Source organism: Suricata suricatta, chromosome 12 (genome assembly GCF_006229205.1).
Source record: "Suricata suricatta isolate VVHF042 chromosome 12, meerkat_22Aug2017_6uvM2_HiC, whole genome shotgun sequence".
NCBI lineage: Eukaryota > Metazoa > Chordata > Mammalia > Carnivora > Herpestidae > Suricata > Suricata suricatta.
In genome coordinates, this window is record NC_043711.1 from 43571029 (window position 1) to 43643117 (window position 72089).

The window sequence follows — 72089 nt, forward strand, 5'->3', positions numbered from 1 at the left end:
ATAGTCAGATGTGGTGACACCCACCCTGTTTGTGAGAGATTCTCCATAGATGCCCAGCCCTTCTGTCTCTTGTTTCACTTACTCTTTGGGAAACTCCTGCAGAGCATTTCAGAATGGCGCATCCAGAGTGACCCTTTATCACCTTTTCCCTGTTAACTGCCCTTCGGTTGTTAGCCCACAGACGCAATTTTACCAACACCTGTAAACATGTATCCAACCCTTTCCTGGCTCTTTCTTCTCTTTCTCACCTAAAAAGACACAAAAATCCAAGACTTGGTCCTCATTTATCCTCTCTGTCTATACTTCCTCTTTAAGTGAATTACCGAGGTAGGCTTTAAAGTTAATATACAACAATTCTAAAATTTACATTTCAGGGCTTAACTTCAACCTGGAACTCCAGATTTAAGTATCTGAATGCTGTTTTCCATAATTCCAGCTGGATGTTCAATGGACATCTCCAAATTAGTTTCCAAACCAAACCCATCAGTTTTTCTCTATTGCAAATAATATCAATGCTAATTATTTAGACATCCAAACCTAAAACTAGGCATTATCTTAATATCATTGTTTTACTCCATACTCCACATACAATTAATCAGCAATGTGTGGCAAGCTTTACCTTACGATAGGTTGAGAATCAATCCTACCACTTCCATCACGGCCATCCTGGTCTAGCAATAATCACCTTTCCCCAAAACTACTACATAGCCTCCTTCTTCCTTGCTTCTACCCCAGCCTGTCACTGTATTCATGATTCACACAGTAGTGGGAGTGCTTTTCACAAACAAACAGAGGACACTGAAATTCTCTAAGGGTTTCCAATTATGGCCAGCAGAGAATCAAGATTCTTCCATTGACCCTTTATTGTTATTTCCTATCATACAACCCAAACTCCCACCCCCAACCTGGCTGCCCCTTACCAGAGAAGTTAGTTTCATTTTTATTCAATTAACCAAACACGTTCCTGTTGCATGAAACATTTTTCTCCAGATTTTAATGGAGCCCATTTCTTTTCATCCTGCAGGTCTCTGTTAAAGTGTTGTTTCCCCGGAGAGGTCTTCCCTGACAAACCTACTGAAATATGAATCTTTGTGGCTATTTACCATTACTTATTTTTTATTGCACTTTTCACTGTATAAAGTTGCATTATGTATTTGTTACTTTCTTTATTCTCCTCTAGAATTCAGTTTTCCTGAGGGCAGTTACACTGAAGAAATGTCATAAGTATTCTTTGAGTGTTGATTGTATTGTTCCTCTCTGAACTTCTCTACACATTCTCTGGCTGTATCAGAGAAATAATACCTAAATGTTTGAGTAGTTGAAGCATATAATCTATAAAATATTCCAGATTTGGGGTGTCTGGGTGGCTCAGTCGATTAAGCATCTGACTTTGGCACAGGTCATGATCTCACAGTTCATGGGTTTGGATCCCACTCTGGGCTCTGTAATGACAGCCTGCAGCCTGCTTTGGATTCTCTGTCTCTCTGACTCTCCCTCACTCACAATCTGTCTCTCTCTCTCTCTCTCTCAAAAAAAAAAAAAAGGAACATTAAAAAAGTATTGCAGAATTATACTTGAATTTTCACCAGAGGGTTTAAAAGTAAATTTATTCTCATGTATATTCATTTATGACTTCTCTGTCCTTTTAATTTCCCGCCACATACATTTGCCATATGTAATTCTTGAACAGATAGAATAAAAAAGAAGAATCCAGAATATTATCCCCAAATATTGGGGTCCATTAATTTTAGATTAGGCCAACTAGATACATTTAACGTTTTAATATGCATTGATTTCTTTGACAAACTAAATCTCAGATTACAGATAAGTGATGTTTTTGTTTGTATTCCTTTGTATGCAAAGGACATCACACCTTTAAATTTGACAGGACATTTGTCTTGATTAATGCTAATCTCCTTGAAAAGAGATCTTGGGTCAATAGTCATTAACATTTGGTTTATGCTTAACTGAAAATATTTACTTGCTTCAAAGTTTAAGAAACTAGAAATTCAGATTTTTCAAATTCCAATCTTACTCTTTGGGGTGCCTGAGGTTAAGCCTCCAACTTCAGCTCAGGTCATGATCTCATGGTTTGTGAGTTTGAGCTCTGCGTTTGGCTTTGTGCTGACAGCTCAGAGCCTGGAGCCTGCTTCCGATTCTGTCTTCCTCTCTCTCTGCCCCTCCCCTATTCATACTGTCTGTCTCTCAAAAATAAATGAAAAATGGTAAACATTTTTTTAAAGTAAGTCTCTTTAACACTATATGTTCATATCCACTATATCTAATTCCCAAAGCACTGAGAAACTACAAGGTATTTTGAATGTTCTGAAATGGCCTAAGATTTAATGAGATAGTTGTAGCATCTAAGCACGTATTCTATATTTTAGGTCAATATTGTTGATTTTTTCCACCTAGCAAATGACAGTTCTACTCTGGGTAAAAATACCAATGAAAATAATATATGTTATGAATACTTAATAAAAAATAATGAAAGAAGTCAAGATGGTATAGATTCACCTTCCCCTGTTCCTCTCCTGAACCTACAGCTGAATACCTTGGAAATCATTCAAAGGACAATGACAAAAGGACTCTGGAAGCTAGTAACTAGAAGTCAGACTGGTTAGGCAGCTCAGAGAACTTGAGGAAAACAGTGTGATGAGTTTTCTGACTTTCCTTTTATCTCTCTTATTTCCCAGAGTTCTACAACCAGAGTTGCTAACATACAGACAAGAAAACAAAGAATGCCCATTTTTAAAAATCTTTATTTATTTTTAAGAGAGAATGCATGCACGAGTGGAGGAGAGGCATAAAGAGAGGGAGACAGAGAATCCAAAGCAGGATCCTTGTGGTCAGGGCAGAGCCTGATGTGGGACTCTATCCCATGATGTGAGATCATGACCTGAACTGAAATCAAGAACTAGAAATTCAATCTATTTGAGCCACCTGGCTGCTTCAAAGAATGCCTACCTTTTTGTTTATTTATTAATTTTTGAAAGAGAGCACACACAAGTGAGGGAGGGGCAGAGAGAGAGGAAGACAGAATCCCAAAGGAGGCTCTGCCTGACACAGGGCTTGAACTCCTGAACCACGAGATAATGACCTAAATCAAAATGAAGAGCTGGACGCCTTACTGGCTAAGCTACCCAGGTACCCCACCAAAAAAAAAAAAAAAGCCTATTTTTGTGGCCCAAAGACAAGAACAGGAAAAGTCCGGCAGAGACCTAGTGGGAAGCCCTAAGCCCCATTCCACAACCAGAGCAGTAGCAGGCAGGCTGATCTGTCTGCAGTCACATCTTCAAAGCCCAGGTGAGCTGGCTCAATGCCCACCCCAACCTGCGGTGCTCCAGGCAGTGAGATCTGCTCTCCCCAGCCGCAGCCATAACGCTCTGGCCAGACAATCTGCACACCAGAGTCCATCTCTCTGTTCTCAACCCACTGGCACAAGGCGATCCTGATGCACTGCCTACTGCCTGCTTCCCACTATAAAGGTAGCACAGAAACGCAGGGGGGCCACGGAATCCACTAACACTCATGTAGCGCCACTACAGACCAGAGAACCCAGAAATAGACCAGCAGACCATATTTATGCCAAATTGGTGTTTTACAAAGGAGCCAAAGCAACTCCAAGGAGGAAGGAGAGCCTTTTCAACAAACAATGTGGAAGCTATGGAACATCCACAGACAAGCCCTGCCTGCACTGCCAAAAAAAGAAAAAAAAAGTAATAAAATAAAACCAAAAAACAAAACAAAAAACTTCAGTATAAATCTCATATCTTATACAAAAATTAACTTGATACGTAAAAGGGATCATGGAGTTAAGTGTAAATGTAAAACTATAAAATGTCTAGAGAATTTCACCGGGATCTAGAACTAGGAAAAGGCTTCTTAGCCTTGACACCCAAAGCATGATCCATAAAAGGAAAAATTGACAATTGTGACCTCATGAAAATGAAACAACAACAATCAACCTTTTTCTCCATGAAAGTCCCTGTTAAGAAGATGAAAAAATGAGCTTTGAAGTTCATTGTCTGAGTGAAGGGGACACAGGATCCTCCTTTGAAATTTCCTAAAAATTTATATTTGCTTTAAAATTAAAAGCTAAATAATTAAAGAAAAATAACAGAAAACACAGAAGCATTGGCATGGAGGAAGCTTTGTCATATAGAAAATGAGATCAGAGCTAAGAACTTCACATGTACTAAGTTTCATTAAGCTCCTGTGCTATATAAAATCTCACTGAACCTGAACCTGGCCCAGGGAGGCAGAACACTGCATCACTGCAGAAGCGCGTGCCCACCTTGTCTGATATAAACATAGTGAGCACAGGTGGGCACTCGACATTCAGGGACATGCTTTTACAGTTTCTTCATGGGGGAGGCCTAGAGTGAGTAAAAAAATGACAGCGACAGAAAGGAGATAAAAAGGAGAGTTTTCCATAAAGTTTCATTGTATCACTTTACAAATTCATTTTTAATTATAGAGAAAAATGGACCTTGCAATAAAAAGACCCAATGACCTCGACCTTCATCAAATTATCAAATTAGCAATATAAATAGAGATAATGGGGTATGATCTGTTCCCTGATAGGATGAAGTAATGCTTTATCATCTACATACTAGGCTAAAGTCTTGAGCTTAGCACAAACTATGAAAAACTGACTAGAAAATTCAGAATGGGAAACATTCCACAAAAAAAGAGACAACAACAATAACAATAAACAAGCAAATGAAAACAAGCTTGGGCCCTTAAAAATGTAGTGTCATGAAAACTAACAAAAACAGCAAGGGAACTATTCTAGCTAGATTAAGAGATTTAAAAATTTCATGCCTGACCCTGGACTGATTTTGAATAGAATATTAAAAAGAAATAGCTATAAACACCATTGGCAACAACCGGGAGAAATAGAAATAACCCTTTAAGTTAGATGGTGTTTATGTAGTTATTTAATGTTTTTCTACTTTGAGAGAGAGAGAGAGCGAGCGCGAGCGAGCACTAGCAGGCTAGCAGGGAGGGGCAAAGAAAAAGGGAGACACAGAATCCGAAGTAAGCTCCAAGCTCCAAGCTGTCAGCACAGAGGCCAATGTGGGGCCGGACATCATGACCTAAGCAGAAGGTGGACGTTTAACCAACTGAGCCACCGCCCCAAGGTGATATTTTTTATTAATGCTAATTTTCTTTTTTTCTTTTTCTTTCTTCCTTTCTTTCTAATAGGCTCTGCACCCAACGTAGGGCTTGAACTCAAGATCCTGAGATCCAGAGTCTTGTGCTTTACCAGCTGAGCCAGCCAGAATCCCCATTCATACTGGTCTTCTTAGGTGTGATAATGGTATGAAGGTCAGAGAGGAGAATACCTTTTCCTTAGGATATTTACACCAAAATACTTAGAGATAAGAGTCGTCATTTTTGCAAGCTGTTTTTTTTAGTTTAGCAGAAAGAAAAGAAAAGAAAAGAAAAGAAAAGAAAAAAAAGAAAAGAAAAGAAGGAAGGAAGGAAGAAAAAAAAGAAGAAAAAAAGGAAGAGTGGATATGTAAATAAACTTGCAGAAGGGCAGGTTAACAAATATAATTCTAGAATGTCTAGAAGTTTAGAATTTGTTACTTAGATCCTATATGTTTGTTTATGCTTAAAATAGTTCATTAAAATATGAACTATTTATAGTTGCTGACTTAAAATAGTAAGAATATACATATTAGGAAAATACTTGGGCAAGTGACTAATGCATATAACTCGAATCTTATTAGGGAAACAAAAACATATATACTTAAAATTTTTTTAATGTTTATTCATTTTTGAGAGAGAGAGAGAGACAGACACAGAGGGTGAGTGGACGAGGGGCAGACAGAGAGGGAGACACAGAAACCAAAGCGGATTCAAGGCTCTGAGCTATCAGCACAGAGCCTGATACAGGACTCGAACTCACGAACCATGAAATCATGACCTGAAAAGAAGTCGGACACTTGACTGAGCCACCGAGGCACCCCAAAAGGTCAATCTTAAGGAAAATAACTGTTGTCTAATTTCGTTTAATTTCCATCAGGGGCCTAATTGACTCCAGAAGGTCCATGACACTGAGTTAAACCACGCCTTTTGTGAACAACCCTTCTCTGAGACCAGGGCAAATACTGGTGGGTATAAAAGCCACAGGAACTGGGAAAATCATGTTCTACCACCCGAAGTCACACAGCTCAGTCTCCTGCCATGTCTACACCCAGGTGTGCACCAGAAATACCAGAAAAGCTCACTGAACAGACAGAATGTTGGGGCCTACCTCATACTTGTTATCTACAGAATGAGACAGAATGTCTCATCTTCAGTAATATTTACCATTAAAAAAACAATTCCTTTGGAAGACTCCAAAGCACAGCTAGGTATAGGAATCATTAAGCAATTTAACTATCACAAGTTTTCCTAGAAAGAGCTAATTTCTACATGCTTAAAACATTCCAGAAAAAATACAGATTATTCATGTTTTTCACTAATAACATAAGAATAAATCTAATGCATTAAAAATTGAAGAGCTATTTGTGAATTTTTTTACCACCTATAATCTTTGCAATGCTGGACAGATAATTTTACTTCTTAGGCCCCCTCTGTATAAAAGGGCAATAATGGCCACGTCTATGAGGCAGCGAGCCCGCAATGAGGTACGTAACTCTATGTTTGTGACATACAGTCACTTTATAGATTTTATATTTGGGGAACCTACATCAAAAAGTGTATGTTGATAAGCATAGGAGCATGCGGAATAAGCAAGCGTGATGCTGTGACAGAAAAAGGACTCAGAATTTAAATCTGCATGTAAAATCTGACAAAATAAACAGAAACTGTGTTTTCTTTGACCTCTTCTTTCTTACAGTTTTCACTTGAGGATAAAAAAAATATTGTGGACCCTCTGAGTATGAACCTCAGGTAAAATGACCTATAAAGTGATTATACTAAGTGACAATAATTAATTATATTATATTAACATATTAAGGTATGTTAATACTCATTTCTCAGTGATTGACTTACAGTTAGTCCTTAATGAATATCATCACAAAAAATGTCAAAGGTGCCTGTTCAAGATAACATCTATGCAAGCTTGCACTTAGCTCCACTCTATAAGGTTTGAAGTTTCATTTTTTAAAAAATTTTTTTAAAAATTTATTTTTGATACAGAGAGAGAGAGATGGAGCATGAGAGGGGAGGGCAGAGAGAGAAGGAGACATAGAACCGGAAGCAGGCTCCAGGCTTTGAGCTAGCTGTCAGCACAGAGCCCGACGCAGGGCTCGAACCCACAAATGTGAGATCTGCCCTGAGCTGAAGTTAGAGGCTTAACTGACTGAGCCACCCAGGCGCCCCTAAAGTTTCATTTTTAAAATGTGGAATAGTGACAGTTTTGTTACATTTAAAGAGATGTTAGCAGGGAATAAAGGAGTGTTTGCTTTATAATGGGATGTTGTTAATTGTATCCTAACTATCACTGGTTTAAATATTAGGGCTGTTTTTATTTTATTTTTTTTCTTATCAATTTTGCAGAATTCTATTTAACTACACCAAATACCTATAGGATTCTAAGGGAATTCCCATGCACTTCACTTCCAGGTGTGCACAAATATTGAATAAAACAAATCAAATTCCCTACATTCTCAATGCCTTTATTAAAGAATCATCAGAATCCCAAGAATGCAAAGCTCACTTTGAAGGAAAGCTGGGGGAATAATGAAGTTTATATGAATATAAAATTTGCTCTTTTTTGTAAATATGCAAACACACTTTGAACAATCCAGTCTACATGAGAAAGTCTTAACACATTCACTCATTAGAATAAATTGCTTATTAAATTAAAAAATTAAATACATGCTTAAAGACTAGGCAGTGGGGAAGGAGTTGTTTAATCTTTTAAACACTGTGTAAAGCCATCTTGATACAAGCCAATAATTCTCAGCACGATTAAATGTAGAAGATGTGAAATCTCTTGGTTTGTGGAATCTTTTCTTTATAGCCCTTTCCACGGCAATCTCTGGTTAAGGCATACACAGGTGCCCTGTGGTTTATGTACCTCATCTTAGCAGACGCTTCGCCAATCATAAATTAAAGGAAGACTTTATTGCCTCTCATTTCTCTGACATTATTAGGCTTGTCACAGCACTGGATGCAGCATTTTATGAGATCTACTAAATCCCTCTTGGTTTTGTTACACATAACTCTATTGCTTTGCCATCAATAACTTCCTAAAATACACATACACACGATCATGTGTGCACATGTGTGTGTGCATGCACATCATGATTAGAACAAAAATTCCAGGACCTATTATGAGGGAACTACTTTAGAGGACTACACTGAAGTCTGATAAAAAAAAAAATCAGAATATCTTTGATCCTGTGGAATTGCTACTTGAATGCCAACCGTCTCCATGAAAATGCATGGTTCTATTCTCTTCCCCTTAAAGTTTAACGGGAGTCAACATTTATAATTCTTGGAATGCTTTCACTTCCATTATTAGGTTTACTGGAGTCAGAAGAGAACAAACAGAATGGATTTACTTTTGAAAATGTTCGTGTTCAAAAAAAGTGGACGAGATTTTCTATTTTCAGTACTGAACGCAAATAATATGGCATGGAACAAGATTTGTGTCGACCTTTAACTTGCTGTCTGCATGTTTTAATTCCAGCATCAGAGTATTTTTGAGATGTTTGAGGTGAAATAATGTTATTGACCCAAAAGGGTCAAAAGATTTTAAAGGGAATCAATTAATGATTATCCTATTGTGGTTAAGCTAGTTGTTTTCTCAAAACTATATCTCAGCTTCTTCAAGTATTGAATATTATTCCTGTTCAATATATTAATATATATATATTAACTAGTTGATGAAAAGAGAAACCCAGCCAATCTTTATTTTGCTAGCACATTTACACCACGATCTATGATGGAAAACACACGGAGATGCCGCAGTGTCTTACAGTAGTTGTGGTTCACTCATGTATACACGGCTTTACCTGGCACATGCGCTTCATCTTTGGGTGGACACATGTTCTCCTTTCTCTAAGGTAAACAGCAGTGATTCGGTTGCCAGATTATAATGGTAAGTGTATAGCTTCAAGAAAGTACCAAGCTGTTTTCCAAAGTGTCTGGAAAGTTTTACATTCCCAGCAGTGATGTGTGAGGGCTCCACATTCATCACAACACTTGGTATGGTCAGTCTTTTGAATCTTAGTCATGAAAGTGAATGTGTTGTGGTTGTAATCTGCATATGTCAGAGACTAACAGCGTTGAGCCTTTTTTCTTGTGTCTGTTTGCTGTTCATATGTCATCTTTTATCTTTTGCTCAATATTGTGATCACCCTGCTTGTTTTCTTGGTACAAAGTTGTAAGAATTCTTTTTTATTAAATTTATTTTTGAGAAAGCGAGCCAGAACATGAGTGGGTGAGGGGGAAGGGCAGAGAGGGAGACATGGAATCCAAAGCAGGCTCCAGGCTCCGAGCTGTCAGCACAGAGCCCAACTTGGGGCTCCAACTCATGAATCATGAGATCATGACCTGAGCCGAAGTTGGATGCTTAGCCACTGACTCACCCAGGTGTCCTGTATGATTCTTGATATATCTTGGATACAAGTGTTTTATCAAAAATTAATTTATTTTGAGAGGGGGAGGGGCAGAGAGAGATCAGGAAGAGACGATCACAAGCAGGCTCCGTGTTGTCAGGTGTCAGCCCCGATCTAGGGCTTGATCACATGAGCTGTGAGATCATGACCTGGTCTGACATCACGAGTTGGACACTCAACCAACTGAGCCATCCAACAGGTTCATTCTTTTTATGCCATGCCTAAAAACCTGTGCCTAACTTACAGACATTTGGTAGTATGCTTTTATATTTAGGTTTCTTGTCCATTTCTTGTTCCATTTTAAAATATGTTGTGTGATAAGGGTCTTGTTTCATTTCCTTGTGTATATACATCCAACTGTCCCAGCGGTAGTTGTGGATAAATTACCATGTTCTTACTGAATTTCCTTTACAATATTGCTGAAAATCAATTGTCCATATATGCGTGGGTCTCTATTTTAGATTCTCTCTTCTGTTCCATTAATCTATTTGTACTAATACCATATTGCCCTGAGTAATGTAGACTTACTTTGCTTTTTCTAAAGTTTTACATAAATGGAAGTATATAACATGCATCATCCAATCTTTTTTCCCTGATTTCTCTTGACATTATGGTTTTGGTGGAAATGCACATAGTTGCATAGGTCAGTAGTTTGTTTCTTCACATTTCTGGATATACTACAGACTGTTATAACTACAGTTAGTAGTTGCAGAATTTTTAGTTCTCTCTCTTACCTTCAAACATCCCCATGGCAGTTGAAAGAATTAGAAGAAAATGGAAAACAGCCAAGTAGGTTTCACAATTCCTACAAATCATCTTATGAGAAATACACGCAGAAATCAAAGAATAACAACAATAAAACAAATCAAAGAACAATGTAAAAAAGTATTGTTCAACAGCTGTGAAAAATTGGTTGATATTAAATTGCATGAACCTCTTGTGAATCGTGTCTTCCAGACTCTGTGAGTCTTTTCACTGAAAGTCTGGTGAAAGAGTACGGAAAAATGATATAAGTTGTGAGGATGTCAATGCTTGCCTAACATTCTTGACATTCTTGTTTTGCTTTGTGTCAGTCAAACTTTCCACAGGGTATCATTTTCCTTCTCCCTAAAAAGAATTCCTTTAACATTTCTACTAGTGCAGATATCCTGGTCAGGGGATCTCTAAGCTTTTGTTTGAAAATGTCTTCATATCACTTTCAGTTTTGAAAGACATATTAGCCACAACATATATACAACTCTAGCTTGACAGTTTTTTTTTTTCAATTTTTCAAAAATGCTTGTACATTATTTCCTGGCTCGAATGGTTTCAGATGAGAAATCTTCTGTCATTCTGATCTTTGTCTTTGTAATGTGTCTTTTTCCTCTGGCTGGTTTTAAGTTGTTTTTTGTTTTTTGTTGTTTTTTTTTTAATCACTAGTTATCAGTGATTAGTTTGTTTTTTGCTATCATTGTGGTATTCTTTATATCTCTTCTTTCATCTGTTCCAATTTTTGGAGCTATGCTTTTAATTTTCATCAGATTTGAAAATATTCTTACCATTACTTTTCCTTTAATTTAATTTTATTTTAGGCCTACCTGCCTGAATCACGGTCTCTAATGACACACTTCGTAGCAGATTGACTTTACCCCGTGACTCACTGTTGTGAATGTTCCCAGCTCTGTGTGAGCTCTGTGAATTGTTCAGTCTAATGTTTTCTAGTAGTTTTTCCTTGGACTTGGAAAATTTCATCCCACTCCTCCGCTGATCAGTTCTCAGCTAAGGATTCAGAGACCCTATGTCCAAATCTCTAGAATTGGCCCCTCCTCTCGGATGCCTCTTACTGAAATTTAGCCTTTTATTTTCTCAATGCAACGATACGATACTTCTATTGCCTGTGGCTTCTCCCTTTTCCAAAGCAAAGGGTCACAAAGAACTTTTAATTGGATTTGCCCACATGGATGGATTGAATAGGGAAATGAGCTATTTACATTGCTGAAAAAATGAGGCCTTTCCCTAAGCTCTTGAAATCTATGGAAAAACATTAAAGCTACATCAAATACACATTTGGCCAAATACCAAAAAGCCAAAAGAATAAAATCAATATTAAACCAAGGCTAAGGTCTGAAACAAATATCACGTCATAAAATGAAGTTCTTGGATACACAATCTAATCTAAATATTATTTTAAAATGCTATTATTAAGAAAATTTATTAGTAAGTATTTTGGCAGTCAAATTTTAGTACTGCAACATTAGATGACAGAAATAAACATTCTTCAGCATTGATATCACAATACTACTCATTTATAATATTAAATAGTATGTCGTTTGGACCTGAAAATTGGTGGAGGCAAATATATATTTTGGCTAGGTCTGCTGGCATTAAATGCTGCTGATGTTGCTGTTTTCAGTTAATTATTCAATTTTTCTTCATTTAAATAAAATGGACTTAATATACTAAATTAAGGCCCATACTTTTCTCCCTTTCTCCTCTTCTATTCCTGCATTCAAAGATTTGATCAGCAATAAAATTGAAATCTCACTGAAGCAATCCCACACGGTATGTGAACTGCCTGAAGAAAATAATTTTAGCATATTTTCAGCAGTAGATTCAAGCTGTTTTCTTCACTTACTTTTTTATTTGTAATAATCTTACAAGTACTTGCAGGTTTTCACAATCTCTTGAGTTAAATTTGTCCTTATATTTTATTTTTTTTTATTTAAACCTATGTTAATTGACATATAGTGTAATAATGATTTCAGGACTAGAATTTAGTGATTCATCACTTACATATAACAACCAGTGCTCATTCCAACAAGTGACCTCCTTAATGCCCCTGTCCAAGTTAGCCCATCCCTCCACCCAACACCCCTCCAGCAACCCTCAGTTTGTTCTGTATTTATCTATATTTCTCTGTTTTTATATTATTTTTGCTTCTCTTCCCTTATGTTCACCTTAAACACCACATATGACTGAAGTCATTTGATATTTGTCTTTCTCTGACTTATTTCGCTTAGCATGATACACTCTAATTCCATCCACTTTGTTGCAAATGGCATGAATTCATTCTTTTTGATTGCTGAGTAATATTACAGTGTGTGTGTGTGTGTGTGTGTGTGTGTGTGTGTGTATCTAACAAAATTTCTTTATCCATTCATCAGTCGATGGGCAGGTGGGCTCTTTCCATAATTTGGCTATTGTCGATAGTGCTGCTATAAACATTGGGGTGCCATGTGCCCCTTCAAAACAGAACTCCTATATCCTTTGGATAAATGTCCAGTGATGCAATTGCTGGATTGGAGGGTAGTTCTATTTTTACATTTTTGAAAAGTTTACAAACTGTTTTCCAGAGTGAACACACCAGTTTGCATTCCCACCAGCAAGAGCAAAAGTGTTGCTCTTTCTCTGTATCCTCGAAACGTCTGTTGTTGCCTGAGTTCTTAACGTTAGCTATTCTCACAGGCGTGAGGTGGTATCCCATCGTGGTTTTGATTTGTATTTTGCTGATAATGAGTGATATTGAGCGTTTTTTTTTCATGGGTCTGTCACCCATGTGGATGGTTTCTTTGGAAAAGTGTCTTTTCATGTCTTTTGCCCAGTTCTTCACTGAGTTATCTGGTTTTTGGGTGTTGATTTTGATTAGTTCTTTATAGATTTTGGATACTAACTCTTTGTCTGATATGTCAGATGCAAACATCTCCTATTCTGCCAGTTGCTTTTAGTTTTGCTGATTGTTTCCTTCAATATGCAGAGCTTTTTATTTTGATGAGGTCCCAATAGTTCATGTTTGCTTTTGTTTCCCTTGCCTCTGAAGACATGTCAAGTAAGAAGTTGCTATGCCTTAGGTCAAAGAGGTTGTAGCCTGCTTTCTCCTCTAGGTTTTTGATGGCTTCCCATTTTACATTTAGGTCTTTCATCCATTTGGAGTTTCATTTTTGCATGATGTAAGAGTAGCCCAGTTTCAATCTTCTGCATATTGCTGTCCAGTTTTCCCCGCACCGTTTAGGAGACTGTCTTTGACCACTGGATATTCGTTCCTGCGTTGTCAAAGATTAGTGGGCTGTATGTTTGTGGGTCCTTTTCTAGGTTCTCTATTCTGTTCCATTGATGTATGTGTCTGTTTCTGTGCCAGTACCACACTGTCTTGATGATTACAGCTTTGTAATACAGCTTGAAGTCTGGCAATGTGATGCCTCCAGCTTTGGTTTTCTTTTTTGGGATTGCTTTGGCTATTTGGGGTCTTACCTGGCTGCATACAAAATTTAGGAATGTTGGTTCTAGGTCTGTGAAGAATACTGGTGTTAATTTGATAGTGATTGCATTGAATATGTAGATTGCTATGAGTAATATTGACATTTTAACAGTATTTGTTCTTCCAATCCATGAGCATGGAATATTTTCCATTGTTTTTGTGTCTTCAATTTCTTTCATAAGCTTTCTACAGTTATCAGTGGATAGATTTTTCCCTTTTTGGTTAGGTTTATCCCTATGTATTTTACGTTTTTTGGTGCAATCGTAAATGGGATTGATTCCTTGATATCTCTTTCTGCTGCTTCATTACTGGTGTATAAATGCAACCAATTTCTGTACACTGAATTATATTCTGAGACTGCTAAATTCATGTATCAGTTCTAGCAGCTTTTTGGTGGTCGTTTGGGTTCTCCACATAAATGATCTTGTCTGCAAAGACTGAAAGTTTGAATTCCTCCTTGCTGATTTGGTTTCTTTGTGTTGTCTGATTGCTGAGGCTAGGAATTCTAACACTGTGTTGAAAAACAGTGGTCAGAGTGGACATTCTTGTCATGTTCCTGACCTTAATGGGAAAGCGCTCAGTTTTTCCTTATTGACAATGTTATTAGCAGTGGGTCTTGCATATATGGCTTTTATGATCTTGAGGTATGATCCTTCTATCCCTACTTTATTCAGGATTTTTATGAAGAAAGGATGCTGTATTTTGTTTTCTCTTCATCTCTTAAGAGGGTCATGTGGTTCTTATCCTCTCTTGTATTAATGTCATGTATCTCATTGATTACTTTGTGGATATTGAACCAGCCCTGCGTCCCAGGAATAAATCCCACTTGATGATGGTGAATAATTCTTTTAATGTATTGTTGGATCCAGCTGGCTAGTATCTTTAGTGAAAATTTTTGTATCCATGTTCATCACAAAATTGATCTATAGTTCTCCTTTTTAGTGGGGTCTTTGGTTTTGGAATCAAGGTAATTTTGCCCTTGTAGAATGGGTTTGGAAGGTTTTTGTTTTTTTTTCCATTTCTGTTTTTTGGAACAGTTTTAAAATAACAGGCATTAGCTTTTCTTTAAATGTTTGGTAGAATACCCCTAGATAGCCATTGGCAAAGGACTCTTGTTTGTTGGGAGATTTTTGATTACTGAGTCAATTTATTTACTGGCTATGGGTCTGTTCCAATTTTCTATTTCTTCCTGTTTCAATTTTGGTAGTTTATAAGTTTCTAGGAATTTGTCCATTTCTCCCAGACTGCCCAATTTGTTAGCATATAATTGCTCCTAATATTCTCTTACTATGGTTTGTATTTCTTCAGTGTTGGTTGTGATCTCTCCTCTTTTCATTCATGATTTTATTTATTGGGTCTTTTCCTTTTTGCTCTTTGATCGAGTGGCTAGCGGTTTATCAATTTTGTTAATTCTTTCTTTTTTTTAATGTTTTAATGTTTTATTTATTTTTGATACAGAGAGAGACAGAGCATGAGAGGAGGAGGGGCAGAGAGAGAAGGAGACATAGAACCAGAAGCAGGCTCCAGGCTCTGAGCTAGCTGTCAGCCCAGAGCCTGATGCGGGGCTCAAACCCATGAATGTGAGATCTGACCTGAGCTGAAGTCGGAGGTTTAACTGACTGAGCCACCCAGGCGCCCCTGTTAATTCTTTCAAAGAGCCAGCACCTGGCTTCATAGATCTTTTCTCCTGGTTTTATTTGTTGTTGTTTTGTTTTGTTTTTATTTCAAGATCACTGTTTTGTGGTCTAATCTTTATTATTTCCCTTATTCTGCTGTTATGAGATTTATTGATTGTTCTTTTTCCAGCTCTTTTATTTGCTAAGTTAGGTTAGGTATTTGAGACCTTTCTTCCTCTTTAGGAAGGCCTGTATTGTGATATACTTCCCTCTTATAACTGCTTTTGCTGCATCCCAGAGCTTTTGGGCTGCCGTGTTTTCATTTTCGTTGGTTTCCATGTACTTTTTAATTTCCTCTTTAATTTATTGGTTAACCCATTCATTCATTTTTTTATTAAAATATTTAATGCTTGTTTCTTTCTGAAAGAGAGAGAGAGAGAGAGAGAGAGAGAGAGAGAGAGAGAGAGAGGCAGAGAGAGAGGCAGAGAGAGAGGCAGAGATAGAGAGAAAGCACACCCAAGTGGGGAAGAGGCAGAGAGAGTGGGAGACACAGAATCTGAATCAGGCTCCAGGCTGAAAGCTGTCAGCACAAGGCCTGACACAGGGCTCAAACTCATAAACCATGAGATCATAACCTGAGCTGAAGTCAGACGCTTAACCAACGGGGCCACCAGGTGCCCCTACTAACCCATTCATGCATTGGTATAATGTTCTTTAATCTCTAAGTATTCATGGTATTTGCTAATTTTTTTCTTGTGATTCATTTCTCGTTTCATAACATTGTGGTCTGAAAATATGCAAGGTATGATCTTGATCTTTTTGTACTTGTTGAAGGTTACTGTGTGTCCCTGTATGTGACCTATTCTAAAGAATGTTCCATGTGCACTCAAAAAGAATGTATGTGTTGTTGCTTTAGGATGAAATATTCTGATTATATCTGTTAAATCCATCTGGTCCAGTGTGTCATTAAAAGCCAGGGCTTCCTTGTTGATTTTCTGTTTAGATGACCTGTCCATTGCTATAAGTGGGGAATTGAAATCCCCTAGTATTATATCATTATCAATGAGTTTCTTTATGTTTGTGATAATCGATTTATATATTTGAGTGTTCCATGTTGGGGCTTAATATTTACTATTGTTAGATCTTGGTGGATAGACCCCTTAAATTTGATATAATGTCCTTCTTTATCTTTTATTACAGTCTTTATTTTAAAATCTAGTTTGTGTAATATATTATGGCTATTCCAGCTTCCTTCTGACATCCATTAGCATGATAGGTGGTCCTCAATTCCCTTACTTTCAATCTGCAGTTGCCTTTAGGTCTAAAATGTGATAGCACATAGATGGGCCCTGTTTTTTTTTTTTAATCCATTCTGATACCTTATGTCTTTTGATTGGAGAATTTAGTCCATTGACATTTAGAGTAAGTACTGAAAGATATGAAATTAGTGCCGTTGTGTTGCCTATAGTTTCTGGTGATGTTCTCTGATCCTTTTTACTTTTTAGTTTTTGTTGCTTTTGGTGTTTTTTGTTTTGTTTCATCTTTTCTCCACTCAAAGAGTCTCCCTTAAAATTTCTTGCAGGGCTGGTTTAGTGGTCATGAACTCTAGTTTTTGTTTGTCTGGGAAATTATCTCTCCTTCTATTTTGAATGACAGCTTTCCTTGATAAAGAATTCTGGGCTGCAAATGTTTCCAATTCATCATGTTGACCATATCTGGTCACTCCTTTCTCGCCTGCAAAGTTCCTTTCTCCTTTTTGTTTGTTTTTTTCTTTTAATGTTTCTTTATTTTTGAAGGACAGACATAGCATGAGCAAGGCAGGGACAGAGAGAGAAGGAGACACAGAATCCAAAGCAGGCTCCAGGTTCTGAGCTGTCAATACAGAGCCCAACACGGGGCTCGAACCCATGAACCGCAAGATCATTACCTGAGCTGAAGCTGGATGCTTAACCAACTGAGCCACCCAGGTGCCTCTGGCCTGCAAAGTTTCTGTAGATAGTTCTACAGTGAACCTGATCTGTCTTCTCTTATAGATTAAGGACCTTTTTACCCTTGTTGCTTTCATATTTTTTTCCTGTCTGTGTATTTTGTGAATTTGAGTATGATGTGTCTTGGTGATGGTTGATTTTTGTTGAATCTAATGGGAGTTCTTTGTACTTTTGGTTTTGATATCTCTGTCCTTCCCTGATTAAGAAAGTTTTCCACTATAATTTGCTCACATAAACTTTCTGCCTTTTTCCCTCTCTCTTCATCGTTTGGGACTCCTATGATTCACATGTTATTCCTTTTTAATAAGACACTGAGATCTCTAAGTCTTGTATTGTGCTCTTTTGCCTTTGTTTCCCTCTTTTTTTCTGCTTCATTATTCTTTATAATTTTATCTTCTGTATTGCTGACTTGCCAGTCTGATTCACCCATCCTTGCCTTCATGAGATCCAAGATTGTAACGTGGTTACGGCATTTTAAATTTCGTCCTAATTTTACCTCTTTTATCTCTGCAGAAAGGGATTTTATCCTTTTTTCAACCCCAGCTCTTATTCTTATTATTGTGGGTCTAAATTCTAGTTCAGATATTTTGTTTATACCTGTGTTGATTAAGCCCCTGGCTGTCATTTCTTCCTATTCTTTCTTTTGGGGTGAATTCCTTCATTTTGCATTTTGGAGAAAGAAAAATTAATAAAATAAAAATTAAAAATTGAAAAATAAAAAGAAAACAAAAATCAAAGAAAGGAAGGTAGATCCTAGGTATGTTTTGGTCTGCTTATTGAAAGAAGTTTGAAAGAACAGAGAAACAAAGGGGGGGGGGAAGAAAAAAAGGTAAGAAAAATTGAAAAATTAAAACAATTTATATAATAAAATAGACTAAGATGAAAGAGAATAAAAAATGTTAAAAATAAAATAGAGTAAAAATAATTTTAAAAATTTAAAAAAGAAAATAAAAAATTAAACTTTTCTCTTTCTATATCCAAGAAAAGTTAAAAAAAGGAAAAAATCAATTTAAATAAGGATAGAAGCAAAAAAAAAAACCCCAAAGAACTCAAAAAATAAAAACAAAAAGCAAACAAATAAATGAACTAGGAAACAGAATGATACTGGAATGAAGTTACTCCAGTTTCCCCTAGAACTCAAACTATGCACTCTATACTCCGTACACTGAGCAGGTGGAGAGACTTGTGCTTGTCTCCTAGAGGATGTGCTTGGAGGGCACAGGTGGGCGGGGCTTGGTGCAAAGGCTCTGTTCTCCACTAGGTAGCGCTGCTTAGCTTACTGGGGAGGATCAGCGTGGCGCTCATTGCTGTTTGCGTGCATGTGCGCGAGCAGGAGAGGTGGAAGTGGCTTCACCCAGCTCTCTAGTCTGTGGCACAGGACTTTGTGCTCTCACCCACCTGCGATCAAGCACCCCTCCTCTATCTCAGGCCTCCATCTACTCCTCCTCTCTACCCTGTCAATGTCCAAGCTGTCTACCCGCCAGGCGGCGTCTCCCTCCAGAGTTTTATCTCAGATGGGGTTGCATTTCAAAATCCCTCACTTCAGAGACTGCAGCTTTGACCTGAGCTGACTCTCCGGGAGGGTCTCTGAGCAATGGCTGGGTACTGGCTTGCCCCCAAAAAACTTCCATGCAGTCGTGCAGTGGAAGACGTTCAGAGATTGTGGCAAAGAACAACACACAGCCGGTGTTAGGTTTCATCACACTCTTGCTTCTTTTTCCCAATACCAGCAAACAGCTGCTCTGCAGGATCCCCTGGGACCTCTGCGTGTGGGGAGGCTGTCTGGCCTCTAGCAAATGCACTCCCAGCAAGGGAAGTGCTTCTCTCCGTGTAGCACATGGACCCCCTCAGACCCCGCTGCCTGCTTCTGGGGATTCGGCCTGCTTCCTCACCAGAGCACTGCCAGTCACTGAGCACCCCAACTTCAGACCCTGCCCAACACTGTTTATAGAATCGTGGTGGTACTGAAACCCTCTCTTTCCCCGTCAGTTGTTTTGGGGAACAGATTTCTTGTTCAGTCCCCTGCAAGTGTTTTTACTTTCTCTCTCTCTCCAGCTACTTTAGGTGGAGTGGTTTTCTTACATGAACCTGATTCACTGCATTCTACCCCTTGTATTCTGTTCTCTCTTTGCAAAAACAGTTCCCTGCTCTCCATGGCTTTTCTCTCCCCCAGTTCGCCTCTCCACACAGTGTACCTGCCAAGTTCTGTGGCTCAAATTATGCAGATTGTTGTGTTAGTACCCAGATCAATTTCCTACGGGTGCAAAATGGTTTGGTGCTGATCTAGCTGCATTTCAGGGATGAAGAAAGCGGAGAATCTCCAGGCTGCTCTGCCATCTTCCCCCAAACCCTGTCCTTATACTTTTAATCTAGAAATTTGACAAAGCAGCACTGCAGGCTTTCCAAGTTTCTACATTGCTTACCAATCTCAGTGTCCTCCTAGGGGTACAAGATGAGTATCTTTATAGCACATACCATACCAAAGGACTAGCCATAGTATTTTTGTCTCTTCTCAGCAAGGCTCAGAAAACCATAGTTGATGCCCAAGTTCAGAGATGACAGAGTGGTGTTAAAGCAGGCAGGTAAGCTTCCAGAGGCTGGGGCAAATGTCCAAGATGAACAGTTGCATCGTGCTATTGATACAAGGCTAAGCTTGAATGCATCCTTAAATGCACAGAAAAGCTAAGATGCCTCAAAAACTACTGTTGAAACATCTGACTGTACCCAACTTCTATGATTGCTAGACCCACCCCCTCCGCCCGGCCAAATTAGCGCACTCTGTTGAACTCATCTTCAAGAGACAGAGCTCAGAATTCTCAAATGCGTTTATGTGCTTTGTCCAAAATCTCTAGGCAGGTAGCCTAGAAAGCTTTCCATTTATATCAGAATCTCCTCAAATTCTTTACAATGTTTTCTTCTTCTATTTACCTTTTCATATCTCAAAAATATGTTTTTTATTCCATACTACTTAATATTTTCCATTTCATTCTAATTTAGTTTTTATCCTTATCACTCTACTGAGAGCACCTCAACAATTATTCAATTCCTGAGTCAGTTTTCTTTAAGTCCTAGGGTTGGGGCAGAGAAGTAGTTAGTAAGTCATTACATGGTTTTTCCTTAAATGCATACTCATGACAGTCTTATGTGTGATATCATGGAGAGAGAATTAGTTTTTTAAAAATATGTTTGATTTATTTTGACTAATAGCTTGCCCTCAATTAGAACATAGTACATTCATGCAATTATAAAAGCTGCAAAGATTATCTAAACTGAAAACTTACACATTTTCTTATCTTCTGAAAATCTCAATGAAAAAATAGTATCAAATATTAAATCTTAATGGAGCTGGAAAACAAATTTCTTGAAATAATAGAAGCATAAAATATTCATTTAAATGTCAATTTTGACCCCTCTCTCTCTTCTGAGACACTGGAAAGGCAGTGTGACACATGCATGAAGTTGCTGTAAGGCACCAGTGCATCCTTACCAAAATCTGTTAAGGAAGATTACCCATCTCTGGTGTGCTCCCCAGAGAACTCGCTGCGGCAGCTGTTCAAAGCCTGTTCCCCCTCAATACAAAGCATGGAAATTATGCCGTGGAGGGAAGATGTTAACACATAGAATTAACATGTGTTCCACTGGGGTCGCTCCAGCTAGAACGGCACAGGCAGATGCCAGATAGAAAATAACAAAAAAAGAGGGAGAAGTCACAAATTCCTGGTAGTTTGGGAACATCAACTCGCTCCTCTCTGGGAGACTAGTACTCACGCGTGGTTTAATCAAGCCTATATAAAAGGGACATGTCCAACGTGGTACCTTACTGATTATTGGGGGTGTAGCCCACAGATATCTGGGCTCTTTTAACTGCTGAAAACCTGATACTGCACCAATGGCCAAAGCAAGTCACACGGCTGACCCAATCTCACTATGAGAAGGTGTATCCAAGGGCATGGATAAAGAAGAGAAGAATTTGTAGCCATTTTTACAATTGGCTTAGGTCCTGATTCTCCTACTATAGTCCTTATTGTCATAATACTCAGAGTGCCTATTTTCCTTCCTACACCCAGAATATTAAATAATTGAATCAAGGCAGATGAGCTCAAGAGGTGACACAAATCTTAATCATACTAGTGTACTGCTACCACAAAGATATGATATCAGAGAGTTTAACGTCTAGAAGCATACACATTCATAATCATTCTAAGAGACAGAATAAAATTAAGGATGATTAAATGTACTAATCCATACAGTGTAAACACAGAGAAAGCAAGAATCATTTTGAAGTAGAGGTGAATGGAAAGAAATAGTGAACTATTTCCTGGCCTTCAAACTTACCATGCTGTCAGAGTGCCTATTGGAAAGCTCCATGAGGATTTGTTCATAATATTTATACACAAGTTGAAATATATTATTTTTCTGTCACTCAAATCTTGTTCCCATGAATTCCTTATTTTGATTTACTTATTGATTCATATAACCAGTACTTATTGAGTGGCTATTATGTGCTAGTTACTTTTCTAAGTATAGTTATAGGATAACTAAAAAAAAAAAACAAAAAAGGGTTTGTGTGAATAGAAAATTTTAAAACATTTTTTAATGTTTATTTATTTTTGAGGGAGTGAGTGAGAGAGAGAGACAGAGACAGAGACAGAGACAGAGAGAGCACATGAACAGGGAAGAAGCAGGGAGAGAGGGAGACACAGAATCCAAAGCAGGCTCCAGGCTCTGACATGGGTCTCAAACTCATGAACTGCAAGATCATGACCTGAGCTGAAGTCAGATGCCCAATTGACTGAGCCACCCAGGCACCTCCATGAATAAAAAATTTTAAATGTAAGAAGGGATATAAAAGGATATTGAATTGAGATAACCAGAAGGGGAAAAATATAAGGAAACAGAATCTGCTGGTAGGGAGGGACAATTTAACCCCTTTGAAAACCAGTGTGGCACTACTTTTTAAATTTAAAACTTACATAACCTATGACTGAGAAATTCTCTTTTGAGATATACACACGGGAGAAATTCTTTCATAATTATCAAGAGATATACACAAAACTGTTAAAAGCATCAGTGTCCACAGTAGCAAAAATCTAGGAAAAATCCCTAAGTGTATGTTAATATATAATAGAATATGACTAGATAAATTCTAACAAGAAAAGCAAAACATTTTTCTGGTAAGAAGAATATATTTTAACAACCGCATTGGAAAACAGTTAGTGGAACTTATAACTCAATAATTCTCCTCCTAAACTTGTACCCTGGAGAGATGATTTCATATGTTTTATATGCATATACATACACTCATATTGTCTTTATTTAGGAAAAAGTTTCCAAATGTTTAAGAACATAAGAATGCATAAATCAAATATATCCACACAATGAAATATTATATGGTAATGAAAATGAATAGGTGTTAATAATTTTTAAAGAAATACACAAAAAAGTTATGTGACTTTTATATTAAGCTCTGGTAGGTTATCTTATAACAGCCTAGAAAAGCCAACTAAAATAAAGTAAAATAAAATATTTTTGAAGCATTGGTGAGCTACTGACATTGATGGGATTTGAGGGGCCGGCATCCGATAGAGCAGAAGTTGTCCAGGAGAGGGTAACATTCTCCATGGTGTCTTCCTCCATAGAATGCTCGCAGATTTTTGGAGGAAGGCATGAGTCTAAAATCCTTGGCAAATCAAAGCTGCTGTGAGTCAGGAAAGCAGGCAAGGCATTCAGTATTCTTAATATTATGGGAGGCACACACGGATGGGGGTTCTGGTGTGACAGGGCAGTCAGCATGAGGGGCTGGGATTCTAAAGGAAAACAAGGGGCAGAGAAGATCATAGTAGTGATCTCTTTACGCCATTTTTTTAACGTTAGCTAAAGAGTGTGAAATATTAAAAGCTACACAGGAATTATATGAAAAGCAAAATAGTTTTCAGAAGTTTCAGACTGCTAAGGAGACCAAAATTATAGCTCATGATATTCCTCCGGAAAGAGGAATCCTAGCAAACACAGAAAGCTCTCATGTGGAATTCTGAAGAGTTTTAGTCTAGAAGGAGAAGTATCTCAGTGGTATATTTCACTGAAACACTGTATTGCAGCCTAAGATAAGCTCAGTCCTTGATAAGAATAGAAAGGTCTGCCTGTATTCTTCCTGCATGTCAGAGGGGAGAGTAAATTCCTCTGTGGATAGAAATCTCATTATTCCAAGTCTCTACACTACTTGATATTCAATTTATGTCATTCAGTAAAAAATTTTCACTCATACCAACTATATCAGTCAACAATATCCACAATTATGCCACATAACAAGCAATCAAAACTCAACAGTATACAACAAGGAACATTTGTCTCTTTACTGCACAATCTACAAGTTGGCTAGGAATGGTTTTGCCTTAGGCTATAGGTCTGCAGGTGAGCTGAAGTAGTTCTGTTTTAGGTTGTGTGTATGTACGTGAGCAAGGGTAGCTCTATTTTGCCTGGTTCATTCTGTTGTCCAGCCTGGAGGGATGACAGTTACCCAGACTATCTTTTTCTTTAATAATGACAGAAGCATAAGTGAGAAAAATCAACCATGCAAGCACATTTCAAACTTTTTTCCATACAATTACACCAAAAAACCCATTTAGCAAAGCCACTAGGTAAAGTCCCAAATACAGGAGTTGGCAAGTATTGTGCACTGTTATAATGAGAGCAAGAACCATGCAGCCAATTAATACTACTATGGAGAAGGACGTAGAGAGAAGGGAGAAATAATACTAAATTTCATCTATAATTTACACAATTACTTGGTCACAATTACTTGGGTTACTCCTACACACAAAGTATTCCTATACCCATCTCAAGACTCAGAAAAATCTCATCCAATTATGTCATCAGGTACATCTAGATATGTTCATTCCAAGAATCCAAGATTTTACATAATTTAAAAAGATCAATAAATCTCACTTATCACATCAACAAGATAAAGGGAAAAAAGCCTATGATCTTCTCAAAGGATGTGATTAATCAGTTGATAAGATTTAATACCCATCTATGATAAAAAGTCTTAGTGAACTAGGAATAGAAGAAAACATCCTTAATCTGATAAAACATAGCTAAAAAACCCTGCAGTAAACATCACACTGAATTGTAAAAATGTTAAAGCTTCTCCCTGGAGATCATGACTAAAATAAAGATGTTCATTCTCACTACTTTTATTCATTATTGTCCTAATGCTCTAAGCCCAGTGGGATAAATCAAGGGGAAAGTTGTAAAAGGGTAGAAAAGAAAGACATAAATTGTCATTATTCACACATTCCACTATTGTACATATAAAAAACCCCAAAGAAGCTGCAACTAAACTATTAGATTTGATAAGTGAACTTAGTAATTTTGATGATATTTGATCATATTAAATAATTACAGTAATTATATGTCTACAGATGAGGTAGATAAAAATAATAAAATGAAAAGATACCTTGTAAATAATACAAAATACTTCAAATGTCCAGAAACAAGTAGAAAATTTATAGAACCTTTACACAGAAATTATTGAGAGAAATGGAAAACATAACTAAATGAAGATACTAAGTTTTTAGTTTGGATGGCTCAATATTTTTAAGATATCAATTCTTCTCAAGTCAATCCAAAAATTCATTACAATTGCATTTAGCTTATAAACATATCATCAATATAAAGAGATTCACTGACATAGCATCTCACATACCTTGTACTAGACCAAAGTCACCCACTTTACAGCAAAAGGAGGTGTGGCAGTGTATACCTGATCATTGTATCTCCTTGTTTTAATACATACTATTTTACTCAAAAGCCTGCCAGTGAGAATAAAAATCTGACCTCCATGATGAAGTAGACACCCAAAATCACCTAGAATGATACATTTCTCCGTCCCAAGTAGATAAACCATCTGGCTGCAAGTTCCAAAGATTCAGGTCACCCATAACCATTATTTCAAGTAGCCCCCTCCGGGAATTCGTGTTTCTCATTTCAGCAGCTCTAGGCTATGTGGTCTCAGGGGCACAATAAGTATCATTGAACTTATAGCCAAGGCTGTTGTTTGGTCACTTTGTGTCCCTCATGCCAAAAGATCCTGGGACCAGAAAGAATGGCAACCTATTAGCAGAGGTAATTGACCCTGATCATGAGAAGGAGACAGGGCTGCTGTTACATAAAAGGGCAGAGAAGGGTATATCTGGCTTTTGGTGACTGGAGAGGAGACTCTGGGTACTCCCCCCGATTGTGACTGGTAAATGCGCAGGTGCTGCTGCTACAGCCTGAAAAGGACACGGTGGCCAGCAGCTCAGCTACAAGCTTAACTGCAAGTATTCTGAGGAGAGCTGCAGTTCACTCTAGTACCTTCTCTCCTAAGTCCCACAGAGAAAGGAGTCCAACCACTACCCTAGGGAAGCTATTCACAATAGGAAAGACATATAAGAAGCAAGTGGATTTGGGGCGCCTGGGTAGCTCAGTCGGTTAAGCGTCTGACTTTGGCTCAGGTCATGATCTCACAGTCTGTGGGTTCAAGCCCCGCATCGAGCTCTGTGCTGACAGCTAACTCAGAGCCTGGAGCCTGCTTCAGATTCTGTGTCTCCCTCTCTCTCTGACCCTCCCCCACTCAGTCTCTCTCTTGCTCTCTCAAAATAAAATACATAAGAAAAAATTAAAAAAAAAAAACAAAGAAGCAAGTGGATTTAAGCCACACAGTGAACTATACTACATCTGACTGTCATCCAGCTCTGGCCTTCTGGACAAGCCACTCAGGCCAACAGCTACAGAGAACATTCACTGCTGATGCCCTCCACCTGCTTCCTTCTCAGGTCTTTGCCTCAACTACTGTTCAGACCCCTCCCCAGGGCATGGGGCTCTGCCTGAAAGTCAAAGGCCAACTCTGAAGGTCATTCTCATTCTAACTTATAAGATTGCCAGAAGCCTCCATTTTGTCTTATCCGATTCTGCTGTCATCATTTTCATAGAGGATTTGTTCCCAATCACAGTGTCCAATAAACCTTCTTCATATAAATTCTCATCTGGGTCTCATCCCAAGGAACCCGTCCCAAGATAGTTTTTCTATTTATTTTAAATATTTAGTTTTTTAAATATTTTTGTTGCTTTTGGCATCTTTTTTTATTAAGTTTATTTGTTTATTTTGAGAGAGAGAGGGAGAGAGAGCGAGAGAGAACAAGAGAGGCAGAGAGAAAGGGGAAGAGAGAATCCCAAGCAGGCTCTGAGTTGTCAGAACCAAGCCAGACATGGGGGGTTCGATCTCACCACCTGTGAGATCACTACCTGAGCTGAAATCAAGAGTCGGACACTTAACCTAGATGCCCCTCCTATTTAGTTTAAAGCATACACAGCAATAGCCAGACTGCCAGCACCGTGAAGGCGAGCAGTCTCATTTCTTCTTAGATGTCTGGCTGCTGGTACAGAGCTTGGCACACTGCTGAGCTCAGGGTATCACTGATGACTTAATAACTGCCCTAGGGACACCTGGGTGAGTGGCCAACTTCCCCACAGGTCATGATCTCATGGCTCACGGGTTCAAGCCCCACATTGGGCTCTGTGCTGACAGCTTGGAGTTTGGAACCTGCTTCAGATTCTGTGTCTCCCTCTCCCTCTGCCATCCCCACTCACACTTTGTCTCTCTCTCTCTCTCTCTCAAAAATAAACATTAAAAAAAAACTGCCCTTCCCACCAAACTATCAACTTTTTGAGAAGAGGACTACATATAAATTCTTTTGTATTTTTTCTTACATATTCTATAATAATCATTCAATGAAGGCTTTGAATATATTTACCTTGCTCTTTAAAAGGAAGGACCAAGGGTTATTACATAATCAAATAAAATTAACCTATTTATTTATATTCAAAAGTGCTTTGTTTGCCCAATAGTATCTGCTTGTCTGAAAAGGACAAAAAATTCAGATCAGCACCTTTGATCTATTAACAGGTGTGGATGGGTGAAAAGTAGCCTGATATGGTTTGCCACCCCATTATGATTATTTTTTAAAGTTTATTTATTACTGAGAGAGAGAAAGAGATGGGGGAGAGGGAGAATAAATGGGAGAGGGACAGAGAGAGAGGGAGACACAGAATCAGAAGCAGGTTCCAGGCTCTGAGCTGTCAGCACAGAGCCGGACATGGGGCTCGAATTCACAGACAGCGAGACCATGATCTAAGTCAAAATCAGATGCTTAACTGTTAGAGCCACCCAGGCGTCCCATCGCCCTGTTATTTTAAATTATTTTGACATATACACAAAGAAAGTACCAGACTTGGGGTAAGAGATACCAAATGTTAAACTAATAAATTTTGAGAAGAGATAATGATAATGATGGAAATGCGCTCTTGCTGGAGTCATCACCGGGTTTGAGCTCTCCTGCACCATAAGTTCCAAATTGGCCGCGTGTTTCTGTAGCCATGCGAACAAGGACACTTTGAGGGAAACGTCAGGGAGTCCTGACTCTATTAACTGTAATCACCGTGGTGTTTGCTGCTCGCCGGTACAACACATTTTCCATGTAGCAATAAACGCTGAAGCACATTTCATTAATTTGCGATTCCCCCTGAACAGCAGTGTGTTTGGCCGCAGATCAGTGTGTGACTTTATCAAAGAAACAGAAGCAGGAGAAGTGCAATGACACCAACTACTTGACCATCTTCCAGGAAGGCGGCTCCTTGTCTGGGAGGGGCTTGGGATTAGGGCTACAGGAACCAGCCCAGGCAAAAGCCTGCTCTTCTGAGGATCCTGGATTCCCAAGGACAATCTTTCAGGAACCCAGGGTAAACCAGACCCTGCTGCATCTGACCAAGGTTGCCAGCCCAGCCGGCTGCAGCTTCTCTCTGGAGACATCTGCAGTCAATCTGTCTAAGCTTAAGTGAGGAACCTGAAAATCTAATCAGTGCCCTGATAGCAGTTTGCAATATGTCTTGGGCAGGCCACTTAACTGCTTCCGGTGCGCCAGCAATTTCTCATCTGGAGCTTGGGAAGAGGGACAGCTACGCCTAACTATGACTCTTGGGAGAGTTAATATTGGCGGAACACTTGTACATCTGCTGATGAACACTTAAGTAGCCTTGGAAAGACTCAACAGGGTGGAAAATTTTCATTTGGGGTTACCAATAGAATAGACTCAGTTCTTCCCAATTATTATGTAGAAAGGAGTTAGTCTCCACCTCAGAGATGACATGAGCTTTATTTGGATAGAATTGTGATTTTATTATTACTGGCTACTCACATTCCATGTTATATGCTCATTCACAAGCTAGAAGCACGTATTTGGACACTTGTGTTCAATGCCTCAATGCATGAGGGGCTAACATCACACACAAGGAAATTAAAGTCTTAGGAGACTCATTACTGTAGGAAAAATAAAAGTGTCTCTTTGCCAGAGAATTCCTATTTATTCCTTGAGATCCCCTACCCTTCCATACCTCTGCCCTGTGAGGCTGGACTGTACAGAAAAGCACAAAAAACTCCTTGTCCTTTGGCTTCCTCTTGGAAGCCTGAAGTTGATCAGAGAGAGGGAGGAGAATGAGGGCAGGGTATTTACCTCCAGGGCCCCTCCCTCTCTCAGTCTCCTTTGGGCTTATTGTGAGCCTTAACAGGGGCAACTGCTCTTAATAACATGGCCTCTCTACATGGCCCTCTCTTTCCTTTCAGGTTCTAGTAAATGCTCCTTCCCTTAAACCTTCAGACCTAAGTATATACTGAAAAGCTCCTTATGGTTTCTCTATACTTGGCCCACACCTTCATAATCAATCCAGTTAGCAAACACCTTTTTTTTTTTTTTTGAGAGAGAGAGAGCAAGAGTGGTAGAGGGGCAGAGAGAGAGTGAGACACAGAATCTGAAGCAGGCTCCAGGCTCTGAGCTGTCAGCACAAAGCCTGAAGTGGGACTTGAACCTGCGAATGTGAGATCATGACCTGAGCTGAAGTCAGATGCTCAAACATCTGCACCACCGAGGCACCCCAGCAAACATCTTTATATCATCTTGGCTTAAAGTGTCCTTTGCGTACTGCTCCAAACTGAGTGACAAAACTCTGACTCTTACTCCTCCTTTCCTTCATCAAGTTCTGACTTTTTAAAATTCTCCATATAATCCGGTTACTACCCCATAATGCACCTGAGTTTCCATCATGAGAACATTCACGTGGAATCTCAAAGGTTCCAGATCAGTGCGGTACAACAGAAATGTAACACAAGGTACACATTTAAGTTTGAATTTTCTAATAATCACATATAAAACAAGTTTCAAAAATGTGACATGAATTTTAACAACCCTTCATTTCAACCAATATATCTGGGTACTATGCTAAACACTTTATAAATATTATCTCATGTAATTTTTATCATCCCTTAAGAAGGTTATCTTGAAATATTCCAGGTCTGGGAGAAGTTCGTTTCTGGAATCAATTGCTCATCAGCAAATGTTTATTGATGCTACTGTGTACCAGGCTCTGTAATAGGCTCTGCAATTCTCAACAAGCAAAGATGTGCATTCACGGCACTCATATTCCAGAGGGAGCGGAAGAGAGAATAAAACAAGCTAAACTATATAGCATACATATATGTATATATATATTATACACCAACTAAAACATACCATATTAATGAAAAATGCTTCAATCAAAAAAGATAGGAAGAGCATGGCAGGAATTGAAATTCTATACAGGTTGATCAGACGACTCAGTGGGATGAGACCTTTGAGTAATGGCCTGAAAATATGAGCCATGCGGCTAATTGGATGAAGAATAATTTAAGTAGACAAAGCAACAAGTGCAAAGGCCCTGAAGACGGTATGCGCTTGAGGTGTTCCAGGAAGCACAAGAAATGTAGTGTGACTGGAACAGTGACAGCACAGGGCAAGAGAGCAGAGGGAAAGTTCAGAGAAATATCCAGGGAGTACGGCCAAAGGAATGCATCCTATGTGACTTATGTCGGAATGAGAACTTTAGATTTTACGCTGAGTGAAATGGGAAGGCAGTAGTAGATTTTGAACAGAGGCCTGGCATCATTTGACTCAGGTTTTACAAAATGACCCTCATGGCTGCAGAGCCGATGGAAAGGAAGCAAAGGAAAAGGTGGGGGATGGGTAGGTAGTAAGACTTCGATAATTTGGGCAAACAACAGGGGTGGTGAGATGGGGTGCTTTGGACTAGGGGAGCGGCCTAGGAAGGATAACAAGAAATTGGATTATAAATTTGTTTAAAGAATGTAGAAAAATAAAATATTGGGGTGATGACCCTAAGTTTTAAGAACAACATTCTGGTTCGCACAGCAAATAAAAGAGAGCTAGGATTTAATTTTAGATCCAAAGCCCAAGCTCTCAATTGTGAAAAAAGACCTTGGTTTTATTCTCATCTGGAGATGTCTGGGTGCTCCCATAAGAAGGATCATACTTTAGACGGATGGGCAACTTGTAAATAATCTCCAAATGATGTGCCCTCTGCTTGAATCTTGAGGTCACCGACTCAGTTCAGCTATCTCTGAATAAGTGCTCTCTTCTTTCTCCTCCCCGTGCCCACTCTGTCTCTTGCCTCTCCTCCTCATCGTCCTTCCCCTTTTGCTTAGATTCTCTCTCATACTCAAAACATATATTGTCATTATCATCAAGTGTTTCATTGAAATGTCTTACATTTTATAATTGTTTTGGAACCAAGGTCTTTTAAATCAGATTTTCATATAAAGTATTTAATGCATGGTTACTATCTGATTATATTACTTAACGTCTTCATCTTTTCCATTGCAAAAATGCTGTATGACTTTTTAAAACTTATTTTGTGATAATAAAGAGAATCAAATTAACTTGTTGCAATCTCCTTGCCCAAACTAAACTCTCATACTCTTCCCATCAAGAATTTTCTTGGAATGAGGAATTAAGATGGAAGAGTAGTGGGGGGACCTTATGTTTGCCTCTTCCCTTGAACACAGCTCAATAAATATCACATCATCCTGAATACACAAGAAATCAATCCGAGGACTGAGAGAAAATAACTGCACAACTAGAAGGAGAAAAAGAGACAACATTATGGAAGGTCCAAGGTGTAGAGATGTGGTATAGGGAAGAAAAGAACTTTAGATGCTGTGGAGGGGAGAGAGAGAGAGAGAGAGAGAGAGAGAGAGAGAGAGAGAGAGAGAGAGAGAGGTACTCAGACAATGCAGAAGAAAAACACTTCCTCAAAACCATTGCCTGGGAAAATGAGAGGGGCTATTTATCACAAGTTTTTACAAGTGGTGAAGCTCAGAGACTGAATTTGTAGAAGCCCACGCCATGGCAGATGCGGAGGCTGACAGGTGTAGCTGTGCTTCTATGGGGAAGGAGCACAGAGGTCCAGAAGCATGGTCTGCAGATCCCCTGGGTCACGTGGGACAGTCAGTGTCCCTTTTGGAATGCATTTGGGAGGGGTGGCCCTGCCTCAGAGGGGACAAAAGAGCCAGAGGGCACCACTGAGGGGCCCTGTTCACTAGCCAGAGATGACTACTGAGGCCTGCTAATCTGGATGTCAGCTTCTGGCTGTGCTTTACTCTAAACTCCAAGCCTCTGAGCCTTCACGCAGCTGCCTTTCTGGGACAAATTGGCTCTAGCCACAGTGCAGTGAGACCCTCCCCCCGATGATCAGTGCATGTCTGTGCCACACCAGGTCCCTAAAATTTGGAGTTCTGAAACTCAGCCAGTGTGCCTGACAGAAAACCCAGGAGCACTGTGCCGCTGGGTGGGCAGACAGCTTGGGCACAAGCAGGTGAATGCAGGGATCTGAGGGATGTCTGGGACACACAAGAGGAGACTATTTGCTCCACTGTGAGGGTTTCCTGGACAGGGTGGGTGAGACCTCCCTCTCCAGGGATAAGAAGTGGGCTGACACCATTTTTAGCCCCTGCCCGTCATCACAGACTGATTTTAGTGAGCAGCAGAGAGCTCACAGGAGAGACGTGAGCCACTGACACCAAGCTCTGCCCTCCTACATTCTGCAGGTGCTTTTTTACTAGGACAAGTGAGCCTGAAAGCCAAAGCAGCAGTGGGACCCTCCCCCAGAAGACCCGCACAAACCCCCAACATGTATCGGGTCTACTGAGCATAGAGTGCTGCAAAGCATCAGCTCTAGTGGAAACAGGAACTGGTCTCTTTTAACAAGCAGACCAAAGCACACCTAATTAAAACTTGCCACACACTGGACAAGGTCCAAACACTCCCCACTGCAGGCAAGGAGAAACCCTAGAGAAGACTGACTTCAGACAAAACACAAGAGCAGAGTGCACACAGAATACACCAGAAACACTTCCTGAAATGCTTGGTGCTGGACAGTATATGACTTCTTAATAAAGCCATTACTCTCAGGAGCAGGAAATGTAACAAGGTTTCCTAACACACAGAAGAAGACAGAGATCTAGACAAAATGCCAAGACAGAGGAATTCATGCCAAAAGAAAGAATAAGAAAAGGTCATGACCAGGGATCTATTTGAAACAGAAATAAGTAATATGCTTGAACCATAACTTAAAACAACAACCATAAGGATTTTAGTTGGGCTTGAGAAAAGCCTAGAAGATAGCAGGGAGACACTTACCACCGAGATAAAAGACTTAACTAGTTAGACTGAAATAAAAAAAAATGTTCTGAGATGTGACACTGACTAGATGTAATGACCACAAAGATAGAGAAAGAAGAACGAATAAGTGATACTGAAGATAAAATGATGGAAAATAATGAAGCTAAAAAGAAGAGGGAAAGAAAAATATTAAATCACGAGAGTAGCCTTAGGGAAAGGAACTTAGTGACTCGATAAAGTGTAATAACATTCATATCACAGGAGTCCCAGAAGAAGACAGGAGGGAAAATGGGGCAGAAGGTTTATTTGAGTAAATTATAGCTGAAAGTTTCCCTACTCTTGAGAAAAAAACCAGACATCCAAATCCAGGAGGCACAGAGAACTCCCATCAAAATCAACAAAAGCAGGGTAACACCAATATATATCATAATAAGATGTACAAAATACAGGGATAAAGAAAAATTTCTGAGAGCATTATGGAAAAAGAAATCTCCTGGGAAAAAAATATCTAATTTACAAGGGAAGACAAATAAGTTAAGCAGCAGACTTATTCACAGAAACTTGGCAGGTAAGAAGTAAGCGGCATGACATATTCAATGTACTGAATGAGAAAAATATGCAGTCAAGAATTTATCCAGCAAGGGTATCATACAGAATAGGAGAGATAAAAGATTTCAAGACAAACAAAACTAAAGGAGTTCATGACTACTAAACCAGCTCTTCAAGAAATGCTAAGTGGGACTCTGAGTGAGAAAGACCAAAAGCAACAGACTCTAGAAAGGAGCAGAGAAAAATCTCCGGAAACAATGACTTTACAAGTAATACAATGGCACCAGATTCATATCTATCAATAATCACTGTGAAGGTAAATGAACTAAATGACATAGAGTATCAGAATGGATTAAAACAACAACAACAACAACAACAAAACAATATGCTTCCTACAAAAGACTCGACTTAGACCTAATGACACCTACAGACTGAAAGTGAGGGGATGGAGAACCACTAATCATGCTAATGGACATCAGAAGAAAGTCAGAGTGGCCATACTTTTATCAGACACTAGGCTTTAAGTGAAAGATTGTAACAAGAGACGAAGAAGGAGACTCTATAATAATAAAGGGGTCTATCCAACAAGATCTAACAATTGTAAATATTTATGCCCCAACTAGAAAACATGCAAACATATGAATAAATTAACAACAAACATAAAGAAACTCATTGATAATGATACAATAATAGTAAGGGACTTTAACACCCTGCTTAAAGCAATAGACAGATTATCTAAACAGAATATCAAACAGTGGCTTTGAATGACACACTGGACCACATGGACTTAACAGATATATTCAGAACATTTCACCTTGAAGAAGAATACACATTTTTTAGAGGGCACCTCGAACATTCTCCAAAATAGATTACATACTAGGTTACAAATCAGACATCAATAAATACAAAAAGAGATTATACTATGCATACTTGTGGACTCCAATACTAAGAAACTTAAACTCAACCATAAAAAATAAGTTGGGAGGACCACAAATACATGGAGATTAAAGAACACCCTGCAAAAGAATGAATGAGTTAAACAGAAAATTAAAGAAGAACTAAAAAAATATATGGAAGCAAATGAAAATGAATATAACAGTCCAAAATTTTGGGGATGCAGCATAAGTGGTCATAAGAGGAAAATATACAGCAATACAGGTCTACTCAAGAGGCAAGAAAAGTCTTAACAAGACACAACCTAATCTTACACCTAAAAGACCTAGAAAAGGAATAGCAAATACAGCTAAATCCAGCAGAAAAAGAGAAATAACAAAAATTAGAGCAGAAATAAATGGTATAGTAAGAAAAAAAATCACAACAACACACAATAGATCAATGAAAGTAGGAGCTGGTTCTTTGGGAGAATAAACAAAGTTAATAAACTCTTATTCAGACTTATCAAAAAGAAAAAGAATCCAAATAATTACAATCATGAATAAGAGAGGAGAGATCACAATTATAAAAGAATACTATGAAAAATTATATGCCAATATTTGTATTTAAAGAAGAGTTAATGGTCAACTAATCTCCAGGAAAGCAGGAAATAATATCCAATTAAAAAGACCAGCTCTTCAACAAATGGTGTTGGGAAAATTGGATGGTGGCAGGTAGAAGAATGAAACTAGACCACTTTCTTACACCACACAAAAATAAGTTCAAAATGGATGAAAGAACCAAATGTGAGACAGGAAACTATCAGTATCCTAAAGAACACAGACAGCAACTTCTTTGACCTTGTAGAAACTTCTTGTTAGACACATCTCTAGAGGCAAAGGAAACAGAAGCAAAAATGAACTATTGGGACTTCATCAAGATAAAACTCTTCTTCACAGTGAAGGAAATAGTCAACAAAATGAAAAGGCAGCCTATAGAATGGGAGAAGATATTTGAAAATGACATTGGATAAAGGGTTAGTATACAAAATCTGACACTGATGGTGAGAATACAAACTGGTGTAGCCACTCTGGAAAACAGCACAGCATTTTCTCAAAAATTTAAAAATTGAAATACCCTATGACACAGCAATTGGACTACTATGTATTTACCCAAATTATACAAAAATATATATTTGAAGGGGTATGTGAACCCCGAGGTTTATGTCAGCACTATCAACAATAGCCAAACTATGGAAAAAGCCCAAATGTCCATCGACTGATGAATGGATAAAGATGTAGAATGTACACACACACACACACACACACACACACACACACACACACACACACAGGAATATTGCTCAGCCATCAAAAAGAAAGACATCTTGTCATTTGCAATGACATGGATGAAACTAGAGTGTACTATGCTAAGCGAAATAAGTCTGTCAGACAAAGTCAAATACTGTATGATTTTACTGCTATGTGGAATTTAAGAAACAAAATAGATAAATCATATGGGAAGGGGAAAAAGAGAGAGAGGGAAACAAACTTTTAACTACAGAGAAAAAACTGAGGTTACTGAAAGACAGGAGGGTAGGAAATGGGCTAAATTGGTTATGGATATTAAGGAGGGCAATTGTGATGAACACTGGGTGTTGTATGTAAGTGATAAATCAATGAATTCTACTCTTGAAACCAATTTTGCACAGTATGTTAACTAACTAGAATTTCAAAACTTGAAAAAAAAAAAAGGATTTTCTCTAGGTCCAGGGAACACAGCTTCAGTTTATGTTCTGTATTTGTTTCATAACTCATATGGCTCCGTGTTTGCTTTGCTCTTCTTCGTCTATCCTTCTCTCAATCACTACCTCTTTGGCTGATGAACTTTAGCCATAAGAAACAGGATATACTCTCCCTATAGATGTCATTCCCTATATACATCTTAGTGTTGGTCTTCATATTGGCTATTTGTATAGGACTCCTCTGGAATCCATTTTGTTAATATCAGAAGATTACTTGTGAAGTTGGTCATTCAAATCTGCCATTACTTTCAATTCCTATGTCATTACTAGGGCCTTAAAATATTTGTACTTGTAATAAAGTTATGTTATTAAACACATGAGGTGGGTGCCTGGGTGACTCAGTTGATTAGGCATCTGACTCTTGGTTTTGACTCAGGTCTTATCTCATGGTTCATGAGACAGAGTCCCGAATTGGTCTCTGTGCTAACAAGCCTGCTTGGGATCCTCTCTCCTCTTCTCTCTCTGCTCCTTACTTGCATGCTCTCTATCTCTCCCTCAAAAATAAATTAAAAAAAAAAACACATGATACATCTTTAAGATGTTCTGAAGATCTTACAAATTATAGAACCCAAATCCTAAAAATAAAAGATTCAATACTCTGGCTCCCTTCCACAGTATATATGCATACAAATTATCATGTTGTATACTTTAAGTATCTCACAATTTTATTTGTCAATGTTACTTACAGAAAGCTTAAATAAAGTACCTATCCAAGTATATAGGGAAGTTTCTGGTAAAAGCACAGAGTCATAAGTCATAAGACCTGTAATTTATTCCTAGTTATAGCTCCATGAATTCCTTAGTCAACCCATCTAGACATTTTCTTACTAAAAGTCCTCATTGCTATATCATAAATAAATAATTTGCTTAAGTATAAAAAATTTTCAATGTTTTAAAAAATTCAGGATATATTTTATAATCTAAATGTCAAATGACTGGAGTAAACAATCATTTAACAAAAGTAAATGTTATTAAATCAGTTTTGTGTCTACTGAGGATTATCTGTCTCAAAGCATCATAAAATCAAATAAATATGGTGATTTTTTAAATCTATTTCTCAGACTATTAGGAGGACCTGAAGATACAACATGATGAAAACGTATCTAGATCAGTTGTAAATGCTTCTAGTGCAAGGCAGAAAATGTAGGTGAAAGAAAAACTGAATGTTCTGGATTACTGCATCTCTAAAAGAGGTAGATGGTGGGTGTGGGGCTAGGGATCGAAAGCTCTAGAAAGCTCTGGATGATAGGTGAGTTGCAGGGTGAAGGTTAGATTTGCAGGACAGCCTGATTTTTCAAGACCAACTAAGATTTGTATCAGTATGTGTATTATATATGCATTTGTGTTAGGAGAGTCTCTCTTATATTTGGGCAATAAGTTGGTTCTAATTTTGGATATTACAGTGTATAAGCCAGTATAGTTAGCCACCTTTTAATCTCAAATACAAGAAAATTCAATTCTCAAGAAGTGACATTAAAGCCACTTATATTTCCATCCTTATGACATAACTGTATAATTTGTATAATGTATTCTTGAATCATTGAAATGGAGCGTGTTTGGTATGTACATAATATGATGATGCAAGTTGGTACATAGAGGTAAGTGGATATTTTACATATACATATGAAATTTTAAATAGGACGCACATATAGAGTATTTTATCTTATGCAAAATATTTTGTCTTATGCGTTGGAGACTGCTAACTTTAAGGATATTTTGATTACTCCTCAGTGTAGAACTCTAAGTATTGTAGACGAATAATAGCATGGCTATCAGTAACTAAAACAATGGTTTCAGAAACACATTAAGTTAGCATTAGCATAGTATCAGAACTTTTTAAGTGTTATTTATGGAAACTTTTTCACTGAGGTGTTTGTAGTGATTGTAATAATATATAAATATGCGATTCACACCTGAACTATTATGAGCAGACTTTTAAAAACATCTAGACACGTCAGCAATGGGGCTTTGTTAAGCAATAAGCCAGTTTTTTTTAGTTCTGTGGGGTTGTAAATTTATATAGAAATATATCTATAAAAATACACATTACTTAAAAAATCAACTTAGATCCGATTTCTCACTTCGGAGAGCCACTTCAACTGATGGACAGCTGAACTAGTCTCTCAACTCTAAAAAGCCTATTAATATTTGGCAGCAAGTAATGGAAGTATCCTGGGTTGGCACAAGAGCAAAAGAGCACTTTCAAATTTTAATGAATGGGTGGTCTGTGAGCTGTCATAGCCATGACAGTAATGGCCTGGAGAAAGGGAAAGTGGCTCTTCAGGGCATGGTGGGAAGAGCAAAAATAATCCACAGTATTGATAGAGAGGAGATCACTTATAAGAAAGAGAGTTGGTCCCAGAAACATCCAATCAAAGGAATTATTTCACATAGACATTTTTACATTTTCAAGAACATATTTCCACCAGCCCTGGTGTAGTCATAACAGAAGAATAGCTTCCAATACTGCATGATGTAGTTTTTGATATCCTGTAATGTAGACCCAAAGGGTGGATTAAAATGGAGGCTGAGAGCAATTTCATGGAAGTCTCACTGATGGAACTTAAATACTAACGGTTCTTAGTCTTTCATATTTTAGCAGGTGACAACTCCTTTAAAGGATTATATTAAAATTGTGATTATATACTAAACTTTTAATTTGTTTTAATACACTTAAAAAAAAAAGTAACTGTATCCAGGGAAGTAAGGGCTGCTCTTTTTCTTTCTAAATATGTTTCTCTTTTGAAGTAAAATAACAATATTTATATCAAGACAGGTAAACTAAAAACACAGTGAGATTCTGCTATATACCTGCTGGCATGGATCAAAACAAAAGGACTGACAGGGGCGCTTGGGTGGCTCAGTCGGTAGACTGTCTGACTTCGGCTTAGGCCATGATCTCACTGCTCATGAGTTTGAGCTCCATGTTGGGCTCTCTGCTGTCAGGGCCAAGCCCACTTTGGTTTCTATCTCCCTCTCTCTCTTCCCCTCCCCATCTTGTGCTTTCAGTCTCAAAAATAAATAAAAGTAAAAGTTTAAAAAAAGGACTGATAGCACTGATTGCGTTGGAGAGGATGTGGAGCAATGAGAACCCATACCATCGGTGGCAGGATTAACAGGTACAACTTTGGAAAAGGGTTTGGCAGAATCAACAAAAGTCAAACATGTGTGCACACTATGAACCACACAAAAATGTGTGCGTGTGTCCATCAGAAGATGTGTACAAGAATGTTCACAGAAAAGAAAATAAATGTTCCTCAACAGCAGGATGGACAAGTGAATTATGGTGTTTTCATATGAGAGAATACCACAAAGCAATGAAATAAAATAAACTACTCCCAGACGTATTTATGTGAATGACTCTCACAGAGTATAGACACGAAAGATCTGTTCCGTATGATGTCACTTCTGCGAAGTACAACCACAAGTGAACGGAAGTTATGGTAACAGAGGACAGACAGTGGATCTAGTTACGAAAGGATGTACCTTCTGTAGAAATTCATCAACCTGTGCATTTGGTATGTGAATACGTTCCTGTATAGGTATCTCAAGATACCTCAAGAAAAAACAAAGAGAAACACTGAAAAATAAAAACACCCTTTATTAAAAGGTTGGTAGGTAGCACTGCTCTGGAATGGCTTACGTTTTGCCAGTTCTGGTAAGCCAGCCTCTATAATGATTTACAGGTTCAAGTCATCTCAGAGAATTCATCCTAAATTTACAGAGTGGGAAGGAAACTTGTAGACTATCACCTGTGTCCTTCATCTCACAGAAGAGGAACCAAAAGCTTAGAGGGGAAGTCCTTGAAGGAGGCTATGCAACTGGACCATCTCAATAGGACTCGAACCTTGATCCTCTTAGTTAGAGTTTCTTCCATCATTCCCTGCTTCAACTTCAGTTTTTCCTCACACAGCCTTTGAATTAGGTACAGTAGATTCAACAACCATTCAGCCTAAGACAGTTGGCTTTCAGGACAGCTCCAGCCGTGCAGGCCATGGGGCTGGGTCCCAGGCAGCCCAGAGCACTTACACCTTTCAGCTTGCCCCCAGGAAGTCACTGCTCTCCTGCCATTCTTCAAAGCCGCTTCCGCCTGTGCCAAGGCTCCATGTACCTCTTACCTGGGACCACCTCCAGAGGAGTAAATGTTCCGCTCAGTGCCTTCTGCCCTTGGCCTTTTAAAACATGCATAAGTCCTTTATACACCAATGGTTTTATCACTTATGGTGGGGGTGGAAAAGAATAGGGGGGAAATAAGTAAGAGGAAAAAAATCCGGTTCTTAAATCTCACTCAGTGTTTTCTGATGGAGCCCTAGCTGCTCTTCTCAGAACTTGTGCAAATGCGAAGATACAGTGCATGGGAGTGAGAAGGAAATCAGTCACATCGAAATAATGACAAATATATTAAAATAAATACAATCGAGAGACAATATTGAGCTCCTTTTTTAAGGTCAAGATCTAATGACAGGTCTAATAACTAGTATTACATAGAGCCCACATAATGATTTATGTACCACTTTTATAATATGAAAATTTATTATTTCTGTGGGTGACAACAACTTAGATACTGTTTATATTACCATGCATGGGTGTTTCTTTGTTTTGTTTTGTTTGTGCCTACATTCTTTTTTTTTAAATTATTTTTGAGAGAGAGAGAAAGCACGTGAGTGGAGGAGGGACAAAAAGAGAGGGGGGCAAGGAGAGAGGATCCAAAGCGAGCTCTGTGCTGACAACAGACAGCCTGATGCAGGGCTCGAACTCATGACCTGTGAGATCATGACCTGGGCTGAAGCTGGACGCATAACCAGGTGCCTCTGTGCCCACATTCTTAATGTCAGAAAATGCTAACCTTCTGTAAAAATAGGGATTAAAAAAAATCAAGTTCACTTACCTAAGTAAAGAACCCTATTATAATCACTGGGTCTAAAAGTTAGTTCCGATTTATAGACAAAACGGACTGAAATGGGAACACTGGAGAAAGGCCATGGATGGGGGGAAACACAATCAGTATCAGCAATAATAATAAAAGCCCAGGTCTAAGGCATGAGCTGGATATTTTTCCCAAACTATAGCCATGCACTCTAGAATTCTTATATCACGTTTCCAATAAGTCACAGGGAGAGGGGTTGTGCATAAGCAAGCATGGACAGTGTATACTATAGAACAGTATGTTAGCAAGGAGGTATAGGAAGATGCCTTCTCTGTTTTCAAGGACCTTGTAGTTGGGAGGGGCAAAAAAAAAAAACAAAAAGAAGAAGAAGATTAACCATCAGAGTAAGTACCAAGCCATTAAGTACTAAACAACTCCATAGCTTATCCTACACTGGGAAATGATTTGTAATGTACATTTTAAGAAACAGGTAGAGGAAAAGTACATCAGATTTTCTATTGTGTGTACAGATTTTAAAACTTTGCCAGGCTTTACTTTCATAAGTTTTCCAGCACTGCTTGTGAACCCCCAGATTCTTTGGAGCAGGGCATCTCTGCCATAGGTATTCGCAGCCACTTGTGATTTGCTGCCTTTTCTCCAAGACTCTTTCAGCTTTCTAAGGCAGGGCAAGGACTTATTTATTTGACCTAGCTTTTCATAATTACCCAGGCTACTAATTTTATTATGCCAAATAGTATCTTGGGAAACCTTGTGTGAAGGACATGATGGAAGGGAGGTTTGATTGATTGGTTGTTTCTCATTTTGCAAAATTTTCCATGATGCAATTCAATTAAACTTTAATTGAGGATAATAATAGATAAGAGTTTTATATATGGATTATATTTTCATTAATTTTAAGTAGGATTTTAGTGAAAGCAAAAAATAGGGTGGATGAAAATATCTGCTTGTCAATTTTTTTTACTGACATTTATATTTTGGTTCTGTGGTATTTTAAAAAGGAAAAAAAATGAAGTTGGCTTTTGAGTATATACATTGAGATTAAAAGTGCAAATGCGTTTGTGTGTGTGTGTGTGTGTGTGTGTGTGTGTGTGTGTTTCTCGAAAAGTGATCATTTGGCTATGTCCTGTATCCTATCCTGATGAGGTGTAGTTTGTTTAAAAAAAAGAAGTTATCAAAACATTAAAAAATTAAAAAAAAAAAAGGGCGCCTGGGTGGCTCAGTTGGCTAAGCGTCCAGTTTCAGGTCAGGTCGATCTCACGGTTCGTGGGTTCGAGCCCCGCGTGAGGCTCTGTGCTGACCGCTAGCTCAGAGCCTGGAGCCTGCTTCAGAGTCTGTACCTCCCTCTCTCTGTGACCCTCCCCTGCTCTCGCTGTCTCTCTCTGTCTCTCAAAAAGAAAGAAAAAAACATTAAAAAATTAAAAAAAAGAAGTTATCATTGCAGAAATAGAGAATGTGATTTTTAAAGCAACTTTTCTTTCTGCTTCTGATCCATTATCAGATATGAACAGAACTGCCCACTAGAGGTCCCTCCTCCCTGAATTATTTTTCAATCCTGAAATAAGATTGTACTTACTAAATTTTCAATCCCTTGCCTGTTTATGAGAGCTGGTGAAATTCTGCTGCATTTGACATGATAGCTAACTATGACCTTAGCAGAGGAAAGTCGTATAGACATCCAAACCACTATGCCTGAGAGTCTATTTTATTTACATACAAGAATGTTAGTTTCACCCTCCCCCATTTTATAGAGTTCATTTGACAAGTTTTCATGCTTCTGAGTGAGAATGGAAAACATGAAAGCCCTTTAAAGATAGTGACCACATGCTGACATGTTCTTTGCAGCTTGCAGAAAACTCTGGTACCCTATCAACTGGAAATAATTATTACGATAGGCAATTTTCAGCCCTTCTCTTATCTAATCACAGAAAATATATAAAGATTTTAATTCAAAGGAATAATCTTCATGTGTAGACTCTAGAGACAACTTCTTGATCTTCTGATACATTTACTTTATTCATTATGTCAAATAGATTTCAGGAAGCTTGTCTTATGTGCAGTGTGTACATAGAGACTTGTTACAGTGTATAATTTTAACATAATGAGGAGTGGGAGGGTGTATAGATAAGACAATTCTAAGACTGCTTCCAGCAAACATTTATAAATTGTCCCTTTACTATATGAGTCATAAAACATGAAATTAAAATGGCAGCAAGGTTTAGTAACCCTATCACCCTCTCCAGCCTTTAATCTCACACCCTGGTTCAAGGAAAGAGGTCGTAACCAATGAACAAGATGTTCAATTAGAAAAGTCAGCATTTGGGTGAGGACGTGGAGAAATGAGGACCCTCTTGCACTGTTGGTGGGAATGCAAACTGGTGCATTCGCTCTGGAAAACAGTGTGGAGTTTCCTCAAAAAATTAAAAACAGAACTACCCTACAACCCACCAATAGCTCTGCTAGGAATTGATGCAAGGGATACCATAGGGCTGATGCACAGGGGCACACGTAGCCTATGTTTATAGCAGCACTTTCAACAATAGCCAAATTATGGAAAGAGCCTAAATACCCATCGACAGATGAATGGATAAAGACAATGTGGTTTGTATGTACAGTGGAATACTACGTGGCAATAAGAAGAATGAAATTCTGCCATTTGCAGCAATGTGGATGGAACTGGAGAGTATTATGCTAAGTGAAATAAGTGTGTCAGAGAAAGACAGACAACATATGTTTTCACTCATATGTGGATCTTGAGGAACTGAAAGAAGGCCATTGGAGAAGGGAAGGGGAAAAAAAAAGTTAGAGAGAGGGAGGGAGGCAAACCATAAGAGACTCTTAAATACAGAGAACAAACAGGGTGGATGGAGGGTGGAAGAGGGGAAAGTCGGTGATGGGAATTAAAGAGGGCACTTGTTGGGATGAGCACCGGATGTACGGAAGCCAATTTGACAATAAATTCTATTTAAAAATAAATAAAATAAATGAATAAATAAAAATAAAAGCTTTATCCCCAGACAATGTCTTTCCCTTCCACTTCTTCCTCCTCTCCCCATCAACGGAACGTTAGTGCACCTACTGCCATCCAAGCCTTCAGACCTGCGTGTGCATAAAATATCAACAAAAGTGTTTCATGTTTTATAACTTTTCATAAATCTTTCTATATTACTTTTTCAAACATTATCAATGTTTTAATATTGATAAATATAGATCTAAGTCATAAAATTTTAAAAAAAGAGAAAAGTCAGCATTGGGGATGAACGAATGGTGGCCACCACAGGATAGAGGTCACCCAATTTATGAACTAATCTTTGAACGTTAGATCAATTTTCTGATGTGGCCCAAAGAAACCTGCAAGTCGCATAAAGAAAAAAAGAATCATCAACAAAGTGGAAAATCCATAAGACTGAATTTATATGTGACGAAAGGAAGAGAAAATATCAAGTAAACTCATTGTCTTTCACTTCATATTTTTTTTCAAAATCAAAATCTACAGAATGCATATAAGGAACCATTACAGTATTTATTGTAAGTGAATACAGTACTAAGCGATGTAAAGAGCTGAATCAGATTGCATTAACGATGTTTATTCCTGAATCATATTGCATTAACGATTAAGATATGAAGACAAAATAATCTCAAGTTATTAGCTGTTTGAGTTGGAGGAATCTTAAACCCCTGGTGTTCTGTTGCTAAATTTTTGCACCAATAAGCATCAGCCCAAAGGAATCATCCACTTGGATCCAAAATCACTGTAAGCAGAAACTATTTCCTCTACACTATGATTAAGGTCAAAGGAAACGTCCTTCCCCAAGATGAGACTGAAGTGAAGTGAGGCTAAACACTGAGACTTGGATGACCCCCTCCAAGGCAAAGGATCCTGCCTCTTCACAAAGCAGAGAGTAATAATAAAAAATGGCGTGCTTTGTTTTAGTAATACCACACTGTCTATGGACAGCCTTTTAACATTCATAGGTTATAGAAATAATGTATGCTACATTAGCCCAATGAACTAGCTGGAAGTGTATGCAAAGATGATCATGGCAGTATTGAGAACAGATCTCTTGTCTAACAATAGGGAATTGGTTAGGGAAACATCCAGGTAGAATTGAAAATGATTATGTGTGTTCTCCAAAGAAGATATCTAAATGGCTAACAGACACATGAAAAGCTGCTCAACATCATTCATCATCAGGAAAATACAAACCAAAACTATGATGAGATACCATCTCACACCTGTCAGAATGGCTAAAATGAACAACTCAGGAAACACAGATTTTGGCAAGAATGTAGAAAAGGGGAACCCCTCTTACACTGATGGTGGAAGGCAAACTGGTGTAGCCACTCTGGAAAACAGTATGGAGTTTCCTCAACAATTTAAAAATAGAAATACCCTCTGATCCAGCAACTGCACTTTTAGGTATTTACCCAAATGATACAAAAATACAAATTTGAAGGGGTACATGCATCCTAATGTTTATAGCAGCAGGATCAACAATAGCCAAACTATGGAGGAAGCCCACATGTCCATCAACTAAAGAATGAATAAAGAAGACGTGGGACACATATACAACAGAATAATACTGAATCATTAAAAAGAATGAAACCTTGTCATTTTTAACAATGGAGATGGACCTAGAAGGTATTAAGCTAAGTGAGGTAAGTCAAACAGAGAAAGACAGATACCATATGATTTTGTTCATATGTGGAATTTAAGAAACAAAACAGATGGACATATGGGAAGAGGGGGACGAAGAAAGAAGAAAACAAACCACAAGAGACTCTTAACAACAGAGAACAAACTAAGGGTTGATTAAGGGATGTGGGTGGGGGGTGGGTAAGATAGCTGATGAGTATTACAGCGGGGATTTGTGATAAGCACTGGGTATTGTATATAAGTGACAAATTAATAAATTCTACTCCTGACGCCAATACTGCACTGTATGTTGGCTGATAGTTAAATTTAAAAAATGAAAAAGTACATATTCTAATAAAACATTTTAGAATCACTAAAGAATAAATAAAATGATTCTATGTGACACTATTTGTTTAAAAAGGAAGAGCTTTTGTAAACAAATAATAAGTGGATAAGCTGGCTACAGCTGTGGTTTTCAAGTATTTTAACTGTCAATAAGAAAATCATTTTAGGGGCGCTTGGCTGGCTCAGTTGGTTAAGCACCCAACTTAGGCTCAGGTCATGATCTTGAGTTCGTGGGTTCGAGCTCCGTGTCAGAGCCTGGAGCCTGTCTTTGGAATCTGTGTCTCCTTCTCTCTCTGACCCTACCCCTGCTCACGCTGTCTCTCTCTCTCTCTCAGAAATAAATTAAAAAGAAAATCATTTTACATTATTATCCCAGGTACATCATTTACACACACACACACACACACACACACACCCCAATAATCACCCTGAATCTACTCTAATTTACTCTGATCCTTTATATTCTATTTAAATTAATGATTTTAATGCTGGTTTTTTCTACTAAGTAGATTTTCTGACCCACTAATTGGTCGGAACTCACAGGTTGAAAATTCTTTAGGGTGAGAATAACACATTGCATGAAACAAATTTTTAAACACATAAATTTTCATGGGAGACTCTAAAAACATAAATGTTCACAAAGATTACACACTGAGACAGAAATAGCAATTCTCTTTGAGGAAGTATCTGACTTTTTTTCCTTCTTACCTTTATTAGCTTTTCTTCCTTAAGGAAATTATATTTCTTTGGTAACTGAAAAAATTGCATCTCATCCAAGAAATATTTTAGACGCTTTCAGATGATCTCAATGTCCAATTGCGTCCTCCTCTTTCATTAGTTATCGCCCATGTTCCTCTTCCAGCAGCCATGATGACAGCCGTAGTCTCTTACTTTCCAACTCAGGGTACCTCAGATAAGAGAAAGAAAGAAAGGAAAAAAGAAAGAAAGGAAGAAAGGAAAGAAGGAAGGATCAAAAACGGAAATAGGACAGGAAAGGATAGAGGAATAATTCTCATATAGCTACCACAATTTTTTTCTTTTATCCGAGGTATGTGTGTCCGCACACATAGCTTGTGCGTGCCTCTACAAATGTATAAGTGTAGATTTGGGCTCAGAGCTTATTTTTATGTTTGCCTAGAGGCTGAGACTGTGTAATAAAAATCCTGTGGGAGCCATTCATTTCCTCAGTCTGGTCAATTTGAGAAATTCACCACCTGCTTCTTTGTGCCTTAGTTTCCCTATCTGTAAAATGAAGTTGTGGTGCTAACATATCACTTCCATGTCTAAGAGATACTTTGGCTCAGGAGGAATCACCTGGACAATTGTTGCTTCACTCACAGGTATATATGTGTGTGTGTATATATATGTGTGTGTATGTGTGTGTGTGTGTGTGTGTGTGTATTGTTTTTGATTACTGATAACTGAAAATCCATACTTCTTGCCTGAAGCTGAATTCCCACATAGGGAGGATGCTGCAAACTTGCTGCCTTTATTATATATTAGATTAAGTTCAGTGGCTAAATCAGCTCAAATGCTCCCTTTTTTATGACCAATGTTTGTAATATTTATTTCAATATCTTGAATTGCTTGACTACTTGAACTTATAACTGCAAAGAATTAAAGGGAAGCCTCCTGACATGCGGAAGACAATGCCACTCTGCTGCCAGAGGTACAGATTTATTTAAACATGTCTTCTAAGGGCATTGGTTTATCCGGTTTTCAGTGCTAAAGATCACGAGCTCTATTTATTTATTTATTTATTTATTATTTTTAAAATTTTTTTTACATTTATTTATTTTTGAGAGGCAGAAGGTAAACAGAGGAAGAGCAGAAAGAGAAAGAGACACAGAATCAGAAGCAGGCTCCAGGCTCTGAGCTAGTGGTCTGCACAGAGCCCGATGTGGGGCTCAACCCCACAAACTGTGGGCTCATGAACTGAGCCGAAGTCGGATGCTCATCCGACTGAGCCACCCAGGTGCCCCACAAGCTCTATTTAATAGAGGGTCATGTAAAAAGCACTGATAAGCTTTATTCATAGACTTTGAAATGTTAAAGTTCCTTCCAGAGACCCACTTTCAATTGGGAGAAGTCACTACTGATAGTGATATTAAGTCTTCTCGAAGATTCTTTCTGGGAACAGATGATAAGGACTTGCATCTGTCTACGATCCACAGACATTTCTGAATGCATAGGCCGATAGGTAACAAATGGCGGCGTGTGGGCCAAATCTACCTCCGAGGATACTTTCTTTGATCTCTGGATGCTAAATAATTTTTACGACTTAGTTACAGATACTAAAAAAGAGATTCTGCATCATATGCCAGATTTGTTTTTCAGCTTCTCTTGAAGAATCCAAATATACGTCCTTCTACCCTGGGCCCACATCCTGCACCAAGCGGCCCCGTGGACTGAGTCAGGACGGTACTTTATGGAGGGAGTCGGCTTGGTAGCTCAGCACAGCCTAAGCTCCACCCTGCGTTCATTCAGGATGCCTGCCTAGCCTTTCCAGATACTTGAGCGTAAGAATCCTTCACAAGCAAACATGTCACCATGAGTTTAACAGCAGAACAGCACATATTTGGGGTAATTAATTAGAAAAGAAATAAAAGAAGTAGAAATTAACGAAAAACAAATCCTAGATAGTTCATGCAGCTTCTTTCTCTAAACACTTGCTTTCTAGCTCATTTTTCACGCCTCATTGGCTTCATCTTTTTACATTCACATGCATTCACCCTTCCCCTTATGCTTCCTGCCTCTGGGAACTATTTTTTTAAAATGCAGATAATGAGGCCTGCTTGGTCCACCTTTCTGGATTACTGTGAAGATCCATGTGTAAAAGTGCTATATAAATGCGAAGTATTATTAGATCCATTATTATCCACGCTCAGGCACTAGAAGGTTCTTATAGGCCCCACTGCTCTGGCTGGCTTGAAGTTTGACGTCTCAGCAGTAATAGGTAAAACTCATTAGATGCCTTTCAATTCATTTACTGCTCTGTATTTGGCTCTTTAATGCTGGTGTTGAGGCAGCAGGATCTTTTTCTCTGTCAGCTCTGCATTCAAGCCAATGGGAAAAAAAATAAAAATTCTCCTCAGTTCCTGTTACAAGAACCAAGGATGAAAACCTCCGTGTACTTTGTCTCACCTAACTTCAGGTCCGTTCAAGTTCAGCACGGCTCCACTCCTACATGCAGAAAGAGAGGTGTAGCCCCTAGGAGGTTTGCGTCCATGTCCGTCCGTTTGTCCAGAAAATAGTCTATTGCTGTATTGTCTTCCGTTTGAATGCATCCCACCATTATGTAAAAACATTCAGACTGTATGATGTCAAATAACGAATGCAAAGGAGTCTGTCAACAGAGGACTTGCAACTCTATCCATTTCGGCAAGGTTTCTCCTCGCGGGGATTCAGACCCTACCCCTCAGCACCCACGAGACATCTCGCATGGGCAGGGTTTTTTTCCATGTATTTGTTTAACTGGTATAATTCCCAGTCCCCAGGATGGTGTCTGGCATGCAGTAGGTTCTCAAAAGTTTTCTATTTTGTTGTTGAAGCAATGAATGATACCATCTAGTAGGTATCTGCCACTTAACTTTTCCAGGAAACGGCTGATTCCCATCTCCCGACTCCAAACCTGCTTATCTCTTCACTTTTCAATCCTGGCAACCGGCGCCACCACCCTCCCAACTACTCAGTTGCTCTGACTCCTCTCTTTCCCTTACCGCCAACTCCCAACCTGTCAGGGAGTCCTTTGGTTCTCCTTCTGTGATGTGGCCCGAGTCTGTCTCCTCACCACCATCACTGCAACCCCAATATAAGTCGCTCTGCTCTCTTCGTGGCCTACCCCAGCAGGGGCCTCCTCCAGCTCCTTGCCTCCACTCCCGCCTCCTACAGACCATTTCCCTCACAGCCAAAGGCAACTTTTCATGATATAAATATGGTCATATTATTTGCTGGTAAGAATTCTCCAGTGGCTTCTCATGGTGTCTAGACATAGATGCAAAGTCCTCACAGTCTATAAGATCAAGCATTTGTGGTTTGCAAAAACTGGGAGCACAGTAGAATCTCCCAGAAAGATTTAAAATATGCAGAGCTTGAGCCCACACATTAGAATAAGTATCTCTAGAGATGAGTCTCCACAGATGTCACTTGGGCATTGTCCCATTTTTTGTCTTCTATGTCTGGCATCACTCTCCCCTTCATCTGTAACACTTGAGGCACACGGCTTCTCTTCTCTTTGCAGAAACTCTCAAGTTCTTGCCAGTTTCAGAACTTTTGCTTTTGTTGTACTTTCTGTCTGGAATGTCCACACTCTCTTCATGGCTGCCTCTTCTCCTTGCTCAGAGGTCTCATCAAACATGTCCTCCTTAGTGAACCTTCCTCCACCTTCTCCTCTAACATGTTATATCCTCTGTCCTTGGGTATTTTCTGTGCCGTAACTCTGTGATACTTTCTTTCCAGCACTTGGCGCCCCTTGAAGTACTCTTTATCTATTCGTGAGTTTATAAATCACTCCCAATAGAAAGTGAAATCCGTGAATGCAAGGGCATTGCCTTTTTCCCACTGTATCTCCAGTATGCTGCATAACTGCATGCAGAATGCTAATAATAAATACTTCAGTCTTTGTGGGCTATGTAGTCTCTGTCACAACTGTTCACCTCTGCCACTGTACTGAAAAAGTGGCCAAGGATGGGATGTGCCAAATGGACAGGGCTGTGTTTTTTTTTTATTTAATTTTTTAAAATGTTTATTTCTTTTTGAGAGAGAGAGAGACAGAGCGTGAGCAGGGGAAGGGCACACACACACACACACACACACACAATCTGAAACAAGCTCCAGGCTCTGAGCTGTCAGCACAGAGCCCAATGTGGGACTCCAACTCAGGAACAGCAAGATCATGACCTGAGGTGAAGTCAGGTGCTCAACCAACTGAGCCACTCAGGTGCCCTGACATGGCTGTGTTCTAATAAAATTTCATTTATGGAATGAAATTTGAGTTTTATATAATTTTCACATGCCACAAAATATTATTTGTCTTGTGATTTTTTTTTTAACACTCAGAATTGCAAACAGCATTATTAGCTTGTGGGCACACAAGCAAAAAGAAGTGGCAGGCCAGGTTTCGTCTATGGGCTATAATTTGCCAATCCCTAATTAAGAGCATTCATATTTCTCTCCTAGTTTGAGAGGCCAGAATCTCTTTGAGAAGCACAAAGAGGCTTCCTAAAATCCTGTTAGCAGTGTTACCACACTATTTCTGCCCAGGGATGTCTACATGTCTCAAACCACTTCAGAAAACATTCCCCAAGTATATATCAGGTTAAACAGTACTGATTAGGTTGAAGGCCAGGGGGTAGCTACCCAAGGTACCAATCTAAAACGGAAGCTAAAATGTCACTCAAATAAGTCTGAAACAGCACACCTCTGAACTTGGTATTCCACAGTCTTTTTACATAAATGGCAAAATATAAATCCCCAAAGTGAAGAACACAGCCATGAATGAAGAGTAATTTAAAATAACTAACATCTATTCTTTCCTTATTAAATAAATACTGAGAAAACATTTAAATACTTTAAAAAAATAAAGAGGCCAATATTTTAGAGGCTGCAAATTATTTTTTGTTTCTGAATTCCATGTAAGTTCAAGTGACCCTAAACTGAAGACATCATGAAAAGAGTCCAAAAGATACGAAGAATAAATATAAGTCCCTCCTTGTTTTCAAAAAGCTTATTCTGGCTGTCCTTAATTTTCATCTGGTTAAATATTAATTATACGTTTTACTTTAGGCAGAGGCCACTATCTCTGAGGATATTTCTTGAACTTACAGATATTTCAATTGGTTGCACTTGGTTCCCCAAATTTTCTCTTCTTTTTACATATTTACATATTTATTTTAAAATACCAAATAAATTCCATTTATCTATGAGGTAAATACTTATTTTTGTACTTGAGTATTTACTTGATGCTTCCTTCTTTCTTGAGACTGCCAAGCCCTTAAGGTATGTTTTATGGATCACAATGAATGTTCTGCCTGCATACAGATGGTAGTTAATAAATAATTATTCAATCAAGAAATAAGCAAGTCACTAAAGACGGTGAACCTTGAAAGAAAGCAAATTTTGCCTTCACAGTTATGATGACATTTCCTTTCATTCTCTCCATTACTTTTCATAATTCATTGTGCACACATTCTTTATAAATATGATAATCCTATTTCTGAGATTCAAACAGTGCGCCTTTGGGTGAATGGAGACTAGAGAGGGGGAGGAGATGAAGGCGCCCATACAGTGAAAATTCACTAGACACAGAGGGTAGGCTTTCAACCACAGGATACATTTTAGAGCTCACATGCCGGTTACTCGTGAAGAAGGAAAAAAAATCAACCACATATATTTAAAAGCATAAGGAAACACAAAGCAAAGTCTTCTTTCAAAGCCATAGGAAGCTTGTTTTCAATTCTGATTCTAAAAGATGAACAGCCAACTCTCCCCTTCATTATAATCCTCATCACTGCCCTTACAATTAGGTCCTAGAATGCACGCTGGCTCTCAGACACAAAATCAAAAGCTTACAGCACAAATCTATTTCCAGACACCCTGCATATATTTTTTGTTCCTCTAGCAAGGGGCAGATTCATTGGGATCTCTCACTCACTCAGCTGACCGTTCTGGGTCAGGATGTGTCCCTGTCCATGTGACTGATACTTTAGCAAGAGCAAGAAAGATGAACTTGTATAATAACAAGAATATTTAGACAGTGAAAATTTCTGAATCAGAGAGGAATATATTTCCTACCAAAAGATATGTAGTCTAAAAAACAGGTTATAACCCAGACTATCCACAGAATCCAGTCTATAATTCTAGTTTCCTTTCAGTGTTGAAACTGATGGTGGGGATGAATAACTTAAACATAATATACTAACAAGAAGAGATATATATTTTGTAGGAACCATTAAAAGAAAATAAATTCAGAGCATAGCAAGTGAATAATACTCTCCAGCAAAAGCATAATATAAAGTCAAAAGTTACAGTCCTCACAGTATTACCTAAACTCACAACTACCTGAAATAAATTTTAAAAAATCAAGTGGTCATATTTATCTGAGGATTCAATATGGTGATACCCATAGGAGGTTGTGAAATGAACACTGCTGTAAGACAAGATGCTTACTGGAACGCCCGAGTGGCTCAGTCGGTTAAGCATCTCTTGGGTTTCAGCTGAGGTCATGATCTTGTTATGCCCAAGTTTTCATTATCATCCCCGAAACCAGAGGCCACCTGGGAGACCGAGTCACCCATGCAAAAGCAAAGGGCTTTATTATTACGGGCTTATAAGCTCGGGCTCACAGACTTCACCAGCGCAGCGGATCCATGTGGAGAGCCCTGAACAAAGGGGGGCAGGGCCTTTATGGGTTTGGGAAGGGGGAGTTACAGGAAATTGTGACACAGGTACAGTGATCAAATCATTATTACACAATATTATTGACAGCAGATTTAACCATTCACATTGCCTAGAGTATTTGTTACTTTTGGTGGGACCCGATCACAACATTCAGAGTGTTAACCAATTACAGAGTGGACCCAGGGCCCAGGACCCTCTGCAGGTGTATAGGGTGTAACTAGCCTTCTAGGCCTGCCCTTAGAAATGTTAAGGGTGTTAGTGGGCCTTTCCTGATTGGGTGTTACAAGGGTGGTCCCTCCTGCCTTGAGCAATGTGTGCCCTTCTATTGTCTAATGATTCTGAGAAACTGACACTTAGGCCTTCAAGGTCAGAGGGAAACTGAAACCTGTCATAGAGTCAGTTTGGTTCAGTCCTGCGTCCTTACAATCTCATGGTTCATGGGTTCAAACCCTACGTGGGGCTCCACACTAACAGGGCAGAGCCTGCTTTAGATTCTCATTCTGCTGCCCCCCCTTCTGCCCCTCTCCCTCTCATGCTGTCTCTCTCTCAAAATAAATGAATAAACTTTATTTTTTTAACTTTTTAAAACTTTAACCTTTATTTTTGAGAGTGAGAGACAGAGTAAGAGCAGGGGAGGGGCAGAGAGAGAGAGAGGCAGACACAGAATCTCAAGCAGGCTGTTTGCTCTGAGCTGTTAGCTCAGAGCCTGATGCGGGGCTGGAACTCATGGACCATGACATCATGACCTGAGCCAGAGTCAGATGCTTTAACTGACTGAGCCACCCAGGCGCCCCTGAATAAACTTTAAAAAAAGACAAGATGCTTATTACTTGATTACATAAAATTAATCTTCATTAAAATATCCCTCTACTTAACAGGAGATCATGTCTTCACTGAATCTCCGATCCAAGCTAAATAGAGGACAACACAATTTTAAGGTATAATTGCAAACCTCGCAACAGATGTAGGGTTTCATGATGTTAACAAAAGTGATATTGACAAATTTCTTAAACCTACAGTGATTTGTGAATAGGATTTTAACTGGTGGAGCAGTTAATGATTGCATAGGTATTCACTGTCAAGGATGATGACAAAGTTCATCATTTCACAAGAAAATGACTTATGTATAAAAAGATTCAGAGAGGCTCTTGGGAACTCAAGAAGTCCTTGAATATTTTTTGAAATATAATGTGCTACTTCCTTTGCTGGGAGAATAAAGTGAAGCATGTTCTTTTACGCCAACAGAAAATGTGCTTACAAAAAATGTGCTTAAGGAAAAATAATTATAACTTAGAGCTCACCTATTCTAGGTATTGGTTTTTAGTTGCCATTTCCATGGACATTTTATAAAATACAATAGGTAAAATGTGCACATTTTATAAGTAATAGAAAATAAAATAGACAATAAACACATATATAAAAGTATAAGAAAATAAAATTTTTAAATATATAAAAGTAAATAAACATGTTTATAATATTACTTTCAGTTTTCAAGGTAATAGTCCAATAACACTTCTTCAGAATTTCTATGACACAGTCATCTCTCTTTTAAGTAGGTTTAATTTAAGAAAACTTCCTGGCACCAATTCTCCTTGGTTATGAAGAATCGCCTATGTAGAGTTCTACTTCCTGCTTCTCTGAAATTTTGTCCCATTGTTTTTCATGGTTTCTTCCTTCTACAATTCACCAGTGTAAAAGTGGGGCTTCTCCAGGTTTCACTGATTTGTAAAAAGGTAATCTATTTTATTGTCCTTTATTTCAAAAGTTTGAAAGTGAAAGAAGCCAAAAATAATTTTCACTGAGTTGTAACTGATTTTTTGGACTCCAGTCTAACTCACTTTGTGTGCTGTTCTCACCCGAGCCAGTCCATTTCCAAATAGTGAACACATAATCTACCTCCACCAATGCTGTCTGTATTCCCAATCTCAAATACTCATCTAGTGGCCCTAACTGAAAATCTTGACAAAAATAAGACTCCTTCCCTTTTCCACTCACTTCAACTTATCAATCAGACACCTTCAAAGTGGTTTCACCTTTTTTTTGGTGTAAGTCCATCTTCTCCATATTTTCAATACTGTTAGGAATAAGACCCTGACACTTTGATTTGGACCTCCTGTGCCAAACTCCTAGCCATCTTCTGTGTCCTCTCATTTTCCTCTCAAGTGTGTCTCACATCTCACCACAGGTAAGACAAGGCTATGTCTTATAGGCGGGCAACCACATCATTTTTCTTAAAATCCTAAAGGAGAGATCGATCTCCTCAAATACATATGGGCAGGGCTATAGTCCTCCTGTGTCCTTCCAGTATAATCCCTCACCATGTCTTACACCACACTTCATGGTAAAGCAGTGACTTGTAACCAGGGATATGGAAATTCCTTCACAATGTAAGATATATGTGCACGGTGAACAACTTTCCTGGGGAGATGATCAAAGAACTCCATGACCACAACACAGTTAACCAGAATAGGAGACCAATAATGCCTCTGAGAACAGGGAGCATGTATTTCCAGCGGAGGCCCCTGTAGTTTGTATAGTCTCTACCCCTCACAGTGGTAGATCATTGTGACCTTGGCCAAGTGAATTAACTTCCTAAGCATATTTCGTCATACTGGAAACCAAAATAATATTTTATCCTAAATTTACTCACTATGAGAATGAACTGAGATGGTTTTTATAATGTCTGATGCAGTCTCAGTCATCGGTAGTTTAGCAATGACGCTAATAAGGCTAATGAAGGAGAAGATAATATACCAAGCTATTTCTCAATGCTATGCTTTTAAGTGGTTCCCTCTGCCTAAAAATCCTTGTTTCCCAATTTAACCAGATAAATTTTCATTATTCTTCAAGGTACATCTCAGACTTTCTCTGCTTCAAAAGCCTTTCCTTCCACACCCCAGACTGAGCCGTGCTCCATATTTTTACCTCTGCATAATTCTCTGAAAGGAAAACACCCATTATACTGAAATGATTCATAAATCTGTTACCACAGTCAGACTGTAAGTTTGTTTATGATCAAGGGTTATATCTCATTACCCCCCGCCCCCGCCACAATGGCTTACAGAGCACTTGGCACATAGTTAGATGGGGTTCAAGGGATTTGAGGCTGATATTGGAAAAAAATATATATAACTTTAAGAGGCAATAACAGACAACCAGCTCTACTGGGAGGCACTTGAGCAGGGTTGCAGGAGAGGGGAACCCCCTCACTGCATAAGACCTTCTGGAGAGAACATCCCCACAAGGGGATCCTGGGCATGGAGGGTTGAAGAGGGCTTACGTGTCTAGGTGATGATGTTCAGCAGCACAGCGAGGACTCTCTGGGTCAGAGAGTTCCGAAGGGAGGGGTGGGGAGGGTAGTAGCCTGGAGGTTTTGGAACTAAAAGGCTCTGTCTTATCAATGGGTAACAGCTGTAAGGCTAAATTTTCCTAAGGTATGCAAAGCAGGCAGATCCTCAGTTTCTTTGGGTTATTTTTAAAATAATTAAATGTGTAAAAATTGGAGTTGGGGCCAACAGGCTTTTGAGCTAATGGGTGTCAGCTTGTGGTGAAGAAATAAACAACCAAGAGCCTAATACACAGAAGCTATCTTTGGTTCATTTATGTAACATTAGTAGGTCCTCAGCAATTGTTGAACTTATATAAAGTTACTAACTACAATTGTGCTGTATACTCATGAGTTCCCAAGGGAACATCGTATTTTAATTGATCCAGAGGTAGAGGGCTTGGCTCTAGTTTTTCGTCTTAAACAGGTCCATTAATCTATTCAGTTTTGGAATTCAAAACATTTGAAAAAGCTCTCTGGGAGGTGAAATAATATGACTTTCCTTTTTATCTCTCCAGCAAGCATAATACCTTGTGTATCATATGTATTCAATAATGATTTGTTATTTAGAATGGATTAAGTAATGAATCCAAATCTTTCAAGGCATATGTGTTTAAAATAATATCTTTATAACAGAAAGCCCTCTTTATGCCTTAAAAATATACATTCTGTAAGAGAAAAGCTCAATTCTTAACCTTTTAGAAATCTTTAATTGTTCATTTACTAAATGAAGGTATATAGGTATTTTTTTAGTTGAAAATATTGAATGAGGGGCGCCTGGGTGGCTCAGCCAGTTAAGCCTCCAACTTCAGCTCAGGTCATGACCTCATGTTCGTGGGTTCGAGCCCCGCGTCGGGCTCTGTGCTGAGCGCTCAGAGCCTGGAGCCTGCTTCCGGTTCTGTGTCTCCTTCTCTCTCTGCCCCTCCCCGTTCATGCTCTGTCTCTCTCTGTCTCAAAAATAAATAAAACACTAAAAAAATTAAAAAATATATTGAATGCAAAACTGCATACATATAAGCTCTACCTAATGTTGGCAACTTGAGGTTATCAGACTTCTTCTTAAAGATTCCTATTCTACCTTTTCAAGTCCGTGAATGATGATGGGGGGGTGGTAGGAGGAGGAGGAGATGGATGGATGGATGATATTTATTTCACATTTACTATGTGCCAGATTTAACGCTTAGCACTTGACCTACAGTATCTCATTGAATTCTCATAGCTCTCTAAGGAAGAGGTCATTATTATCCTATCTTAAATCTGAGGCTTAGAGAGGTTAAGTTACTTAGACAAAACAACAGAGCTAGTAAATTGTATTTGAATGTAGGTTCTCTAACTCAGAGTACATTTGCTCAATCACTAAATGAGCACCCATACATGCTAAGAAAGAAGAATTTCAGCTTGCACAGAATCAGTTCCATAACAGAGAACTGCAAACTTTTTCTATGCTTGTCTTTATACCTGCTAAAAATACTTTTTTATTTTGAAAAGTAATTTCAAACACACTCAAAACACAATAAAAATCTATGTGTAATTGTAATTAAGCTCCAGATCAACATATACTAGAAGAAAACAAAAGACAGCAGCTGGGAATCTCTTACTGAGTCATACTGCACCCACTCACTGTTCAATTAGTGCAATTATGGTTAATGTCAGTCTCTGTTGTACGGATGAAGTATACCATTCTGTCACTCTTCTGGAACCAGCCCTGTAGGATATTATACAAGTTTGGGCACAAAAAATATGGGTAATTGCCATCTACTCTGCAGCAGCACTAAATAATTAAAAGGATTCAAAATATAATAATTTTTAAGAAAAATAAAATATTTTTGTATAAATCTTTTTTGATATTTTATTTCTTGCAGTCACTTGTTTATGTAATCCATGGTTGGCCACCTGTATGATTTCACAATGTTTTTATATCTTCATTCAACATCACCAAAAGGCAAGAAATCCTTACAGTTCTAGAATAAACTCAAGAACTAAAGACTTGGGGCACCTGGGTGGCTCAGTCGGTTAAACCTCTGACTTCGGCTCAGGTCAGATCTCATGTTCGTGGGTTCGAGCCCCGCGTCAGGCTCTGTGCTGACAGCTAGCTCAGAGCCTGGAGCCTGCTTCCAGTTCTGTGTCTCCTTCTCTCTCTGCCCCTCCCCCTCTCATGCTCTGTTTCTCTCTGTATCAAAAATAAATAAAACATTAAAAAATTAAAAAAAAAAGAACTAAAGACTTGAACATACACCACTTAAAGTAACAGGGATAATTAAGTTGACAATGAAAAAAAAGTTTGAAAATTAAGTGAAATGTCTAATATAAGCTTCATACTAAGTAGAATTTAGTGTGTGTGTAAAACATTAAAAAAAAAAAAGTAGTGTATGTGTGTGCCTCAAGGGCAGTCTGAAAACCCACCATTATAAGATATAAAACCCAGGTACTTAACTATTAGATAGAATAAGTAATTAACTTCAGACATTTCAAGTCCTGACAGTAGAGCAAACATTCTAAATTTTGTGCAACTCATGCAAACATTTGCTGTTTACATATTTAGAGAGTGTTAGGCTCATAAATTAAACTGAAGCATAAGCCAACACTTTGTAACAAACCACTGGGAGTTATACACAGAACCAGAAGAATAAGATACAGATTTAGGAAGAGTCTTCCTTATTGTGTTTTTCCAGTTCTTAGGGAATCCCCCAAAGTAAGACAGTAGGGCAAATTCTATTGGACATGTTTGTTCAGTAGAGTGGCTATGAGAATAATAGATTGGTAGCTCCTGGACACATTTATTTCCAGAAGTCTCTTCTTGGTTTGCATAATGTTCTGGTAATTTAAAAATTAGTTGCCAATATTTACAAAAATAAAAATAAATATATGCAATTCCAGTGTTTTTTGAAAAATCCAATGAGCACTCAGCATGCAGTCCCTCAAGGCAATGATGCTTTAAACTTGAATGACTTTTCTCACTTTATAAGAATCACGTGCTTTTCTGAGGCCAGAGGCCTTTGTGTCATCCATGATGGGGCATAAGTTCTATAGAAGTCATCAAGCTTTCTGCATAACCCTGGTAGAAACAGAAATTAGAGTTTGAAAGCTTTGGGCCAATGGATGAAGAGAATAAGGAAAACTTGACCACTCCACCCAAATCTGAGCATAAATTCCCTTAACAGAGATGGAGGATTGGATTGATACTTTTGTTTCACTAGAGTTCAGCATAGCAGATAGCATGTCAACTGAAATCTGTTGAACAGTGGTTTGTCCAATGGTCTTTAGTAAATGGTAGGCTGAACTGGGAATAAAATCTTATGAGATTCAAACATTGCAATTGGATTTCGAGTTTTACATAATCCCAAATAAATTGTTGAATTAACATCTTACCAAGTTAATTGGCTCGTGATTAAATGAATCGCAGGAACCCCACTGTTTGATATGTCAGATTTAGAACATTAGTGATAATCCATATGAATGATTTGCACAAAAGTATTTATGAACTAAAAAATATTTCCCATGCTTCTATTAAAATTAAACAACAATAATAAAAAGAAAACAAAAAATTCCCCAAAGTCAATAGGATGACTCTGTAAAATGAAGAATGTATTAGGGAAATGATTTTCTTAAGAATTACATTATTTTGGGGCTCTTGGGTGGCTCAGTAAGTTGAGTGTCCAACTTCTGCTCAGATCATGATCTCACAGTTTGTGGGTTCAAGACCCGCATTGGGCTTTGTGCTAAGAGCTCATAGCGTGGAGTCTGCTTCAGATTCTAAGTCTTTCTCTCTCTTTCAAAAATAAATAACATTAAAAAAGTAAAAAAAGAATTACCTTATTTCTAATATGTACAAAAGATCGTATTTTTTGTAACATGTAAATGTATTTTCTGTATAAACTCTGAATTTTAATTGTCCACTGCTTTATCCTACTAAACAGTAAAATCCTGAAGAAACAGAAAAAAATATATCTCCATGTCTTACATTTAGACTTACAAAAAAACAACTGCTTCAGATAGGGAGAAAAAAAACCACAAAAAACCAAAAAACAACCCTGGTTTTTGGGGGTTTTTTTTGAAGGACTAAAATATGTGTGCCAGGTTTGATTCACACATACCAGGAAAATACATCAAAATACTTGAATAATGAGAAAATTGCATTATGTTGCTCATGAAGTATACTCACGAAACTTACTCTCTAAGAAAAGTACTAATTCTGACAAACATGCATTCCAGGGCATGCTAACACACACACTATTCCTCATCTCTATTAAGCTTTTTATATTCTGCTTACCTAATACCAAAATATCAAATTTAAAAAGGAATTAAGATGAGATGCAAATTTCTGTTTTGACTGATGCCAGTAAGACAGTTGGGAATGCTTTACTGGTTATTTTTATAATTTGTTTTCTCTTATTAGGTATCCTGTAAAAGGAATCAAAGAGCAAACGGCTCCTTTGGAAGGAATGAGTTGTCTATCTTACCAGAGAAAGTGAAGTTCTCTGAATGACCACTGACTTCATTTATTCAACAAGTGCTTTTTTGAAGGTCTGTTATTTTAGGTTTAGCCTAAAATGCTAGACATGAAAAATACAGTTATAAACAGAATGCTGCAGAATTTGTTCTAGCACTAATTAGATCAGTGAGCTATATCACTTTTGAAAATCCTTTTGAACCCTGAGATAAAATACTAAGTGTGTTGCATATATATCAAAGAAACTACTCTTGGTAACTAAAGTTATTTCCAACCTGACACATGCCAAAAATATTGTAGTCATTATTAATTATTTCATCTGTAATTAATTTTTTATGTATTATAAGGGAAAGAAGACAATTTAGAGTCAATAAAAACTTAAACACTGACTCTAATCCATGGCGTTGGATGTTGTAAGATAACCTTACAGATAGAACCCTTGACCCTGTTAGAATCTCGATACTAAATGATGTAGGAAGCATCAAGAAAGAATATTACCCTTCCCTTTCTCTACATTTATAGTACTTCATGCTCCGAGTAAAGGCAAAACTCTTGGAATAGGATCTGCCAAACAGTAAGTGCTATTTAATTGTTCAATGCTGCTGCTGTTTTGTTATTACTATTGTCATAGGCTGTCTGGGTCAAAAAACAGAATCAAAGATAATGAAAAAATATATTATCAATTGTAAACCAAGGAAAAATATATAATACAATTTTAAGGAGTACATTCTTGAAGAGTTGACTACCATTATTTGAAAAAAAAAATAGCAACTATATATAAGAAACTTCCAGACTAGCTGACATAGTCACCAATATTCATATGCTACATCCACAAATAGGGATAAATACATATATATATATATATATATATATACAAGAAATGGAAAGAAATATGCCTCTCTCCTCATAGTAACTTTGACCAGTGTGATTTTATTGAAGGACATTCCACTGTCTCAGGTTTCTTATCTAAACCAAATAAATTTGCAAAATTATTAAAATGGAGACAAATCATAAAATAAACATTCAGCCTCATTTATCACTTTCAGGATATTCTCCCATGCTTTTTTGATTAATACTTTTATTAGAAGCGTTCAATATAGATAATGCAAAATTAAATGGATTTTGCCAGAATACATTACAGCCATTAAAATAAATCAGACTATTAAATAGAGGGAAAAAGTAAAATCTGAAAAAGAAATATAATTCCATATAACTTATGACAGAGTCGATTAATCATGTAACTACAATTTTAGACTTTAGACTTTTCCTATAGAAAGAAAGGAATGGAGGTCCATTTAATACTTGATCATTATTGTCATATTCTGTGAAGAAAAGACCATGAACCAAGGACTGATCTATATTGGAGACAAAGACAAAATTTTCTTTGTTTTTTTTGACTTCCCTAGACTCAACTACCCTCTGCAGCACTTGCCAGAGACAATATGAAACATGACATAGTTCAGTAAGTAAGAACCAACCAAATTTCAATGCTTTCTAAACTGTTTGAAGTTATCATTTGAGAAAAGCTCTTCTCTTTTGTCATTGTCTTCATTTTCACCTTTTGCTTCTGAAAACTTTTCTCCAGTGTTCCATTTCACAAAACTGCCTTCAATTTCCAATTACCTTAATAACAAGATAGAACATTTACTTGACTTTAATTATTGAACTTCACGAGTTTTTTGGCCTTTAAGATTTCCCCTTAAATAATAAAAAGGATGACAAGATGAACACTTTTCTACAAGTACAATAGTGGATCTGATATGAATTCACAGAATTATGATTAAATTCATTTTTATCAAATACCAAATGTCTGCTATGAGGCCTTTTTAATATTGTCTGTGTTTTATGCCATTTCTGAAATTTATTATTTATTGATTTAATAGATTTTTACATGTCAGTTATAGTTTGCTGAATTTAAGGGATGAGTGAAAAACTTTGCTATTGCTTGATGACAAGCTTCATCAATCAAAAAGTCCTACTTGTGAGTAGTGATTAGAGCCTATTAGCTTTTGAGTGGGACATGGAAAGCAAAAACCACATTATTGCTCTCACGGAATTTGTAGGATAGTTGGAAAGATAAGACAAACACATAAGAGGTGCTTAAAAATATGAAAATATTCTTAGACTTCTGATACAGTAGGAATTAAACAATAAAAAGAGGAAGAAATACGAGGAAGAGGAGTTTGATGAAGAAGGAGGAGGCTGTTAGGGCAGATTCAAGATAAACCTTGATCTGTGGAACAAATAGAGAAGGTAGGAAGACTTCTTTGAGTAGGAAGCAGTATGTGCAATGAGTCAGGAATAGAACAGACTAAATGGAAATAACAGGTGTATGTGCGTGTGTGTGTGTGTGTGTGTGTGTGTGTGAATGTTCTATTAAATAGATGTAACCTGCCTTTTACTGTAAATTATGCCATGCAGACATAGCTGTCTGTGAAGCATCATATTATAATGCCTGCAGAGATGGGCATTATTTTTAAAAATCTGAATTCACAACATGACTGTCACTTACTGTATATATTAAGTTGGGCAAGTGACAAATCCTTTAAGATTTAGCCCCCTTCAATCCTTGAAGAATCTGTAGCTCTCTCCATGTCCCACCTTCCATTTATTGTAAAGTTTTTAGTGACTTGAATATGTTCATGGATGGGATTATCAATGCATTACTCTCTCGAAGGTCTTCCTTCCTGGGTGCCAACACCTTCAATGAGCCTGTGCTCTACACTTCTGCACCTACTCCCATGATTATACCATTAGTCTTTTCATTAACAATAAATGTATCCCTTCTGTAATCTCTGTGCTCTCCAAAACCCTCCTCCTTTTCATTTCATTCCCTCTACTTTCTGACTCCAAAAACCCTTCCTTCTCACTGTGACTTCCAATGTGTTGACCTTTTCACCTTTTCACTTTCTATTACCTCTATTATGTCCTCAGTTCTGTTCTTACCCAGCTCAAATTACATGGTCAATCACTGGAATCACTCCCTTGCAAATACTCTCAACTTGGTCTCTCTCCTTCTATCATCTTGCCTGCAAAATATTAAATTTGGTTAAATCCAAGCTTGTGCCGACTCAGGGCCTATATCCAAGCAGCTGAATACTTCTAGAAAAAAAAAAAAGGCAGCCATGCTGACAGGTTTTGCTTTAAATTCTTGACAGAAATCTCATGTGAGCTCTTAGTGCTTGCCTAGCAATCTTAGTACATTTCCCTAGTCAATTCGCTTTCTCATTCTACATGGGTCTTATTAGAAACTTTTACTATCTCCTCACACTATCAGTATCTTCCACCCATCTGCTTCTCTCAGCTACAAGCATTGCTTAAACTTTTTCATAAGAAAATATAAAATTAGAGGTATCTGGCTGGCTAAGGCAGTAGAGCATGTGACTCTTGCCTTTAGGGTTCTAAGTTCAAGTCCCATGTTAGATGGAGAGACTACTTAAAAATAAAGTAATCTTAAAAAAAAAGAAATACAACATTATATAATAATTACAGGGTCTCTCCATCAGGAAGAGTTAATAATTATAAAGATCTATGCGCCGAATTTGGGAGCACCCAAATACATAAAACAATTAATCACAAATAAAATCAATCTTATTGAATAGAGTGTGCTAATTGCAGGGGATTTTAATACTCCACTTACAGCAATGGACAGATCAATTAGACAGAATATAACTAAAGAAACAATAGACCTGAATGACACACTGCAGCAGATGAATTTGACAGATATATGTAGAACTCTGCATCCTGATGCTAGGGAATTCACTTTCTTCTCGAGTGCATATGGCACATTCTCTAAGACAGATCACATACTGGGGCATAAAGCAGCCCTCCATAAATATACACAAACAGATCATACCATGCACACTGTCAGATCACAGTGCTATGAAACTTGAAATCAATCACAGGGAAAAGTCTGAAAAACCTCCAAAAACATGGAGGTTAAAGACCACCCTACTAAAGAAAGATTGGGCCAAACAGGCAATTAGAGAAGAAATTAAAAAATACAAGGAAACAAGTGAAAATGAAAATAAAATCCAAAATCTCTGGGATGCATTACAGGAAGTCCTAAGAGGAACATATATTAAATCCAGGTCTTTTTCAAGAAACTAGAAAAAGTGCAAACTCAAAATCTAACAGAGCACCTAAAGGAAAAAGAAGGGGAGCAGCAAGAGCACCCCAAACCCAGCAGAAGAAAAGCAATAATAAAGATCAGGGCAGAAATTAACAATACAGAATCCAAAAAGGAAAAACATCCAAAACAGTTGAACAGATCAGTGAAACCAAGAGTTGGTTTTTTGATAAAAATAAACAAAATTGATAAGCCTCTAGCCAGGCTCCCCAGAAAAAAAAAAAAAAGAGAGAACACCCAAATAGACAAAATTATGACTGAAAATGGATCTATTACAACCAATCCCTCAGAAATACAAGCAATCATCAGGGAATACTATGAAAAATTATATGCCAACAAACTGGACAACCTAGAAGAAATGGACAAATTCCTAAACACACATGCATCTCCAAAATTCAAACAGGAAGAGACAGAAAATCTGAACAGACCCATAGTCAGTGAAGAAATTGAAACAGTTATCAAAAATCTTCCAACAAATAAGAGCTGGGGGCTAGATGGCTTCCCTGGGAATTCTATCAGAGATTTAAATCAAAGTTAATATCCATTATTCTCAAGCTATTCCAAAAATTAGAAATAGAAGGAAAACTTCCAGATTCAATCTACGAAGCCAGCATCACTTTGATTCCCAAACAGACAGAGACCCAACAAAAAAGAGAACTACAGGCCAATATACTTGATGAATACAGATGTAAAACTACTCAACAAGATACTGCAAAAAGAATTCAACAGCATATAAAAAGAATTATCCACCATGATCAAGTAGGATTCATTACTGGGTTACAAGGCTGGTTCAATATTCGCAAATCTATCAATGTGATGCATCACGTTAACAAAAGAGAAGATAAAAACCATATGATCCTGTTAACAGATGCAGAAAAAGCATTAGACAAAATACAGCATTGTTTCTTAATAAAAACCCTTGAGAAAGTCAGGATAGAAGAAACTTAAAATTCACAAAAGCCATTTATGAAAAGTTCACAGCTAATATCATTCTCAGTGGGGAAAAACTGAGAACTTTCCCCCTGAGATCAGGAACATGACAGGGGTGTCTACTCTCACCACTGTTGTTTAACATAGTGCTGGAACTCCTAGCATCAGCAATCAGACAACAAAAGGAAATAAAAGGCATCAGAATTGGCAAAGATGAAGTCAAACGTTCATTTTTCGCAGATGACATGATACTCCACATGGAAAACCTGACAGACTCAACCAGAAGCCTACTAGAAATGATCCATGAATTCAACAAAGTCCCAGAGTACAAAATCAATGTACAGAAATCGGTTGCATTTTTATACACCAATAATGAAGCAATAGAAAGAGAAATCAAGAAGCTGATACCATTCACAACTGCATGAAAAACCATAAAATATCTAGAAATAAACCTAATGAAAGATCTAAAAGATCTGTATTATGAAAACTATAGAAAACTTATGAAGGGAATTGAAGACACAAAGAAATGGATCCCTGCTCATGGACTGAAAGAATAAACATTGTTAAAATGTCATTATTACCCAAAGCATCTACACATTCAATGCAATCGGAATCAAAATTGCACTAGCATTCTTTGCAAAGGTACAATAAACTATCCTAAAATTTGTGTGGAACCACAAAGACCCCGAATAGCCAAAGTAATATTGAAGAAGAAAACCAAAATGGGAGGCATCACAATCCCAGACTTTAGCCTCTACTACAAAGCTGTGATCATCAAGATAGTATGGTATTGGCACAAAAACAGACACATAGACCAATGGAGTAGAATAGAGAACACAGAATTGGACCCACAAATGTATGGCCAGTTAATCTTTGACAAAGCAGGAAAGAGTATCCAATGGAAAAAAGACAGCCTCTTTAACAGGTGGTGCTGGGAGAACTGCACAGCAACAAACAGAAGAATGAAACTAGACCACTTTCTTACACCATACACAAAAATCAACTCAAAATGGCTGAAGGACCTGAATGTGAGACAGGAAACCATCAAAACGCTAGAGGGGAAAGCAGGAAACAACCTCCTTGACTTCAACCACAGCAATTTCCTACTCAACACATCCCCAAAGGCAAGGAAATCAAGAGCAAAAATGAACTATTGGGACCTCATCAAGATAAAAAGCTTCTGCACTGCAAAGGAAACAATTAAGAAAACGAATAGGCAACTGACAGAATGGGAAAAGCTGGTTGCAAATGACATATTTGATAAAGGCTCATAAACAAAATCTACAAGGAACTCACCAAACCCCACACCCAGAAAACAAATAATCCAGTGAAGAAATGGGCAGAAGACATGAACAGACACTTCTCCAAAGAGGACATCCAGATGGCCAACAGACACATGAAACAATCCTTAGTGTCACTCATCATCAGAGAAATACAAATCAAAACCACACTGAGATACCACCTCACACCAGTCAGAGTGGCTAAAATAAACAAAACAGGACAGTATAGATGCTGGTGAGGGTGTGGAGAAACAGGCACCCTCCTACACTGTTGGTGGGAATGTAAACTGGTGCAGCCACTCTGGAAAACAGTGTGGAGGCTCCTCAAAAAATTAATAGAACTCCCTTATGACTGAACAATAGCACTGCTAGGGATTTACCCAAGGGATACAGAAGTACTGATGCCTAGGGGCACATGTACCCCAATGTTCAGAGCAGCACTTTCAACAATAGCCAAATCATAGAAAGAGCCTAAATGTCCATCAACTGAGGAATGGATCAAGAAAATGTGGTTTATATATACAATGGAATACTACATGGCAATGAGAAAGAATTAAATTTGGCCATTAGTGGCAACGTGGATGGACCTCAAGGGTGTCATGCTAAGAGAAATAACTCAGGCAGAGAAGGACAGAGATCATATGTTTTCCTCCTAAGTGTAATAGAAGAAATTTAACAGAGGACCATGGGGGAGGGGGAGGGGGCGAGGCAAATCATGAGAGACTCTAGAATACTGAAAACAAACTGAGGGTTGAAGTGGGAGTGGGAGAGGGGAAAGGGGGTGATGGACATGGAGAAGGGCAATTGTGGGGATGAGCACTGGGTGTTTTATCGAAACCAACTTGATAATAAACTATAAAAATATAAAAATAAAAACAAAAGAAATACAGGATTATAGCAATACTTCTATGCACTTCTACTATGCAGTCTACCAACTACCTTGGATCTGTATCCATATATTCAGCCTTGTCCTTCTCTTGTGTCACAGAAAGGCCAACCTTTCACCTGCTCTCTGGATTCTGGCTCTCCTTCCCACAAGAAGACCTGACTCCTGAAATCTTCCTCTCTCTAGCCTGCAACATCAAATTTTGCCTGTAACACGGGAAGTCAACAAACTATGGCCCAGGGGGCTAAGTCTGGCTGGATGAATACGAATGGTTCCAACATGTTTAAATGTTTGGGAAAATTAAGAACCCCAAAGAATAATATTCTATGGCACTTAAAATAATCTGAAATTCAAAGACTGGTGTCGATTAAGGACATTTTACAGAATACAACCTTGTTCATTTATTTACATGTAATCTGTGGTGGTTTTCACATTACAACAGAAAGCTGATAATTGCACGTAAAGCTGGTAAAGCTAAAAATACTTTCTATCTAGCCCTTTACAGGAAAAGTCTTCTGACCTTGCTTCTACAAAATTGTTCTCAATAATATTTCAACATGCTGCTATCACTTACATGTTAAATACAACGACCAGTCCTTGATTCCATGTCTCCCTCCAGCTAGAACACCAGGCCAACGCTCTCCTTTGCAGGAAAAATTCTCAAAATGATTATCAGTATCTATAGCTTTCAGCTCCACATCTCTGGCCTGCTTTGATCTCACTCCAGTAGGCTGCTGTGCGTGCAGCTATACTGACAGGGCTTTTACACTGAAGGTGGGGCGCTGCGTGGCTCCTTCATTTTACTCCTACTCTACCTTTCAGTAGCATTTGACGTCGACCACTCTCTTTTCTACCAGCGTGTGGGTCCCACGCTCTCTTGGTTAGTTTCCTCATCTGGGTGAATCTCCTTTGATCCTTTGCTGGATATTCTCATTTTCCCAACATCTAAAAACTAGAGAGCTCACTGGCTTAGTCTTTTGTTCCTCTGCCTGCTAGGTGACCTCATCCAGTTTTAAGTGACAGTAATAAACTGATATCTTTAAATTTCTAAGTTTATCTCTGACCTTTCCCTTCAACTTCAGAATCATGTACACAAAAGGCTCCTTGACATATCAAAGCTTATATGCCTTAAAACATACTTTTGAATTTCCCCCAAAGCTGCCGCTTCTTCTGTCTTCCACATCTCAGTAATCGGCAACCAGCCAAAATCTTTGTTGTCATCTTTGATTTCATTCTACCTGTCCTATTCCATCTCATTGATTCTTTGATTTTTCTTTACTCTAAGATTCAAAGACTACTAGCTCTACCTTTAAAGTAAACCTAAAATTCAAATACTTTTCACTGCCTCCAGTCCAAACCACTGTCTTAGGTCTTGACGATAGTAATAGCCTCTTGTTTGATGTCTCTACCTGCATGCAAATGATCCTTTTCTTTCTTGTCTTTTTTTTTTAAGTTTATTTATTTATTTTGAGAGAGAGAGAGAGAGAGAGAGAGAGAGAGAAGGAGGGAGGGAGCAGATGAGCTGGGGAGGGGTAGAGAGAGAGGAAGAAAGAATCTCAAGTGCTGGAGGTACAGAGCCCCACTTGGGGGTGGGGGTGGGGCTCAAACTCAAGAACCCTGAGATCATGACCTGGGCAGAACCCAAGAGTCCAATGCTCAACCCACCTAGGGGACCCTTAAAGATCCTTTTGAAATGAGTATCAAATCATGCAACTTCCCTTTAAATGGCTCCCAACTGCAGAAGGATTGAAAGCAAAACATTTAACCATGGTCTGTGTGGACCCAGGTTATTTTTCCTGTTTCTTCTCCAAATCCATCTCATTCCACGCCCACTTCTTTCCCTAGGCTTCATCACACAGGCCTGATTCTGCTGCTCACAACCACTAAGCTCAGTTCCTGCTGCTGATCCCTCTGTTTAACTGTTTCTTCTCCCAGCTCACTACATGCCCTTAGCTAACCTTTAGATTTCAGATCAATTATCTCCTGCCCCAAAAGACTTTCCCAGACACCTTAGCAATCCCCGTCCTCTGTCTCCTCTGCCTACCTTTATCTTTCCTGCTCATTTCCTTCACAGTCCTTCTCTCCATTAGATATTGCACTACTATGTATTTTTATTACCCTACTAGAATATTAATTTCATAAGAGCAGGTCCCCTACTCTGCCTTAATTGCTATTGTTATCCTAGAGTCTGGAGGAGTTGCCACTCATAACCATCTGTCAATTTACCATATGAATTAATAAACACATCAATGAAAAAAAATCCTCGTAAAATGTTCATAATGTCTGGCAAAATAAAATGCTAAGTAAATGGGGGCTGTTGATAAAAATAATATGAAAATTTATATGAAAATAAATACAAATTAAAATAATAAAAATTAAAATATAAAAATAAACAATACTGTTTTAAAGACAACAAAGTGGAAGAGTGGTATGCAAAGCATTGTAAACACTGTAGAATAAATCTATACGACAACATAGAATAAACCTATACAAAGACTTAAATTTCAGACAGCCATTTCTAATGGGTTTGAGTGCTGACAATATTTTATTCTCTGATGAAGTATTATATCTTTATTCAGAATTCTCAAGCGTGTGCGCACCCGCACGTGTGCGTGCGCGCACATACACACACAATATGGTGGGATGTTCTACAGAAGGCAGCATTGGTAGCTATGAAGAAAGAGAACTGAACTTTCTTTTTGTTTTCTTTCTTTCTTTTTTTTTTTATTCTCAAGTCAGTTAACTTACAATGTAGTCTTAGGTTCAGAAGTAGAACCCAGTGATTCATCACTTACATATGACACCCAGTGTTCATCCCCGCAAGTTCCCTCCTTAATGCCCATCGCTCATTTACCCTACTCCTACCCTCCATCAGACCTCAGTTTATTCTCTGTATTTGAGTCTCTTGTTTGCCTCCCTCTCGGTTTTTCGCTTATTTTTCCTTCCCTTCCCCTATGATCATGAACTTTTCTTTTTCTTGAGGGAAGGGAATGAAGCTGCTGCTCTTCCATGCCTCTTTGGGCTTAAGTTTTGATTGTGTTAAGTCTGGTCTCTTCCAAGCTCTGAATCGAACATTAAATTAAGTACTGCACAGGCAGTGTGACTAATATTCTCTTCTCATTCTTTTAGACCTCTGACTGTGCCCTGAGTAACAGCCTTTACATAGCTGACTTTGATCTCTTTTTCTTGGTTCAGGTGGTATATGGGATATTTTCAACAAGATTTAAGTGCGTGGTTGCAAGGGATGAATTTATATTCAAATTGCATAAGCTTCTCATTTGAAAAAAGATAGCTGAAAAAATAGTTGTGTGTGAGCACTGAACATCTACTTTCCTTTGAAATGATAAAGTTTTTGCAATTTGATGAAATTTATTTTGTTTGTTTCACTTCAGTGCAATTCATTAAACAGGGCTGAATGTCTATAATGTTGAAAGCAATGTTTTGGGCACTTTAGAGGATACCAAATGAACCAGGTGTGGAAAATGGGTTCTATCTCCTGGGCCACTCCAGTTGAATGACTATAGTTGCCTGAGGGGCTATCTTGAGAAGGATTATGAAACTGTGATTGGAATTATGGGAAAGTGATATGATCCATGAATGGTATCTGACTAAATTGGCAAAAGGGGAAT